Here is a 70562-nt window from a genome sequence, read left to right on the forward strand (position 1 = left end):
TCGTGTTGTGACAAGTTATATCATTAAATAAGTTCAGTTATAAGCTGGAAATGTTAAGTTGCATTCATTAAATGGAACTCGGATTACATTCAAACTGATTGAATTGAAACTCTTTCATGATTGATTTATACAAAATGTTTATATTTTTATTTGTAAAATATAGAGTGTTACAAAAGATATATACCGCAAATAAGATTTTTATCTTGAAAATGAAGTGTATAAATTGATCATATTTATAGGAGTTGCAATATTGTGAAATTTGACATAATAAAGTGTTAATCACCCAAAATAACATCTTAAATCTACTTGATTATTTGAGTATATTCTTTATCCATTTTAATTATGGGGTAACATCTACTACTAAATTTATCTTAAAATACTTGTTAATTTACTTTTGCCTACTAAAATTTTGACCACTAGTTACGACAAATACAAATATACACATTAATACATTATAGATACATGGTTAATTATATCCATGTCGATTAGAATACATTTAGTTTTCCTCTAAAAAAAATACATTTATACATTATGTTTAAAATTATGACCACTAATTTTTACTAATATGTTCTAAGATGGTAAAAGGTTTTCCTCTAATAATACAGGTTTAAATTTTTTTAGCAAAGAAAAAAAAAAAAAAAAAAAGGAACGTTGTTAAATAGATTTCATAAAAGGATCATTAAGTTCACATCATTGTCACCCCTTTTTGATGGACAAAGCATCTCCGAAGATATTTTTATGTTTCTTAACCAATGGCATTTAGATGACAAAGTGCTTAGCTTAACGATTGACAATGCAAGTTACAATGATGTGATGGTTAAGCACATGAAAAATCGTCTTAGATCAAGGGGAATGTTGGTTAGTGGTGGTTGTTTTTTTCATATTAGATGTTGTGCTCATATCATCAATTTTATTTTGTCCAATCCGGTCTATCTTGTATTGAGAACATATTAGATAGGATTAGAAACTTGGTAAAATTTGTTAAAAAATCATCTTCTAGAAGCAAGGATTTTTATGATACCGCTCAAAAGCATTTTCATTTAGAGGCTAAGAGGAAACTTCGTATGGACATGCAAGTTCGTTGGAACTCTACATATATGATGCTTGATAATGTGCTTTACTATAAAGGTGTGTTTATTCATTTAGGGTCATTACATGCATCTTTCAAGTGTAATGTGCCTTTGGAGAATGAATGGGAAGAATTGAGTGTTGTTCACAAGTTTTTGAAACTCTTTCATGATGTTACATGTATGTTCTCGGCCAATAAGTTTCCAACTTCTAACATGTATATTAAGGGAGCATGTATGGTGTATCGTCGTTTACTTGAGACATCTAAAGATCCACATGAATATTTAGTTCAAATGGTGTTACCTATGTTGGAAAAATTTGACAAATAGTAGTCCGAGTATAACATATATCTAGCTTGTGCGGCAATTCTTGACCCAAGGTTTAAGTTACAGTTTGTGGAGTATTGTTTTGACAAGATATATGGTTCGGATGAGGCTATGTATAAAGTTGAAAAAGTATTGAACACTTTAAGATCTTTGTATAATGAGTATAAGTCAACATTTTCAACTTCCCCAATTGTCGTTCCCTTTACTACAAGTAGTAAGATTGAAGATGAAAACTTCTTTGATGATTATCAAATCTATAGTTCAAGAATTACAAGGACTCAAACAAAAAAGTCCCAACTTGAGTCATATTTGGAGGAATAGGAGCTTGATTTGAACATGGAGCTAGATATTCTAGAGTATTGGCAACAAAATGTAGTGAGATTTCGGGAGCTTGCAATATTGGCACGAGATCTTCTAACGATTTCGGTTAGTACAGTGGCTTCCGAGTCGACTTTCAGTGTTGGGGGGAAAACTATATCTCCTAATCGTCATTGAAACCCTCAACGGTTCAAGCCCTAGTTTGTGTTCAAGATTGGCGCCGTGATGAATATAACATCCCTTCAAATTTGGATCGTGATTCTAGCTCGGATGATGATGAGGCCGTTGATGATGGATATGATGATGATGATGATGATGATGATGAGGTTGATGATAGTTTCCTATACTAGGTAATTGTTTTGATTTTTCTACTCTTATTATTATAATCTTGCTGTTTTTCTTGGTATAAATGCCGAATAGAAGTATTTTTTTCTAAGATTCAGCTAGAGATTTGTATTCAGTATTACACTAGAATTTTACTATGACTTTATGTCATTATCCCATCTTAGGGGCTGCTTCTGTCAATGCATCATATGATTACCATTGGAAACTTGGATCGGAAAAACTGATGCCTGATAGAGGTTGTATGAAATGTTCTGGCAGCCATCTATAACTGTTATTTTGTGCGGGAAGTTGGGTATGCTGTGATTAGTATCTAGTGAGTCACTTGATTGTAACAAATTTGTGTGTCTAATTTGCCTCAACAACATTGCTTAGTTACTTGATTGTAACAAATTTGTGTGTCTAATTTGTGTCAACAACATTGCTTAGTTACTTGATTGTAACAAATTTGTGACAAGAACATTACTCAGCTCTCTACTTTTAACTTGTTGGCTAAGGCCCTTTATAATTCTCTTACATTGTGTTTACTACATGGTTATTGTAGTTTGTTTATACATTTGAATGGGTCGGGCCGGGCTAGGCTTAATGGCCCATGGACAAGCTCGACCCATTTTGGATAAGGCTTGGTCTGGTCCGGACTGGGCCGACCCGACCCGTTGAGTAGGTTTAGCCACCACCAACCGTAACCCATCCTCTCCACCCACAAACCCAACTAAATCCGGCATTCATCCACCACCGGCACCAAAATCCACCAGCAGCCCCCACAGTACACCCCTGACAGCCCCAGCGAATCCTACCCTTGCCCCACTATCCCAGCCGAAACCCCCATCCTAGCCTTTCACCACAAGCTCCAACCACCAGCCCATTCACCAACAACATACAATAACCGCCCAATCACCACCAGAATTGCTTTCCCAGCTCCAACTGCCCAAAACACCGCCCTACATCTCCATCCTTTCATGACTAACAGCCTATAAAAGCCATTCGATGTTGCGGGAAAACGTAAGGGCTTGGGGTGTTGTGAGAAGCTAGAAGGGGAGGGGGATGCGTTGCGTTGCCGGAAGGGAGGGGTAGGGAAGAGCTGAGGATTGGTACTGGTGGCGCTAGACAGAGGAGCGCGGTGGTGGTTGAAATGGGGAAGGGGTTGACCGGAATTGATAGAAGGGGAGGATTTTTGGTTTTTTTTTTGTTTTAAAATTAAGTTTTATTTAATTAAAACAAAATTTGAAAACTTAAAATAAAAAATCCTAAGCAATCACTATGTCACACGTGTCCGGGTTAACCTTTGAAACAGGTTACCGGTTTTTATCCTATTTATAAAAGATTCATGTCAAAGGTCGCTTTATTCCTGATTAATCAAAAGGTCGTTTTATTTTTGGAAAACCGTTGAAAGGTCGTTTTATTCTTGACGATTCTTTAGGTAGATGCTTTTTACAAATTCTTATCCCACTCAATTTCTATATTTCATATCCTCGCCCAAGTCCTGGAAAACTCTCTTTCTTTCTAAAACTCCAAATACTATGATTTATTTTAGAGAAAAAAATTTGATGAATGGATTTTCAATTGACTAGTTTTTATCAAAAATTAATTACTAGCTTGAGCAACAAGTTTATGTCACCTTTTATTTTCCCGTTTACGAGAACATAAAAAAGAAAAGACGAAAGTTTAATTTTCGAACCACGCTTTAAAACTAATACAACCCAATCAAATGGGAAAGTAAATTATGCTTGACATTTGACAATCAATATAACACTTGATTGTCAAATCAGGTCAATTATGTTTATAAGGTGTGCGTCCACTACTAGAAATAGGCCGTTTTTCGACGGAATCGTTCCGACGGACCTACATTCCGTCGGAAAATTCGAATTTTCCGATGGAATTATGGTCTGTCAGAAAATTCCATCGGAAAAGGTACTTTACGACGGAAATTCCCTCGGAAATTTTGCGACAGAATTCAATTCCGTCGTAAGACTTAAACCCGATTATTTCCCCTCCTTATTATTTCCTCTCTTTCTCCGCCTCTTTCCCCTGTCTTTCTCTCTCTTCTTCTCTTCTCCTTCCCCTTCTGTTTTTTCTGAATCTCTTCTCTTTCCTCTTCTCCTCTCCTTCCCCTTTGGTTTTCTCTGAATCCCTTTCTCTTCGCCTGTCCCCTTCTCTTTCCTCTTATCTCTCCTCTTTCTCGCCTTCTTCTTCTCTGATTTCTTTCCCCTCCTTCTCACACCAACGTCGAACAACATTAACACCGCCGCAACCACCACTACCACCACCACTGCGCAACGTCTAGGTGGTTTTTAGGCCAAATTCGACCATTAAAAGCCTAGATCTAGACTTTTCATGGCCGAATTTGGCCTTGTTAAACCGTTTTCGTGGTGAAATTCGAGCCCATTTCAATTTAAGGTATGTTTTATGTTTTAATTTTTTGATTTTCTGTTTTTTTTTTAAATTTTGGGTTTTTAGTTGTTGTGTGTGCGTGTGTGATGTGTGGGCTGGTGGTGGGTTATGATTTGTGAAGGTGGTGGGTGGTTTCGTGGATTCTGGCGTGAGTTAGAGTTGGTTTCGTGGTTTGGGTGGTGGTTGTGGGTGGCCGTTACTTAGGGTTTTGTTGGTTTCGTGGCGTGGGTTTGGTGGTGTGGGCTGGTGCTTGTGGTGTGGGCTGGTGGTATGGGTTAGGGGGATTGGTGGGTTAAGGTGGGTGGTGTGGGCTGGTGGTCCAGTTTAGGGGCACTGGTGGTGTGGGTGGGTAAGGGGGCAGTCATGGCAGTCATAGGTGGGCATGGGGGTATGCGTGGGCAGGGGGGCAGGGGGTGGGCTGGTGGTGTGGGTTGGTGGTGGGGGTGGGTTGGGGTGGGGCTGTTTTTTTTTTTTTTTTTTACTTTTCCGACGGAAAATTCCGTCGGAATATAACTCATACCGACGGAAAATGTTCTGTTGGAACATTGTGACGGATTTCCCAATTAAGTCAAACTTGACTCCGACAGAACAAAATCCGTCGGAATGGATTTTTCCGATGGAATATCGCGAAATTCCTACAACATGTAATGCGACGGTGCCTTCCGATGGAATTTCAGGGTTTTCTGACGGATTTTTTCCGTCGTTGATTGGTTGTTTTCTAATAGTGGTCATAAAGCATGCTTTACCTTGTGACAATCTATTCACAAGGGTCTCAGTTAGTAATCCCCCGTCAATCTTATAGTTTCCTAGTGAAGGTTCTAAACATTAACCAAGTTCCAAAGTGTAAATATGGACTTTTAATATTCAATATACGAAGCATAAGATATCATATAGCCAAAGCATTCCCTTAAAAATCATGATAAAGAGTATCAATATGCATGCATGGGTTTTTGTTTTTGTCAATTGTTAAAAAAATGTTGAATAATCATGCAAGCTTAGCTGAATCATTCTTTGTAACTGACATTACCCAGAGATAATAGTGAATGAAAATAATATAAATAAATTAAACTCACAATACTCAATTTCATTTTGTCACAACTAAATATGAACCAAATAACTCATCACCTAAACAAGACCCAAAATCCCAAACCATTCCAGCCCATTTTCCGCATCTTTGATAACATACTCATTCATATCAATATATCACTACCTAGTAGGCTAGTATTAGTTGATTATCTTTTCCTGACTGCATGGCTATGTTGCATCTGTTTGCTTGTATCATGGTACCAATAGCCGTATATATTATGCAGGAAAGTTTTTCTTTATCGGGTCCCCCAAAGTTTTGAACCAATGGGTGCTGAACTCTTCTGAGAAGAATCTGCCCCAACTTATTATTATACTACGTAGTAATGAAAGTAGAGTGGGCCCCTTATTGTTTTGGTCCTAGAAATATTTTTAATTTTTTTGGCAGGCAAATAAAGTTATTATGCTTGAAGCATATAATGATGATATAGTTGTTACTGATGCAACATGAGACGCGATGATATATGATGGGAACCTGCGTTGAGGACTCAATATATAAGCACTCACTGGGATAACTTCTTCTCTGCAAGATTTTAGCAACCCAAACCTTGTTGGCCTTTTTCTTATAATTATAATAGGAGTCAGCTGGATACATATATACAGCGTAAACAGAGAGATCGAAATCCATTCCCTATCATGCCTAGAGCACCACCAAGAGATCCTTTAGTAGTCGGCCGAGTTATCGGGGATATTTTGGATCCCTTCAATAGGACTGTAACTCTCAGGGTAAGCTTTAACAATAGAGATGTTAATAATGGATGTGAACTCAGGCCCTCTCAGGTTGTTAATCAACCAAGAGTTGAGATTGGAGGTGATGGCCTTAGGACTTTCTACACCTTGGTAAGTCCCTTAGCTGACCTAATAATGAAATTACCAAGAATAAAAATCCAATGTAAATAAAAGTATGATTATTTTGTCTTCCTTCTTTCATCATCATTTCTAAACAACTGTCATGTATTTAAATACATGCTTTTTTAACTAATGAATCTTCTCATTCGTATGCAGTAAGATTTTATAGTGGTTTCTTTGCTAAATGTGTCTGTAGGTTATGGTGGACCCCGATGCTCCTAGCCCAAGTAATCCGAACTTGAGGGAGTATTTGCACTGGTAAGTACACTCCTTTTGTTTTTATTTTTATTTTTTGTAACTTTTGCATTGTAAATTTTACGGTTCTTTTTCTCACCCTCTTCTCCTAGTACGAGTACTTTTGTTGATTTCGAAACGTTAAATACTGCAGTTTTCTTTGTTACTTGTCTGGTGGGGTAGGAAGAGAAGATACTGCGGGTGTTTGCTTCTCCGTTCTCCGATTTCTATCACTTTTCTTAAAGGAGATGGACCATGGACGTGAAGGAAATTTTTATATTAGGATTTTTTTTAAAAACCACCCCTAAATACACCACTTGTTAAATTTATCATCCGTATTTTACAAAATTTAAAAATATTACCCTTAAAACGCAAAACCAAGGACCCTTGTGTCACCACCCTATTAGTCGAAAATAATCAAATAAAATAAAAAAAATCCCCAACCAGCTCCGACAGCCACCTGCTCCCCCTTCTCCTACAACCCCACCAAGCCCCCACCCCTGCTCGTGAACCCTACCAAGCCCCCACCTGCCGGTAGGGGTGATTGGAGGTGGCTGGTTGGGGTGGGGGTGGTCCGGCAGGGGGCAGGTTTGGTTTGGGTGGTAGGAGAAGGGGGAGCAGGGTGGCTGCCGAGGACGGGGGCTTAGGGGGAATTTTTATTTTTTAAAAAGTTTATTATTTTCACTAATAGGGTGGTGACAAATGAGCCCTCAATCGAGGAGGGAGCGGTGATACCTACTAATTTGCATTTTTAGGGTGGTATTTTTTAATTTCATAAAAAACGGGTGATAAATTCAATAAGAGGTGTATTTGGGGTGGTTTTTTTTAAAAAAATTTCCTTTATATTACTCCCATCGTTTTCTTTTTACAAAAAAAAAATCCTTCCGTAATAATCGCAAAGAGGTGATCAACATTGTCTTAACTTGAAAATAGGGCGGATGTGGGAAACCTAAAAACATTTTTAGTTAAATACTCTAACCATTATCTCTCTTATTAAGCTCACTTTTCACAAATATCTTACTACCCTCGTTTCATATTTTTGCAACTTTGGGATATTATTTATAAGATATAAAATATTTTAAAGTTGCAAAAAATATAAAAGGGAAGTAGTATTATTTCTATCTCTTACCAACCTCACTTACATAATTTTTTCATTATTTCTCTCTTATACTAACTATACTTTATAGTATAAAAAATTTGTCCACTTGTATTATTTTATAGATAATGTTATATGTAGCCCCTTAAGGCTATGAATAAACATTTAATATCTTTCCTAATATAGTATTAATCTAGGAATACATGACAAAATCACATATAAATTAGTGTAATGAATGTTACATTTTCATTTATTTTATTTTATTTTTTTCCAATTTAGCTCCTTAAATGTAACTCTTAGGGCTATGTATAACATTTTTCTTATTTTATTGAAGTTCATAAGTCTATCCTATATTTTTTTAAACTAGGTGCACTCCCTACCATTGTAATTATTACGAAATAAAGAGAGTATTAATTATGGAGTTTGAGAGTTGTAACTCACAAATATAAATGAATATGAAAATATCCATGATTTAGTTGTTTGGTGATGAATTGATATTTGATAACGACAAAAGTTATTCTCCACTTAACTTTTCTCACTTGATAGATTATTCTTAGGAGATAGGAAGATTAGGAACCTTGAGATTATTTACTTGGCTCTTGAATACTAAGAATAATATTTAACAAAGGCATTCATTGTACCACATAAAATAAGTGAAAATTCAAAAATGTAAGGTATATTGAAGACTGTAGTTGATCACAAGATGACGTCATCAAGTACAAATTATGTACGTAACCGGTAACCCACCTGGCAGTGGTATTTCGCTTTTCCTACAAATGATTCTGAAATCAATTAAATTAATGTGATTTAATTTTATTTCGATTTTATTATTACAATTTTATAAAATTCTGCTTTATTTCGCTGCACATACTCTATACTCCATATTGTTTATTGGCTAACTAGATCCATTTTTTTTTCTTGGAAAAAAGGTTGGTGACTGATATTCCTGGGTCCACAGGTGCATCCTTTGGTGAGTATCCCTTATCATTAATCAAAATTAGAATTTCTGTTTAGTATTTGGGGCCCCACATAGTTCATATATTTGTAGATGCCTCAAAAATCATCCATGTATTATGTGATATCTGGCGCTGTGTGCTGATCATGTGAAGAGAGGATGGTGGAGGGCCAGGAGGGGTAAAGGTAGTTAATTTAGGTTTATTCCTTGTAAGAAAAGGACCACTAAAATGAAAAAGGGTAATTTCTTTCTTCCTCTGAAATTTATTAAGCATCCTTTGCTGCTTTTTTCTTAAATTTCCCAATCTCCTTTTCACCTTTTGTGTACTCAAATGCTTACCACGAAAGACTGAAGATTGCAAAGCTATTTGTGGGTCTTGTAAGGAACTCAACTTGGTTTGTGTATGAAATTCTTCTTGGTACTATGATCATTTATTAAAGTGACAAAATTTATGATTAGAACATTTATTAAAGGTCAGAAATTAATATTAAAGTTGATCTTGGTACATACTATGATCATTTTATAGCAGTAAGTACGGTTTTAAGAATAATATTTTTAGACAAGAAATAGAACATTATTGATTCATATATTGTAAAAAGTTGCTTCAGATTAGTTCAAATTTATAGTCTTTACCAATTTATTGCTCTTGTAGTCATATTTTCATCTTATTTTCCTAATTATGTACATGTAAGTAAAAATAATTGATGTTGGTCTTAAAGTTTTCTACTTTGTTGATATAATTGATGTTGGTCTTAAAGTTTTCACAGAGTTTATGACATTATCTTTTGTTTAGGCCAAGAGATAGTTTGCTATGAGAGCCCAAGGCCAGCAGTGGGAATACATCGATTCATCTTTGTGTTGTTTCAACAACTAGGAAGGCAAACTGTGTATCCTCCTGGGTGGCGCCAAAACTTCACAACTAGAGAATTTGCTGAAGTCTACAACCTCGGCTTGCCCGTTGCTTCCGTCTATTTCAATTGCCAGAGGGAGGGAGGCTCTGGTGGAAGAAGGTTGTAAATTATCTACACTCCCTTTATAGTGAAGAGATCACTGGACATGATCTACTGCACTTATTAATATTAGTAATAATAATGAGGAGTCTCTGTCAACAATTGCACTTTTCTAATATATAAGTACCTTATACAAACAACCTTCTTTTAAGACATTTTTGTTAGAGTAATACACTAATACTAATAACTCGTAATTTAACCCTTGATCCATCATATTGTGGTAATTTGACTACTAAAATTAGTTATTACCCCTGTATCTCTCTAAATGAAATGTCTTTATAAATGGGTATTTACACAAGTTTTTATAAGGTATTTATTTTAAAAAGTGATCTGTTACGAAATAGTTAATATGTATTAGTTTTTTCTTTTTCCTTTTTTCCCCTTTCTTTTGGGGCTTTTTTTTTTTTTTTGGAAATGTATTGTACAATTTCAGGGGTGCCTAAATAATGTAATGTTTTCTTTGGTCTTTTTACTGTTGTGAATGAATTACTTGCTTTCTTGTTAAAAGTGTGCTACATATTTTTGCGAGTTGGATCAAGGTGCAGCCCATTTACATTTCACAATTAGACTGAGCCCACCTTTTTAACCGGACCCAAAAGCCCATTAGATTGGGACAGTGCTGCTTTTACAGAATTTTGTACCCATATTATTTATTATCAAGTGTATGAAAAAGAAATAAACATCAATATTTAATCTATATATACGAAGTATAATTTACTAATAAAATAAAACACTCTAATATCATTATGAAATACATAATAATTAGTACATGGATACAACCACACTAAACTTAACATTTTAGCAAACTCTAATAGTCATGGAAATCTTAGAAACTAAAAATATCATACACCATTACATTACATGCTCGGTAAGACATCTCAACATACCAAACTTACACGTAAATACGTACGATTCTATATTAATACCACACAATCTAAGAAGATAGGAACTTGTAGAAAAGAGATTCAAATTTGGCCATCTCCTTGTGTGGAAGAGCAACCAAAACATTGACCCCAGCATTGGATTCATTAATATCAGGAAACAACAATATGATGTCCTTCCTATGATACACCAAAGGGCAACAATACTTTGGTTTTCCCCAAGGATACTCCACTTGATTAAACCCTAGTCTCCACCATGAAGACATCAAGAACTCCCCATTAGGAAACCCTTTGTATAACTCACCCCAATCTATGGCTGATCGCGCATACTCATCGTTCATCCTTGGGGCTCCTTCTGTCACCAAATCCACTAGCTCCGAGAGTGGAGCTTCCTCTAATTTCTTGCAATCAGCCATTGCATACGCGGTTAATACTGCATTACCGGCGAATGAGGTTGGTAAAGGAGGGTTTAGCTTTCCCCTAATATCAACTGCAAATAGCATGGTTGATGACCTTTCTGATAAGTTGTTTTCATCATTTTCACTATTAGATAAGGCCTTGCAACGCCAAACTAGAGCTGAAATCACGTTGAATCCCGTTACTTTGCCCTTTCCGTTGGTGGGCCCTGCCTTCGCCTTGGCCTTAAGGTCAAAGATGTCATTTTCCGAAAGACTAAATATCTTAAAGTCTAAGTCTTGAGGGGTGGTATCGAAGATGGTAGGATTCTGCTCACCTTCACCCTCTTGGCCAATTGGGATCTTAAGCTTAAGGAGTTCGGGGTGTGGGAACGTGACACGTGGCGGATCACGAGCCGCAAGCAACTCACGGTCATTGCATGGGACAATTGGTAAAGGCTTGTCATCTGCTAAGGCTGCTAGATTTTGTAACAAGTATTTGATGCTTGTTCCATCAAATATTGCATGGTTGGTTTGGAGACCCATTGCAAACCCACCACATTTAAACGCCGTCATCTACGGAAAAATAGTTGTTATGCAATTACTAAAAGGATAGATACATCATACATTCACATCAAAGAATTGACAAATTTAGTAACACTCTCTAGACAACTAATTAAAAGAAGGAAGAAATATTGTGTACAACTAACTACTAGCTAGAAACAGTTTAAATGTCATTTTTATATCATTAACGAGGTTTAATTTAAATGTCACTTAAAACACAAATTATAAGAATAATCTACTAAGGAGTACCTCAGTTTCACAATAGATAAATTATATTGATTGACTTTTTTCCATTTCTACGCATTACTTTGATCATTAATTTGTGTACAACATCAATTTTTAATTGAGAGCAGTCCAATAATATAATATGTTACATAAAATAATTAATTTTTAAACAAGTATATATGTAAAAAAGTGTATACAAAGTTAGTGAATTAAATAAATAAGCAAAAAGTCAATACCTTGCATTTATTGTGAAATGGAAGTAGTATGTTGATGACATTGAAATCGAGCTATAATTATGAATTTTTATTTAAAGCTAGTAATATTGAAATACATATGAAATACTTTGTACTAGTTTTGTGTTGACAACTTTTGAGATTGAACTTCAATCTCACTAATTTTACAATAAGTATATTGAATTATAATCCGAATATATCATCAATCGTTAGTCATTATATTTGGCACTCCATTTGTTGTAATTATTTTTTAAGCAATAATATAAGGTTTGAGAAAATACTATATTGAACCTACAAAGGGGAAAAAAAAAATGTGTGGTTGAGCCTCATACTAATAATGTCCATACCAACCTTTAATCTCTTTTAATCTTGACATAATATAGAGTTGGTGTAAAGCATATGTTCGTACTTTCATGTGAAATTCGTAGAAAAGAAGATGGTGATCATGGAAAGAGAATGATAATATATAGAGGAAATTAAAGTCACAAGATCAGATTTTTATGAAAATTATCAAAGCAATATAATGGAACCAACAATAACAAATGAAATCTACCTCAATAGGTAGACTACATATTCAAATATATTTAATGTGATGATATAATTTTTTTGCGATACTCATAAGTCATAGCTCTCACGGTTCCTAAATAATACAAGTACTAATTTTGTTATTCAATTCACATTTTGGAAATAAAGTCACTTATTTTTAGACCAATTAAATGTTTCGTATGAAGTTGGAGTCAAAATACATTAAACACATAGTAAAGCTTGATTTAGTGAAAAGATTTGCATCTGACAGTCACGAGATTGTAGAATTAAACTCCATTAGAGGCTCCATAGGATGCGGTGGGTATTTCCTTACCCAAGACATCCTCTCCATCACTCTTAAGGAGTATTGCGAGTTTTTGTCTTGATAAAACCTTCTCCTTATCTTAATCTCCGCAATAAGTACAATATAAAAGTAATGTAGTTATATGTAAATGATCTTAAAACAGTCTCTGTACTGCTAGAGTACTACTCTCTTTGTCCTTTATATTTTGCTCCATTTGACTTTTCACGGTGTTCAAGACGTGTATTCAAATGTATATATCTTAATTTTTATACGCATAAAAATTATAAAAGTTTGATATTAATAAAATATACAATGAGATGATTCTAATAAGACCCCACATAAATATATTATCACTTATAAATTATGGAGAATTTATGGTCAAAATTTTATAAGTTTGACCCATAAAATTGCATTGGGGCAAAAAATAAGGTACGAAGGAGTAGTACGTAATAAAACGATTGATAGACTTTTGCGTAAGGCAGGTGAAAACAGTAAACACTATATATACACTGCCAGTGACAGGTAAAAAGCAACGAGCTTTAAATCCTTCAACTGTCTAGCTTTGTATATTCATTAAAGGAAATTAAAATTTTCCCCTTCATAAATATGTTAGTGTACAAAAATTAAATGTTAAGTCAAATTAAATAAATGATGTTTGGGTCCAATTTAGTCCAATTGGGCCTGGTCACTGAATGATCCAATTAAAAGCCCAAGGTTAAGGTTCAACTCTCCAAATGTGTTAAAGTCAAAAATCAACAACCTCAAAGCCATGTCAAGGTCAGTCAACGGCCCAATCAGCTTGGCCCAGCCCAACTGACTTCCGGGCCCAATCCGCCTCCTTCATTAGCCAAGGTATAAAAGCCAACAATTTGGTCAATTCTTGGTAAGACAATAAAGCCTCAAGCAACTAAACTCTTGCACAGCTTTCTCTCTCTAATATACTGACTTAAGCATCGGAGGGGCCTTCCTCGGCGTCCCCCCCGAGGCTAGTTTACGTGTATTTGTTGTGCAGGAAACCCTCGGCTCCTGCGTCGTTCGGACCGAGACCAAGTTCCCTCAAGATAAAAGGATCTTCCGAGATTCGATTGTTTTCGTCCGAAACAATTTGGCGCCGTCTGTGGGGAACGCTACTAAATTTCGCGTCAGTCATCAAACACTCCGGCAGTCGCCATGACTAAGAGTGGAAAGAGTTCCAAGAAGGCTAAGAAGGGAGGAGGCCGGATTACGGTGAGGGAACGCCAGCCGGTTTATCCCTCCCCGGAGCAAGCCTCTTCCGAATCGGAGGCCCCCATTTCTCCGGAAAGGGAAGCCTCAAGAGGTCCTAGCCTCCAGGAGGAGAACACCTCGCACCACACTCGGCAGCCGGGGCCATCCCCGAGACCGAGTGGCTCAGGTGCGAGGAACTCCCCGCCGCGCCATAGCGTGCAATCCAGGTCACATCCGCGGGAGACTCCTCCCTCCGGACCCTCCACCGAGGAAGTGGCCAGAGCAGTGGCCATCTGCATGGAGTTCCTTAAAGCTCAAGGGGCTCCAATCCAGATGCCTGATGATCACCAGCCGAGAAACCTGAAAAGGAGGATCGGTCAGGATGATGGTGGACAAGTTCCACCACATAGAGAGCTCGGCCAGAGGTGGCGAGGGGACACCCGAAACTCCAGTAAGGAGAGGAGGAGGAACCCTCAACCCTCTGACCACTCCGAAGCTCAGAATTCCATGGGGCCCTCCAAGGACCCGGAATTCGCCCGCCAAAGCGTTCACGAACGCTTGGGTTCGAGGGAGGTGAGTGTGCATAGCCGCCTCACCTTCCCAGAGGATACCGGACCCCACCCAACCTTGTCTCAGCCGGGGACGAAAACCACTTCCACCTCTGAGAGAGGAGGGAGCGAGGTCCCTGAGGCCGGGTACAAGGGGAAGGCGGTCATGGTTCCATCGAACTCGCCCTTCCAGAAGTGGATTCTGGAAGAGCATGTGCCAACGGTCAAAATCCCGGCACATATTACTTACGATGGTACCTCAGATCCTAAGGATCACATTGCCTCTTACGAGGGGCACATGTATCTGAACCCGAGGTCTGAGGCTACCTGGTGTAAATACTTTCCTACGACCCTCAAAGGTGTTGCCCAATCCTGGATCACCAAAGGGCTCAAGGAAGGCTCCATAACCGGTTGGAACGACCTCTCCAACAAGTTCAAGAGCAAATTCTCCACGGCCAACCGCCGAGAGAAGACCACTGCAGAGCTAATGAGTCTGCAGCAGGCGGAGGACGAGAGCCTCCGCGACTATCTGACTCACTTCAGCAACGAGTCATCCAGAATCACAAGCCTGGATCAAGGCCTGGCCGTGTTCGCGCTACGGAACGGCCTCCAAGCTGGAAAGTTCCTGGACTTCATGGTCATGCATCCCCCGCAGACCCTGGAGGAAGCCTTGGAAGCATCGGATAGGTTCATCCGAGCCGAGGAGTGGAACAGATCCAGGTCTCAGTCTCGTCCGAGAATTGAGAAGCCGAAAGGGCAGCAGCCCGAAGTCTCGGCGCAGAGGAAAGGGAAGGCTAAGGCCTCAGAACCGTCCTCTGCTGCCGAGCCGAAGAAGGAAAGACACTTTCCCTACACGGGAAGGTACGACTCATACACTCCACTCTCCCTTCCCCGTGCTAAGATTTTCAGCACGACGAAGGACGAGGGGAGATTCAAAAAACCTCGTCCGTTGCCTCCCTGGCATCAGACGAGGGGAAAGGACCAGTGGTGCGAGTTCCACGACTCACCCGGACATCGCACCGAGGACTGCGTCCAGCTGAAGGACCAGATTGAGGATCTGGTCCGCAAGGGGTACCTGAGCCAATACCTCGCGGACAGGCGCGAGGAGAAAAAAGCTGAAAAAGATTCTCGGCAGGACCTCAACTTCGCTCGGAAGAAGGATAAGGGACCTCAGGGCAAGGAGTCCCTCGACATCCTAGTTATTTCCGGGGGAATCTCGCGAGGCACAGCCAAACGCCAACTGAGGGGTCTAACCCATCAGATTCATCAGGCTGAGCTTCGGCAGTCCCAGTCACCGGCGCCGAACATCCTGTTCACAGCCGAAGACTGTGAGGGGGTGGTATACCCCCACGATGACCCACTAGTAATCATTCTGGGCATCGCCAACCGCAACGTCTGGCGGACCCTCGTCGACGGCGGTAGCGGGGCGAACATCCTCTTCCGAGGAGCGTTCGACCAGCTGAGGATGGGAGCCGAGCACCTGGCCCCCGCACCCTACCCGGTGTCTGGATTCAACGGCTCTTCCTCGTATCCTGGCCGAGCAGCTAGGAATATCATGGCCGAATTTTTGGTCGTAGATGCTCCATCTGCATACAACGTGATCATGGGGAGACCCCTCATTCACGGCATTCAAGGAGTCGTCTCCACGTATCATCAAATCATGATATACGTTTCAGACGAGGGACGCTCCGAGAAAATAAAGGGCAGTCAAAAAGAAGCCCGCCGATGCAATCACCTCAAGCCATCCACGTCTCGCCGAGGCGACCGTGGCGATGGGGAGGAAAAGCACCGGGACCGAAACGCCAAAAAGCCGAGAGGCTCAGACGTTTCGGCTAATGAAGCCCCAGACAACGAGAAATCTGATGGGGGCCAAAAGGCTGACTCCGCCTCAGAGCCGAACGACTCTGATGGCCAGCCGCGGTCAGGAAAGTCTGCTAATATTGATAGCAGGCCGGAATTCGAGGAATCCAACTCTAAGAGCATGGAAACGGATGACCTGACCGAGTCAATAGAACTGACCGTAGGAGATCCGAACAGATGTGTTAGCATCGGGTCGTCACTGGAGCCAAACACCCGTGCGGCACTCGTCCAACTCCTACGGGCCAGTGGAGACGTGTTCGCCTTCTCAGCCGCAGAAATGCCCGGGATTGATCCGGACTTCGTCTCCCATAGGCTTAATGTCGACCCCTCCAGTCGACCCATTAAGCAGAAAAAGCGGAACTACTCCGCCGAAAAGAACCAGAACATCGCAGCTGAGGTCGATAAGCTCCTAGATGCTGGGTTCATTGAACCCTGTCAGTATCCGGAGTGGCTGGCCAATGTTGTAATGGTTCAGAAGGCAAATGGTAACTGGAGGATGTGCGTTGACTTCACGGACCTGAATAGGGCATGTCCCAAGGACTCCTATCCGCTGCCGAGGATCGACCAACTGGTCGACTCGACAAGCGGGCATGCTCTGCTCAGTTTCATGGACGCATTCTCGGGATACCATCAGATCTTCATGCACCCCGAGGACCGAGCTAAAACAGCGTTCATAACAAGTTCCGGGTTGTACAATTACAGAATGATGCCCTTCGGATTGAAAAATGCGGGGGCAACATATCAGAGGTTGGTTGATCAGGTTTTCGCCGAGCAAAAAGGCCGAAACATGGAGGTTTATGTTGACGACTCAATCGTCAAAAGCATAAAAGAAAAAGATCATGTCACGGACCTAGCCGAAACCTTCGCCACCCTCAGAAAATACAAAATGAAGCTGAATCCGAAGAAATGTGTCTTCGGCGTGAAGTCAGGCAAGTTCCTCGGCTTCATGGTCAGCAAGAGGGGGATTGATGCAAACCCCGCCAAAGTACAAGCTGCTTTAGACCTCCCCGAGCCGAAGACAAAAAGGGATATTCAGCGTCTAGCCGGGAGAATGGCTGCCTTGTCCAGGTTCATCTCACGAGCCTCAGACAAAGGGCTCCCTTTCTTCAAGGCGCTGAAGCTCCAAAATTCAAAAGGCATTGAATGGGGAGAAGAACAAAAGTCAGCCTTTCAGCAGCTCCGTGAACACCTGGCTCAACTCCCAACACTGGCAAGGCCAGTCGTAGGAGACATCCTATACTTATACGTGGCGGTCAGTCCAGCCACGGTAAGCGCGTTGCTGCTAAGGGAAGAAGAAAAAGTTCAACAGCCGATCTATTTCGTCAGCCACACCCTGACGGATGCCGAGACGCGCTACCCATTGTTAGAAAAAGTGGCTTATGCAGTGGTGGTGGCTGCTCGGAAGTTGCGACCCTATTTTGATTCTCATCAAATAGCGGTTCTAACTGATCAGCCGTTAGAGAAAGTCCTCGGCAAGGTTGAAAAATCCGGTAGACTAGCAAAGTGGGCTTTCGAGCTCACCGAGTTCAGTATCGGTTATCAGCCGAGAACAGCCATCAAGGCGCAAGCCTTGGCAGACTTCTTGGCCGAGTGCTCCTATCAGGAGACTCTGGATGCAAGGAGGAAAATCTGGACCGTCTTCACGGATGGGTCCTCCACCGTGAACGGTTCGGGGGCAGGGGTCGTCATCACCTCTCCCGAAGGCAAAACCTTCGAGTATGCACTAAAATTTTCATTCAAAGCCTCTAACAACGAGGCCGAATATGAAGCAGCCATTGCTGGCTTAGACCTGTGCATATCGTTGGAAGCCGAGCATGTCTACCTCAAGACAGATTCTCAGCTGGTCGCCAATCAGATCCGGGGGGAGTATGAGGCTAAAGAGCCTTCAATGGCAGCTTACCTCACAAGGATCAAATCGACAATTGCGAAGCTGAGATCTTTCGAAGTAGAGCTGATCCCAAGGGGTCAAAATGCTCAAGCGGACGCACTCTCCAAACTTGCAAGCTCAACTCTGACTGAGTTAAGCCGTTCTGTCTATGTGGAGGTGCGCCGAGAAAAGAGTGTAGCCGAAGCAATATCAATCTGCTGCGCTGCACTCGAGCCGAGCTGGATGGATGACATCCTGGCTTATAAACTCAGGGACGAGCTCCCCGAGGATAGGAATTCGGCCTCCAAGATAAAGCGGATCAGTTCACGATTCCTCGTCTTCGGCGGCCAACTCCTCAGAAAATCCTTCTCCGCTCCATTATTGAAATGCGTGGGTCCAACGGATGCCGACTATATTCTCCGAGAGATTCACCTCGGCATCTGCGGAAACCACATAGGAGGGAGAACCTTAGCCCACAAAGCTCTCAGGGCAGGGTATTTTTGGCCTACAATGATCTCGGATGCAAAGAACATGGTCAGAAAATGCGAGAAATGCCAAAAATTTGCACCGGTAATCCATCGGCCATGCCTAGATCTCCAGCCAATTCTTAATCCTCTTCCATTTGCACAATGGGGGTTGGATATTCTGGGACCCTTTCCCGAGGCCCCATACAAAAGAAAGTGGCTGATAGTCGGAATCGACTATTTCAGCAAATGGATTGAAGCGGAAGCTGCTTCAAGCATATCTGAGCAAACTGTCAGACAGTTCATCTGGCAGAACATAATAACTCGGTTCGGCATCCCAAAAGTTTTTGTGTTCGACCACGGCAGACAGTTTGACAACCTGCCCTTGCGCCGATACACTGATCAATTCGGGATAAAATTGGCTTACTCCGCGGTTTGCCACCCTCAGAGTAATGGCCAAGCCGAAGCCGCAATTAAACAGATCCTTAACGCTCTCAGAAAAAGAGTAGAGGATCAAAAGTCCAAGTGGGTAGAGGAACTTCCGGGAACCCTCTGGTCACTCCGGACAACCGAGAAGGAGGCAACGGGGCATTCACCTTTTCAGCTGGTGTATGGATCCGAAGCAGTGCTTCCAGTGGAAGTGGGCTCAGAAAGCCTACGAGTGAATCTCTTCTCAGCCGAGGAAAATGAGCAGCTCATGAAAGAGTCCCTCGACTTCCTTGACGAGATTAGAGATCTAGCCCGAGAAAGGATGGCTGCACACAAGCTCAGAATGAGCAAGTCCTACAACCGAAGAGTCTATCAACGACCTCTCAGAGTTGGGGATTTAGTTTTGAGGAATGCTGCAGCTGTTCAAAAAAGTCGCATTCATGGCAAACTCTCAGCATCTTGGGAGGGACCTTATGAAATTTATCAAGAGCTTCAGCCCGGTACCTTCAGACTCAAACAAATGGATGGCACCGAGCTGAAAAACCATTGGAATGCCGATGTGCTCAAAAAATACTATGTGTAAATCCTTCGGATAGTACAATCTATGTAAGTACACTGATTTTGTTTATAAAAAGGCCATCGAGCCAGTATTCATTCAGATTGCGTGTATTCTTTAAGTCTTTATGCTTTCTACGGTTTTTCAAAAATTCAAGGTTTCATTCGGCGCTGTCCGGGGTATTGCATAATGATGCCTTGTACCTCGGCAAGCCGTAAAACCTGCCAAAAAAAGATACAAGCCCGAAGTATTGCATAGTGATGCCTTGTACTTCGGAGAATCTGTTCCTTTGGGCAAAAAGGCCATAGACTTATCCGAAACATAGCCTAAAAAATAGGAACTGATAAAGCCCCGAAGTATTGCATAGTGATGCCTTGTACTTCGGATGAATCAGTTCCGGGTGGTAGTTGCAACTCTGAAGTATTGCATGATGATGCCTCGTACTTCAGATAAACTGCTGCCCCGGCATGGTGTTTCGGATAGTTGTTCCCTTGGATGAATTGAAGAAAGTGTCACAAGAGTACCATCTCTAGAGTGAAAACTCTCAGGTGGGAAATCAGTACTTTAAAAACAGATGTAGAAAATAAAGCAAAGTGTTCAAAGATCCTCGGCTTAGCCGAGAAAAATTATCAGCCATTCCAGAATTCAGAAGACCTCATCTTCAGATTTCTGGGGGGCAGAGGGAAATAGAGAAATGGCACAACTGATCTAATACCCTTCAGCTCAGCCGAAGTTTGATACTTATGTCAGTTTTTTCACAAGTTGAAAACATCCGAGTACAAACGGCAAAAAGAAGTCTCAGCAGAAATGATTCTCGCTAGCCGAAGTTCTGCACTTAGCAAATATTTGAAAGATCATTCAAAGAAAGCAGTAAAGTGCGAAGACTGGTAAAGCGAAGGAAAAAAAAAATACACAAGAAAGCTGAGAAAGTGAACTTCTTTGAAATAAAAATGTTGAATTACAAAAATAGTCGGCAGCCGCCCACAAGCGGAAAGTAACAGCTGCCGAAATACGTACAGGCAAAATAAAAATATAATAAGCTGTTGTACGATAAGGCAAGCTGAAGCAAAAAAAAACAAAAGGCAAAAATTCAGAAAGCGGCAAGTCTAAAGTTGAGCGCATGATGAACCGCAAGATTCTGAAGACGACTGCCCGAGTTCCTATGCTTCAGCCTGAGGATCAGACTGATCAGCTTCATTGGGCCCAATGGTGGTCTCAGCTCCAGCAGCAGAAAGAAGCAGGCTTTGCACTTTGCCGAGCCTCCCTTTCCCTCTGCTCAGCCTCCAACTCCATCCTCTCAGCTTCTTCCTCGGCTTCCTCAGCCTTAAGGATTTCAGCTTCGATTGGAGTGGCATACTTCATGTGAGGGTCTTCGGGATCTTGGACCCATTCAGCACATTTGGACCAGTCCAGCTTCGGCTCAGCATGAAGGCAGACCCTTCGGCACACTCTGAACCCGTTTCTAAAACCCATTTCATACTCTTCTTGGGTATAGATACGGACTTTGAGTAGAGCCTCAGCATCGGCCAACTTCTTCTTCGTCTCCTCCAAGTCTTCCTCGGATCTCTTCAGCTCATCGACGAGCTTGGAGGAGGAGCCTTTCAGCTCGGTAAACTCTTGCTGAACCTGGGAAGCCTCGGCCAGAACTTGGACCATTTCTTCCTTCTTGGCAGTGAGCTGATCCTCAGCCTCTTGTAGCTTAGCTCTTTGAGCTTCAGCAGCAGCAGCAGCCCTTGAGAGTTGGACATCCCTAGCTTGGAGCATCTCTTCAGCAGCCATTCTGCTGGCTTCAAGAGATTCTAGCTGATGCTGCACTTCAGCCTGTGCAGCAGCTCCTTGGATTCGGCTCTCGATAGCAGCCTTGAACTTGGAGATGTCCACCCCCAGGTGCTCTTGGAGGAATTTTTCCCCTTCCATCAGTGGGGGAAAAACTTCCTTCTCCATAGCGTCGCAGAAGGTCTGGAGGGCTTCAGCAGCCTTTTTCTCGTACTCCTCAGCCTTCTGCTGCTTCTCTTCAGCTGCTGCCTGCTTCAGCTTAGCAAGCTTTAGCTCTTCCTCGGCTACCCTTTGATCGTGCTCGGCAGCGTCCACCCTATCTTGTAGGGAATCTATCAGCTCTACAGTGAGAGTCTGATTGTGCACGAACTGAAAACAGGGGCACAAGTTAAAAAAGTAAAAAATAATAGCTGAAAGGTTGAGTTCAGAAAGAAATCAAGGCAAGGAGAATTACCTGCATCATCAGCAGTTGGTTGGACCTGGCAGGGTCAGGAACTGATCTGCTGGATTCGCCCATCCCAGCAGTGGCCTTCAGCGACCAAATCCTTGCCCTATCTACTTCGGACAGGCCAGCAAAATCGCCGAAGTAGGCTGCAGCACCTTCTCGGTTCTGACCCCATATGAGGTCCCAGATGTGGTCTGGGACTGGAATTCGGGGGGCCGAGAAACCCATTTCTCCAGACTGCAGCGTCTGGAAGGAAGGGAAGGATGACGATGGAGCCTCTTTAGCTTTGGGTGGCTCAACGTCCTCCTCCTTCTCAGAAGAGTCAATTATTGTGACCTCTTCTTCTTCAGGTGTGAGGACGAAGGCCCCAACCTCTCTGGCAATGTCCGCCGTGAAACCCTCAGCACTGGGCATCACGGCGTCTCCATCCTTGCCCTCGGCGGCACTCTCTCGAGCTTCTTCCAGAACCTCTCCCTTAGGTTTGGGAGTTCTCTGATCCACCTCCATCTCGGGGGGTGGCGGAGAGGCCCTTGGGGGTGATTGAGGCGGTGGCCGGGGAACCCTCGGCGATCCATTGCCTTCCTCGGGTTCCCTTATTTCAACGCCGATGGTCATCGGCCTCCGCTGAAAGTCATGCGGGCCGATGATGGCCATTCTTCGGCGCCTCTTCTGAAGCGGCTGCTCGTCCATACCCGAGTCTGAAGACTCTTCTTGTACTTGGTCTTCGGGACGAACAGGGGCTTTCCCTTCCCTGTGTCTGCTGCTCTCTTCAGACTGTAAAGGGCAGGCAGGGGGAAGAATGTGAGTAAAAAAAAAAAAAAAAAAAAAAAAAAAAAGAAGAAGACAAAGTTAAGTCTAAAGGCTCACCGAGGTCTTCAGCAAAGCCTCGTCTTCTTCAGCTGCCCTAGCCGCAGCTTCTTCAGCAACTCTGGAGGACCCTTCTCCACCTTCACAAGCTTCAATAACCCGTGCAACCTCTTCGGCTGTACGGGCAGCTTCAGCTTCTTCTTCCAGCAGCTGAAACAAGGGATCTCTCTTCTTCCACCAAGGCTTCTGCCTCTGATACAGAGCAACAGCCTCAATTTGGAAGTGGGAAGAGTCTAGGTGAACCTCTCGGCGCCTTGGTTCAGTGATAGGGGGAGCCCGATCAGTTACGACTCGTTCTCGGTTGACGCCAAGGCGAGCGTAATCAATGCCGATGTTGGTCTCGTCCCGTTCTGAAAAAGAAAAGGGGAGAAGTCAATTCAGTTAGTTCGGCACATCACAAGAAAGCAAAATGAAAGAAGAAAAGAGATAATTAAAAGGCCTCGGCCCCAGCCGAAGAAGATTACCATCCCTAAACTTTCGGCTGAGGCCGACAGCTGCCAGCATATTCTCTTGGAAAACATAGTGCGTATCGGGGAGCCAAGTCTCCGGGATATGCTGCATTCGGCCGCTGCCTCCCCGGTTCGGCAGCTTGCCGAAGATGTTCTGCTGATTAAGGTTCGGGTCTGGCCCGCTATCTTCGGGAGGACCTAAACTTCCCATATCAGGATCCGGCTCGGCAAGATACCGGGGAGCGCTGAAAACGTAAGGGTGGCTCGGCTCCGTGGGTGCCCTAACCCAAATCCATTGACCTCTCCAGTCCTTGTCTGAAGAGTCGTTCGGCCACATGGTTAGGAACGGGGGCCGAGACTCAATCCGATACCACCCAGAGCCATGGCATCCGTGCCCACTTTGAATGTTTGGCACTAGCCGATGGAGCCTTTTGAAGCAATGCAGGTTCGGCACGTACCTGAAGAATTTGCAGACCCATAAGTACGTCATTACCCTTCGGATGCTGGTGGGGGTCAGCTGGCACAGGGAAATGTTGTAATGGATCAGCAAGTCTCGGACGAAAACGTCCAAAGGGAACCTCAGCCCATACTGAAGCTGTCTCGTGTACACCCCCACATACCCCGGGGGTGGACGATGGATTCTATCGGATGCTGAGGGCATTCGGCACCAATATCCATCAGCTTCAAAAATGCCGTAGTGCAACTCAATTTGCTCGGCAAATCGATATTGATCGGCGTTCTCTACCCACCATGAGTAGGGGCGGTTCTTTATCATGGCCGAAGCGACTTCGGCATCCTCCCACTCTGAAAACCCTGGGAGGATATCCCAAAGGACAGCGGGAACTTCATCATCCCGTCCTGAAGCGCTCACCCCCTCAGCCCTCTGAGGAGGAGCCGAAGAAATGGGAGTCGCCCTAACCCCTTCAGCAGGGTCAGACTCTGTCCTTCGTCCATTCCAGGTCCCAATCCTGTCCCTGGGATCGGGGATTAGCCTTGCTCTCCTTGGAGCACGGGCTCCACCTCTAACTCCCCTCACCATTGACGAATTTCGAAGGAAAAAGTCGAAAAAGGGGAAAGAGTGCAAAGTCGAAGAAAAATGAAATAAAATCAAAGGAATTTACCTTGATCTGAAGCAAAAGTCGCCGATTTACGAATTGGTAGTGACAAGTCTCAGCTTCTAAGCTTAATGCTCGGGGAATTTGCGAAGTTTTGATGCGGGCTCTTGAGCGTTCTTGAGAATTCTGGGTTTGTGTTGATGAATGAGTGGGGAGAGAAGACGCGCCTCTATTTATATCTCCAGAAATGGGAATTCAAGGAGTCTGCGTTTCAATTTCTCTCAAGCACCCCACTAAGTAACCGTTAAACACACGACCTTGCAGTTAAATCGCCCACTACCCGTCCAACTTCCGCAATTATCCACATTAACTGTTGTTATCTCATTAATCATGGGTTAATTACGGTTTAAATTCACATTTTTGGATTAACAAATCATTCACTTCCCTCCTTTTCTGATTAAATCAAACCCGACCCGTCATCCTTCCAAATCGGGTCTGGGGGGCAAGTTGTTTGGGTCCAATTTAGTCCAATTGGGCCTGGTCACTGAATGATCCAATTAAAAGCCCAAGGTTAAGGTTCAACTCTCCAAATGTGCTAAAGTCAAAAATCAACATCCTCAAAGCCATGTCAAGGTCAGTCAACGGCCCAATCAGCTTGGCCCAGCCCAACTGACTTCCGGGCCCAATCCGCCTCCTTCATTAGCCAAGGTATAAAAGCCAACAATTTGGTCAATTCTTGGTAAGACAATAAAGCCTCAAGCAACTAAACTCTTGCACAGCTTTCTCTCTCTAATATACTGACTTAAGCATCGGAGGGGCCTTCCTCGGCGTCCCCCCCGAGGCTAGTTTACGTGTATTTGTTGTGCAGGAAACCCTCGGCTCCTGCGTCGTTCGGACCGAGACCAAGTTCCCTCAAGATAAAAGGATCTTCCGAGATTCGATTGTTTTCATCCGAAACAAATGATATGAAAGCTAAGGTATAACTTATTCTTATCTCAATATATATATTTTCTCCGTTCTTTTATTATTACGTCATAGGGTTGTACGCAAGGTTTTTGATAGTGGAAAAAAGGACGAGAGAGAACGGTAAAATGCAAAATTGTCCATGTAATTATATACATAAACAAATAAATCAAGTGTTCAAAAGTAAGGGTATATTAGGTATTTGCAGTATGAACATAGATATTTCATTTCCTAAAATGAATATGGTGCAATATTTGTGAAACTTACTTAAAAGTCAAGTGGTGCAATAATTAAAAAAAACGAAAAAAGTATATAAAATGATTAAAATTGTAACAATGACATATGCTCTATTTGCCTATTTGGTGTTTAAAAGTTAAATCAAAGTAAATTACGTAAATAGTGTACAAAGTACAAATATAATACTAACTTTGGAGTTCGAGAAGCTAGATGCCAAGTTCTAAAGTTGATAGAGCCATAGAGGTCGTGTTGTGACAAGTTATATCATTAAATAAGTTCAGTTATAAGCTGGAAATGTTAAGTTGCATTCATTAAGTGGAACTCGGATTACATTCAAACTGATTGAATTGAAACTCTTTCATGATTGATTTATACAAAATGTTTTTATTTTTATTTGTAAAATATAGAGTGTTACAAAAGATATATACCGCAAATGAGATTTTTATCTTGAAAATGAAGTGTATAAATTGATCATATTTATAGGAGTTGCAATATTGTGAAATTTGACATAATAAAGTGTTAATCACCCAAAATAACATCTTAAATCTACTTTATTATTTGAGTATATTCTTTATCCATTTTAATTATGGGGTAACATCTACTACTAAATTTATCTTAAAATACTTGTTAATTTACTTTTGCCTACTAAAATTTTGACCACTAGTTACGACAAATACAAATATACACATTAATACATTATAGATACATGGTTAATTATATTCATGTCGATTAGAATACATTTAGTTTTCCTCTAAAAAAAATACATTTATACATTATGTTTAAAATTATTGTTGTGCGACAGCGGAAGCAAAGGTCGAAAACAAACAAGAAAACAATAAAGAAATTCAATGCAAACAATAAGAACAACACCAAGAATTTACGTGGTTCACTATCGATGTGATAGCTACGTCCACGGGCACCGAGATCGAATGATTTCACTATAAACTGCAAAGATTACAAAGATGATTCTTGTATTTCTCAAGAACGGCTCTCACTCTGTCTCTCTTCACCCTAATACTGATATTAGGGAGGTTTTATATTAATCCCTAATTAAAAGATACTTGGGCAAAAAGATAATAAAATAAGATAACCTAAAACCGCAAAATCCGCGTTCCGTATTTTTCCTTCTCCGCCCGGTCAGACCGGGCAAGGTCTGCCCGATCGGGCGCGAGAAGAAAACTCCATACGAATGCTTCAACGTATCCAACCCCCACCGCCCTGTCAGACCGGGCAAGGTCTGCCCGATCGGGCGAAGGCTCGCCCGGTCGGGCGAAGGCTCGCCCGGTCGGGCGCGAGAGCAGCTTCTTCAACGAATTTGCCAGGCACCTCTTCTTCTTCCGCCCGGTCAGACCGGGCAATGTCCGCCCGATCGGGCGGACAAAGCTACGAAGTACGAGTCACCTAATATACTTATCAACAATCTCCACCTTGACGAGAACTCGTAGTCAGCAAACGACCCCATCAAGACATAGTGAAAAAACATCTCAAGCCAAACCCGATGCAGGACTCATGCATAAGCCATACATCCCGATAAGTCTTCAACCAAGACCCATCACATACTCGTCTCCAAGTATAACAACTCATAATGCTCCACCTGCATCACAAGCCCCGGGCAAGCTCCACCTTAATGCCAACACACCTACACCAGGAGCTCCCCAACTTCGCCCCTCAGGGCCTACTACATCACGTAGTAATCAATATTTAGCAAGTCTAAGCAATGTTTAAACTTGCTAAACGGAACAGGCTTAGTGGAGAAATCAGCCGGGTTGTCAGCAGTCCCAATCTTCTTCACCTTAATCCTCTTGTCAGTACGTAAGAAATGATACCTGACATCAATGTGCTTCGTCCGATCATGGTGTACTTGATCTTTAGCTAAGCAAATCGCACTTAGACTATCACAATACACTGTAGCAAAATCCTGTGCAATACCCAGTTCACCTACTAGGCCTTTGAGCCGAATAGACTCCTTAGCTGCAGAAGTTAGAGCCATATACTCAGCTTCAGTAGTTGACAACGTAACTGATGACTGCAATGTAGACTTCCAACTAACCACAGAACCACCCAAAGTGAACACATAACCAGTCACAGACCTCCTGGTATCCACATCAGCTGCATAATCAGAATCACTGTACCCAGTGACCAAGCATTCCTTACCATTCCCGTACACAAGACCAATATCAGCTGTCCCTCTCAGGTAGCGAAAAATCCTTTTCACCCCTTGCCAGTGTTCCCTCCCAGGTCGAGCCATAAACCTGCTTACAACACTAACAGCATGCGCAATATCCGGCCTAGTACAGACCATAGCATACATCAAACAACCAACCGCGTTTGCATATGGAACTCTAGACATATAAGACAACTCCTCCTCTGATTGAGGTGACATAGACAAAGACAACTTACAACTAACAGTAGTTGGCGTACTTATAGGCTTCGATTTTTCCATCCCAAAACGAGACAAAATCTTTTCAATGTAGCTTTTCTGAGTCAAGAAAAGCTTACCTCTAGCCCGATCCCTGTAGATCTCCATACCCAAAATCTTCCTAGCTGCACCCAAGTCTTTCATGTCAAACTCCGAGTTAAGCATCTCCTTTAATCTAGCAATATCAGATTTATTCTTTGTGGCAACCAACATGTCATCAACATATAACAAAAGATAAATCATGGAACCATTATCCAGCTTACTATGATACACACAGCAATCATATGAATTCCTGTCAAAACCTTGTGAAACCATAAAAGAATCAAACCTTTTGTACCACTGTCGGGGGGATTGCTTAAGTCCATACAATGACTTTAGCAATCTGCAGGCATAGTGTTCCTTTCCAGGAGCTTCGAATCCTTCGGGCTGCTTCATCAGAATCTCCTCCTCCAAATCGCCATGAAGGAAGGCCGTTTTAACATCCAACTGCTCCAGCTCAAGATCAAAATGTGCTACAATTGACAATAACACACGGATAGAAGTATGTCGAACCACAGGTGAGAATATCTCAACAAAGTCAACCCCTTCTACCTGACTGAACCCCTTAGCAACTAGCCTAGCCTTAAAACGTATTTGCTCAGTTTCCGACAACCCTTCTTTCTTCTTGTAAATCCATTTACAACCCACAAGCTTCCTCCCTTCCGGTACCTTTACCAGTTCCCACACTCTGTTCTTGTAAAGGGACTGCATCTCTTCACCCATTGCGGCAAGCCATTGCGCAGACTCACTACAACTAATTGCTTGTTTATATGTGGCAGGTTCAAATGACTCTACATCATCAGCTACACTCAATGCATAACCTGTCATCGCATCAACACAACAATTTCTTCCCTCCATCTCTTCAATCAATCTAACAGGCTTCTTGATAACTCGTTTAGGCATCTCAAGAATGGTGTCAGGTTGACTAGATGACCCCTGATTAGATTGCTCCACCTCATCCCCAGAGTTAGAATGAGTAGGAGTAATCTCAGGTTCAGGAGTACCCGGCACTGGAACATCAGCATCATCATCAATATATTGTACCCGAGGTAAATCAGCAATGGTAGACTGATGTACCTCAAGTACCCCATCTGTCTGTAATAAATTGTCTCCTTCCCTTCTCAAATCTGAAATCTCTGCATTTTTAATTGAATACATGGTGTTTTCATCGAAAGTAACATCCCTACTAAGAATGACCCGACCCTCCGAAGGTGAAAAAATTCTAAACCCCTTCACACCATCCCCGTACCCAACAAAACACCCCTTCTTGGCTCGTGGATCCAGCTTACCCTCAATAACATGATAATAAGCAACACAACCAAAAATCTTCAAATTCGAAAAATTAGGCAACTTACCACTCCAGATCTCAAACGGAATCTTGGAATCAATTCCAGAATGAGGACCCCTATTAATGACATAACAAGCTGTTAACACAGCTTCACTCCAGTACCTCCTCCCAAGCCCTGCATTGGAGAGCATGCATCGGACTCTCTCTAGCAGTGTCTGATTAACCCGTTCTGCTACACCGTTCTGCTGTGGTGTCTTCCTGACAGTATGATGCCGACCTATACCCTCATCTGCACAGAACTGATTAAACTCGTCTTTGCAAAACTCTAGCCCATTGTCCGTTCGTAGCTTCTTGATCTTCCTTCCTTGTCGATTTTCCACCAAAGCTTTCCATTGCTTGAAAACTTTGAAGGCCTCATCCTTTGACTTAAGCAACCTAAGCCATGTGTATCGGGACTTGTCATCAACAAATGACACAAAATAGTGGTAACCTCCCATACCTTCAACTCTAGATGGACCCCAGCAATCTGAATGGATGTAATCGAGCACTGCATCAGTAATGTGAGCACCCTTGCTGAACTTTGACCTGTGTTTCTTACCAAACACACAATGCTCACAAAATTCAAGGTTGGCAACCTTGACCCCGGATAGAAGACCCCTCTTGGACAATAGCTGCATCCCCTTCTCCCCCATATGACCAAGCCTCATGTGCCAAATCTTAGTCATCTCCTGGTGAGATACAGATGCGCAAACCGCAGAACTAGGCAGTGTAACACCCTCAAAAACATAGAGGGTGTTCCTTTTGATACCCTTAAGTACCAACTCAGAACCTCTGAAAATACACAACTCCCCATCTGAAAACACACCATTGTACCCCAATTCATCCAGGGTACCCAATGAAATCAGATTCTTTCCTAAAGCAGGAACATGCCGTACATTAGTCAAAGTTAACCTCCGCCCATCAACAGTCCTCAACCTCATGGAACCAATACCTGTGACCTTACATGGAGCATTGTTACCGACTATAACCATACCCCCATTGCGAGGTTCATATGTATCAAACCAATCTCGACGTGGACACATATGGAACGAACACCCCGAATCTAGAACCCAGTTATCAGATAAATCATCAGACCTAGCAGAACTGACTAATGCTAAATCTTCCTCTGAATTATAGCTCTCATTCGGTTTCTCTTCAACTACAGCAGCCTGGGACTTGTTTTTCCTCACCGGACAATTATTCCTAAAGTGACCCGGTTCTTTACAGTAATAACATGTTTTAGTAGTAGTTTTACTAGATCCATCCTTGCCGTTTCCAGCACCCGACCCAGCATTGTTCCCCTTGTTAAACCCCTTATTCTTTTTAGACTTTCCGGACTTAACAAATAACCCACTACCATTATCCCCATTATCACTCGTAGCTTTCATTCTGAGTTCCCTAGTATGAAGTGCTGCCTTCACTTCTTCTAAGGTTATAGAATCCTTACCAACAACAAAAGACTCTACAAAATTCTCAAAGCTAGACGGTAGAGATACAAGTAAAATCAACGCAGCATCCTCATCATCAATTTTAACATCTAAATTACGTAAATCAAGCAAAATAGAGTTAAGTTTTTCTAGATGTTCCCGTAAGGAAGTACCTGACTGCATCCGGAGGCTAAACAACCGCTGTTTCAGTAATAATTTGTTGGTCAACGACTTAGTCATATACAATGACTCCAGCTTCAGCCACAATCCAGCCGCCGTTTCCTGATCAGCAACCTCCGTGATGATTTGATCATCAAGACTAAGTAATATGGTAGAGTGTGCCTTCTCTTCCATAACTTCTAACTGCGAGTCAGTCGGTCCGTCTCCTGACTCCGAAGTAGTACTCTTTGGAGCCAACGGACGCCATATCTGCTGTTGTTTTAACAGAGCCTTCATCTTAATTTGCCATAGCCCGAAACTATTTTTCCCGGTAAACTTCTCAATTCTTATTGTTGAATCTCCTGCCATTGTTATCTTCAAGAAACTCTCCAAGGATTGAACCTGAGCTCTTGATACCAATTGTTGTGCGACAGCGGAAGCAAAGGTCGAAAACAAACAAGAAAACAATAAAGAAATTCAATGCAAACAATAAGAACAACACCAAGAATTTACGTGGTTCACTATCGATGTGATAGCTACGTCCACGGGCACCGAGATCGAATGATTTCACTATAAACTGCAAAGATTACAAAGATGATTCTTGTATTTCTCAAGAACGGCTCTCACTCTGTCTCTCTTCACCCTAATACTGATATTAGGGAGGTTTTATATTAATCCCTAATTAAAAGATACTTGGGCAAAAAGATAATAAAATAAGATAACCTAAAACCGCAAAATCCGCGTTCCGTATTTTTCCTTCTCCGCCCGGTCAGACCGGGCAAGGTCTGCCCGATCGGGCGCGAGAAGAAAACTCCATACGAATGCTTCAACGTATCCAACCCCCACCGCCCTGTCAGACCGGGCAAGGTCTGCCCGATCGGGCGAAGGCTCGCCCGGTCGGGCGAAGGCTCGCCCGGTCGGGCGCGAGAGCAGCTTCTTCAACGAATTTGCCAGGCACCTCTTCTTCTTCCGCCCGGTCAGACCGGGCAATGTCCGCCCGATCGGGCGGACAAAGCTACGAAGTACGAGTCACCTAATATACTTATCAACAATTATGACCACTAATTTTTACTAATATGTTCTAAGATGGTAAAAGGTTTTCCTCTAATAATACAGGTTTAAATTTTTTTAGCAAAGAAAAAAAAAAAAAAAAAAAAAAGGAACGTTGTTAAATAGATTTGATATTTAATCTCGGTCAACTAGCACTGTATTTCATTATATACTTATGAGTTATGACTTACTTCAAAATACTCACTAACTACTATCTAGCTCATCATGCTTTTATTTGGACATGAAGTTTTAAGGATTAGTAGAGACTAGATCTATCACTTAAGACCAAACTTTCTTAGCTAATTATATTTTTAAAATGTAATTATCTCAAACCTAATCTAAATTTAAAAAAAAAAAATCAAGTCAACGTACATATAGTATATATCTACCAATAAAAACAAGCGTTAATTCACATTTCATTCAACTTCTAAAATAATATTTAAATAAAAAAAAATAAAAAAAAAAATCATCAAACGTAACAAAAAAAAGTACATAACAATAGGTCATACGATATTTACAAAAGAAAGTACGTAACGTAACGTACCTGAACAATACAAAGAGGGTGACCTTCCACTCCCAAGGTAGCATCAAGTTCCTTGGTTAAAAGTTCCTCAAATGCTGGATTAGGGTAAACCAAATCACCAAGTTCATCCAAAGTATACTCACAACTAGCTACCACAAACCCAATCCCTGCATTTTTGCAATCAACCTCAATTCGACCGGTCTCGGTATTAACCTTAATCCTTCCCGGTAAGAAATAATATGGCACTAGCAACTTTTGTAACGCGTTCTTAAGCTTTTCGAACACAATTTTTGGAGGGAATTCAGGGTTTGGATTAAAGAAATGTATGGTTTGAACATCAAAGTTAAGGACTTGATCAATGTTGGATAAAAACATGTTTTTTTGTTCATTTTCTTGGGGTGAATAAATTAAACATGAATCTTGGATGGTGACTTTAAGGTGTTGAGGTAAATGTGGAGGAGCTTGGTATACGGTTCCCATAATATTAGCAAATTAAAGTATGTTATTTTTTTAGGTTTTTGTTGTTGTTTTGATGTGTATGTGTTGATATATATAGATGTAAAGTAGATAGGAAGGTCATGTAAATTCTTGAAGCAAATTAATGTGCAAGCTGTTTTGTACTGGTCTTGAATGGACTTTTCACTGTCAAAACTCTCTTACAAATTAAACATAATTGAGATAGATGGAGTAATTGATGATAATTAAATATATAATTTCGTAATAGTTAAAATTGAGTGATTAATTAATACTTAAATAAAGACATTAAAAATCAATATAGAGCGTTATCAATCGTAAAAGTCAAAATAGTAAAATACTACAATTAATTATGAAACTTATACAAACACATACTCATAAATAATCATGAACCAAACTTATTTGGAGTATTCACCTTGTAAATTTAAGGTCACAAGGTTGAATCCTCCTAAATGTAATAGGGAGTACATGAAGGTGAGGATTATTCCTACCCCCACCCCTCTCACTTTCAAGTGTTTGACCCGTAAATTAAACCCCCATGGTTAAGATCTAATCAATACTCCTTAATCCTTTACCTTAAAAATAAAACTTCATAAATCATGAATTCATGATAGTGATGGTGATGGTGATCCATACACTTTATCGTAACTCTTTAGTATAAGTAGTTACGTACAAGCATAAGTAGTTACGTACAAGCTAAGTAGGTGGGTAGTAGTGGAGACTTTAAGATGGGCATAAATGTCTTCACTCCAATCACTTAGGTTATTGTCCGGGAGGTTATAGCCATTGTTTCATCCTGATGACCCAGCATTATGATAATGTACGTAAGGTTTTTTTTTTTTCCTAAAAGAAAATTGAAATTATAGTCTTTAATGCTATATAAAAAAATTCAAATAAATATTAATTACACTTCTTCTTCTTTATGGTACTGTATTAATGTATGATGATTTTTTCCTAAAAGAAGATTGAAATTTTAGTCTGGCTTTAAGGCTATATAAAGAATAAATAAATATTCTTTACACTACTTCTTCTTCTTCTTCTTCTTCTTCTTCTTCTTCTTCTTCTTCTTCTTCTTCTTCTTCTTCTTCTTCTTCTTCTTCTTCTATTATTATTATTATTATTATTATTATTATTATTAGTATTTCGTGTTCATCTATATCAAATTAAAACATCAAAACAATACTCAAAATTCTAAACGTAAAATCACTAGTAATTAATTTGTCAAATTCTGATATTTAGAAGCACTCGTATTTTAATTAGGTTATTGGTACAGACACTCCCTCCGCCTCTTTAAGATAGTTCAATGTATCTTTTTAGGGTGTTTGTTTGAGTTTGTCACATGCCTCTTTGATAGGCCGTCGTCGAGCCTACCAAAGATAATAATTCCTATCTTGGTCTCACTAACAATAGTAAGGGTAAGAAAGGGTCGAACCCAAGAGAGGCGTTGAATCAACCACCGAGTACTACCGTTTAAATAAGCTAAATGAATTCTAAATTGGGTTGGTTTTGAGTAACTTCTTCTAATTCAATTCAACTAAAACTAAGAGGAGATTAACAATATTAAGAGGAATCTAGGGCTTGGGTTATACCACTCAATTTCATCACAAATCACAATTAGCATGCTACAATCAAGGTGAATTAATGGGACAAATTAAGGGAAGTCATCTAAAGCACCCAACTACTCTCTCAAGCTAGAGGGATTACTTGAATCGTGAATACAACCTACTCTCGTGGTTACATAGCATAAAACAAGTGTTAAAGCATAATCACGATGACATAAACATTCCCTTGACCGGTAATCCCTATTCTCATGACATTTCGGGTCAATTAAGCATAAGGGAGCTAACTCAAGTTCATCTCTCGATCCTTCGTTGAGAAAGCTTGGATAAATAGTTCTAGCAATGGCCATATACAAGAACTAAGCAATTAAACCACTTAAGCTCAACTAATCATCATCCCACAACAACCAAATTAGCACATGCAACAAGTAATTAGTGACTACATTGAGGGTTTTACCCAAACCCTAGAATTTAGACTACTCACAATCCATGGAGGTTAAAGCAATTAGAGGTTTCAAGCAATTCATGAACAAGTTCAAACTAAGGATTAAGCTAATTAACAATCTAAGCATGCAAGAATTAAGCAAGTAATCAACAACAAAGTAAAGAGAAGTAGAAAAGATGAGTAAGAAATGGTTACTATGAAGCTTCAAAGTGAGCAACAATGGTGGATTTTGTCTTCTACAATGATTGAATTTGAATGCTTCCAAGCTAAAAATTAAGAACTAACTAATGATTTGAGAATTTAATGTTCTAAAACTACAAACTAAGAGGAAAGCTCTAAAAAAAACTCCCCCCCCCCCCCTTCAAATGAGCTCAAAGGGGGGGTATTTATAAGACCCCCAAATAAAAAGGACGGAGAAAACAAGAATCGGGCTTGACTGCAGGTCCGCACGGACGTGCCAGATTCGGCACGGACGTGCAAGCATAAGCACGGTCGTGCCAGATACGGCACGGACGTGCAGAGGGGGCAGAATTGAGGCAGAACGTACTGCTAAGAATCGAGCAGCTCCGCACGGACGTGCAGATATTGGCACGGACGTGCAGCTACATCTGCACGGACGTGCTTAATTTGGCACGTCCGTGCAGGCCTTGGCAGAATGTTCTAAGTTTCTGGAGCACTCCTGCACGGACGTGCAAGGTCTGGCACGGTCGTGCAGCCTCTTCTGCACGGACGTGCCAAATTAAGCACGGCCGTGCAGGCCTTGGCAGCTTGTTGAAACTTTCTGGAACCTCCTGCACGGACGTGCAAGGTCTGGCACGGCCGTGCAGGGTCTTCTAAGCCCTTTTTTCCATCTTTTCTTCTATATTGCTCCTTTCCTTGGCTTCTTTCAACCATCTTCTTGCTTCTAACCTCGGCTTTGTATCCATGGGCTCCATTTGGTCGTTCTTTTGAACCTAGAATCTCAACAAAAACACCAACAACCCGTGAAGCATAGGATACACAAAAATTGCATAATAATAGAGTAAAAATGAACCAAAACGCAATTTTTATCAAGTAAACTAGGTTCAAAACACCCTAAAATCATATCAAATAGCAAGTTATCAAATCCCCCCAAGCTAAGCTTTTGCTCGTCCTCGAGCAAAACAAACATGTCAAACCAAAGGAGGAAAAAAATTTGCTAATCATCAATCCAAGGAGAGGCAACAAGGGGGAAGCATAAATAAACAAATTCGCATGGTGACAACCATCATCACTTTTAGCACAAGTGAGAAGCAATTTAAACCTCTAAGTCGCCTTAGAGGACGAGTTTTTATCTCGTGAGGGTTTCCAATGAGTTAACCCCACAACTCACGCAATCCACAACACATCGACAAAAATCACACAAGTTCAATTTTTCGCCCAAGTCAACTCATCGGGATATGAGACACAAGCAAGACAAGTGAACGACTTTCAAGAATTACCAATCATACAAATGTACACATGAGTTGGGGGTAGAGAGGAGAACTAAACAAGGTTGCACTAGGATACTTCCTTTGGCCTTTTACTAGTTCATTAGAGCACACCTAGATATTCCAAAGTTGTAACAAGCCCTCTTTCGGTTATAAAATCTCAAAATGCTAGTCCACCTCCCAAAATGCACACCCAAGGCCCCTTAACTACACTCTAACTCGGGAATTTCATAAGAAACATCAATGCAAACAAGGTGTGGGAGGCATCCACGAGTTGACCTCTAAAGAAGAGAAATTTTATTTTTTTGAGAAGTTTTGGGGTAGTTTTTGTTCTCCCCTTTTTTTTATGCTCTTCTTTTTTTTTTCAACTTTCAATGCTCTCGCCTCTTTTAACTGTGAGCGGCTCTTTCTTTATTGAGAACGTGTGGCTTATTATGCCACTTATTACACATAATACAAGTAGAGCTAATTCCTTAATAGAGTTTCATTTCGGGGAGGAGAGGAGGCACATTAAGGGCACAAGGGACCGCAATTTGACTCAAACATATCCTACTTTGGGTAAAATTGACAATATCATATGCTAGACGTGCAATTGAGCATTCATCGGCTTTCATTTCATATACACTAATGCAACCAGGATTAATAGACCTCTAAATGACCCCAACTCTTGCATACACCCTTCTAAAAGAACTTTTACTCATCACTCAAGAGTCAAGCAAGCAAGACATATTAGCGTCGTCATTTGAGTTTCATCCTTGGGCAATTTTCATTTTTCAATATTTTTTTTGTTTTTTAATAATTTTTTTATAAGAAATGAAAAATTACAGCATTAGGCTAGCTAAACTAAGCATAAAAAAAAAAAAAAAAAAAAAAACTATACATCTAAATAAAAAGATAAGAGAGGTATTCACAAGATAAGAAATTTGGATTTAGGGTATTGGATTTCAAAGGGAGCAAATTTGGATTTAAAGGATTTGGATGTTAGGGAAGAAGGGAATGGGAATAAACAACAAGCGAACTCAATCATGGAAACACGAAAACACAACACGAACCAATGACACATGAAGAACACTCCCCCCCCCCCCAAGCTATCATAAACATTGTCCCCAATGTTAAAGCAATGCAAGCACAAAGAGAAGGGGAGGAAGAAACTAACTCATGGTTCGGGCCCCCTTGGGAGCTTGAGCCCCCTGGGTAGAGATGCCGGTACACAGTGCGGAAATCGCCCAACTCCGATCTGAGACTTTCGAAACTTGTTCTCATATTGTCAAAAGAAGTCCTCATGTCTTCGTTTGATTCCCTTAAGGTCTCGAATTCGGTGGTCATGCGGGCAAAATTCGCATTCATGTTGGCTACTTGCTGCTCAAAAGAGAGGTATGGGTTGTTTTCACCCACACCTTGATCTTGGTAACCCTCTTGGTCCCTTTGTTGGAACCCGTGTTGTTGATGAAATTGTTGTTGCTGAAATTGTTGATGATGTTGATGTTGTTGAAATTGTTGATGATGTTGTTGCTGTTGTTGTTGTTGTTGGAATTGTTCCTCACCGCCTTGGGCTTGGTCATCTTCTCCACCCGGAATCCACTCAAAGTCCGGCTCAAAGACCCAATTCTCGGGGTCGTAAATAACCGTGGCTTTCGGATTTGGCAAAGTTGCATAGGGGCGCCTACTTACCATCCACGTGTAGGTCCTACCCTCTTCATCTTCCTCCAACCAATGCATAGCCTTGAGGGAGCGGATGTCAAGTGTCGTTGGTCCGGGAATGATCTCCAAATCTGCAAAATTAAGATCAAGAAAAGCAGCAATAATAGTGATCATCCCTCCAATTGTTATCACTCCACTCCCCGAGGATACGTCATCTAGGTGGTCTACAAGCCAAGCCCCTAAATTCAACCTTTCGTCACCCTCACACAAGTGCCAAAGAAAAAGCAACTCACGGTTAGAAACTACACCCGAACTATCTCCCCTAGCAAAAATAGTATTAGCTATTAGGCGCTGGGATAGTCTAAAGGCGGGGTGTACTATGGTCGTGGCCTTGTCGGTCCTAGGATCTCTAGTAAATAGGCCGGTGATTTTTCTCCAAAAAGATCCCGGGTTATGCTTTCCGGAAGGCTTATCCTTAGGTCCGAATTTGCCATCCGTTGGCCACCCAAATGCTTGGTTCACTTGTTCTATGGTCATCTTGTGATGGGTGTTCATCAATTGGAAGGTCAGGTAACGGGGGTTGTTGTGGTTATCTCGGTGGACATATAGTGAGGAGAGGAATTCTAAGGTAAGCCGTTTATAGGTGTTAGCATGCATTTCCAACCAATTTGGGACACCGGTTTGAAAAAATAGTTGTCTAACATCATTCTCTACACCTAAGGCTTCGGCTACCTCATGGTTGTAAAATTTCGTTGGCCGAATTCTTCTCCTACTAATTCTTAGGTAGTTGTTCATGAAATCCAAATTATTAAAGACAATACCTAAGGTGTCCACTTGCGGTGGTTCGATGGTTGATGGAGGTGGAGGATTTCTAAGCCTAGCGGATGAGGTGTTTCTTGGTTGGTTTCTTCTTGACATGGTCAAAAAAAATTTTTAAAAAAAAAAACACTTCAAGCAAGCACAACACCTAATGAACAAGTACTTGAAACACACAAGGCTCTAAGTCTTCCACCTAACCAACACACAACTAGAACAAGCTCGAAAATTTACCAACAATGATCTTATCAATTCAAACAATCCAACACAAAATTGTCAATGCTCACAATTTACCAACAACAATTCAACAATCCAACACCAAAAGCATCTATACTCACACAAACCTATCACCAACCAAAATTTCAATGCTCACAATTCACCCAAATTTTTTTTCTTTTATACTACTAAACTAACAACAATCACAATTTCTTAACAAAATGTCAACAATTTGAACTATTACTACTCATAATATCAACCAACAAGCATTTAAACTATATAGGAAGAGCTTGAGATTAGAAAGATTATACCAAGAATATCGTGGGTGTAGAACCCGCAAATGAACCTTTCTAGTACTCCTTGTTGTTAATTGAAGGCCCTTGTTCACCCAATTTGCTTAAAAATCAAAATTCAAGAAACCCCCAAATCAATGTTGAAAGTTAGGGTTTGATGAAATTTTGGTATTTTGGGGTTTTGGTGGTGAAAAGGGGTAGTAATTTGTGAAGAGTTTTGAAAGAGGAGTTAAATTTGTAGTTTAGAGTTGGGATTTAAGTGAAAAATGGAGTTTGAAGGGTGAGAAATAGGAGTAGTATGAAGTATGGAGTATGGAGGAGGAAGGAGTATTTGAGTGTGAAAGAGGAGTGAGAATTGTGAGTATGGGGGGTCTTTGCTATTATAATTTTGTATATATATATATATATATATATATATATATATATATTTAGTAGAAATCGCCATATTGTTGTGCAGGTTGAACCTGCACGGACGTGCTAAGGTCTGCACGGACGTGCAGGTTTCTGGCAAAATAGCCGCCTCTTCTGTCTTCGATTGCACGGACATGCAAAGGTTGGCACGGACGTGCAACTTGGCACGGTCGTGCTGATTTTTGGCACGGACGTGCGAAGCTTCAGATTTCAGCTATCCATTTTCTGTATGGTTCTGCCTACATCTGCACGGACGTGCGATGTTCTGCACGTCCGTGCATACCTGATGGTGCACGATTTCTTTCCCTTTTTTTTTTTATAATTACTTCTCTTTTCAATAAATACTCGGGTTGCCTCCCGGAAGCGCTTCTTTAACGTCACTAGCTTGACGACATTGCGGGATCAAATGTTAGTGAGGAATATCGAACTCATCAAGGTGAACAACTTTTGCCTCTTCATTCACAAAACCGTCAAAGTACGCTTTTAGCCTTTGGCCATTTACTTTGAACGGTTCACCATTCCCTTTGGAAATTTCGATTGCACCATATGGGAACACCTTCTTGACGGTAAAAGGTCCACTCCATCTTGATTTTAGCTTACCCGGAAACAACTTCAACCGGGAATTGAATAGTAGGACCTTGTCACCTTCCTTGAACTCCCTTTTGTTGATATGATTATCATGCCAAGCCTTGGTCTTTTCCTTGTAAATCCGTGCATTCTCATATGCATCCAATCTTAGCTCTTCCAAGGCATGGAGGTCAAGTAACCTCTTTTCACCGGCACTTTGAAGGTCAAAGTTCAACGTTTTAATAGCCCAATGAGCACGATGCTCAAGTTCTACCGGTAAATGGCATGATTTCCCATATACTAGCTTGTAAGGGGTGGTACCAATGGGAGTCTTGAATGCGGTGCGGTAGGCCCATAGGGCATCATCTAGCTTCGTAGACCAATCCTTTCTAGACCTATCCACCGTCTTTTCTAAGATCACCTTTATCTCCCGGTTTGAAATTTCGGCTAGACCACTTGTTTGAGGGTGGTAAGCCAATGACACCTTGTGCCTCACACCGTACTTCTCAAGAAGAGCTTGGAAGGACCGCTTTGCAAAATGCGAACCTCCATCACTAATGACGGCACGTGGCACCCCAAACCTCGGAAAAATGACCTTCTTGAAGAGTTTGACCACCACCTTAGCATCATTAGTAGGAGATGCAACATCTTCTACCCACTTTGACACGTAATCGACGGCCACAAGAATGAATTTATTCCCAAAAGAGGTCGGGAAAGGCCCCATAAAATCTATGCCCCATACATCGAAAATCTCCAACTCAAGAATGTTGTTCAACGGCATTTCACTTCTTCTTGAAATATTTCCGGTTCTTTGACACCGGTCACAAACTTTCACTACACCCCACACATCTTTGAACATTGAAGTCCAATAGAAACCACTTTGTAAGATCTTTGCCAAGGTTTTTTTAGCACTCATATGTCCTCCACAAGGTGAGGAGGGACACATTGTGATAACACTTTCAATCTCATCATTCGGGACACACCTTCTAAAAAGGCCATCAACACCTTGTTTAAAGAGCAAGGGGTCGTCCCAAAAGTATTGGCGAACATCATGAAGAAACTTCCTTTTTTGTTGATAGGTGAGGTCGGGAGGAAGAATAGAGCAAGACAAGTAGTTTTTAATGTCCGCAAACCATGGTGCCGGTGCTTGAAGGATGGCAAATAGTCGATCATCCGGAAATGAATCATCAATTGGCAAGTTATCAAGATCACCTACAAAGATAGGCAACCGTGAAAGATGATCGGCCACAACATTTTCGGCACCCTTCTTGTCTCTAATCTCATTATCATAATCTTGCAAGAGCAAGACCCACCGTATCAATCTTGGCTTAGGTTCTTTCTTGGACAAGAGGTACTTCAAGGCAGCATGGTCGGTGAAGACTATGACCTTAGAGCCCAACAAGTAGGACCTAAACTTCTCAATTGCATGAACAATGGCTAGAAACTCCTTTTCCGTGGTTGTGTAATTCCTTTGTGCCTCATCCAATGTTTTTCTAGCATAATAGATAGCATGGAGCTTCTTGTCCTTCCTTTGTCCAAGAACAGACCCAACGGCGAAATCCGAAGCATCACACATAAGCTCGAAAGGAAGCTCCCAATTAGGGGGTTGAATTATAGGAGCCGAAATCAAGGCCTCCTTCAAACTATCAAATGCTAGCAAACAATCATTGGTAAACACAAAAGGGGCATCTTTTACCAACAATTGAGTGAGCAGCTTTGCGATTTTTGAAAAATCCTTTATGAACCGGCGGTAAAAACCCGCATGTCCAAGAAAGCTCCTTATCCCCTTCACATTTTTAGGGGGTGGGAGGCGCTCAATTACTTCAATCTTGGCACGATCTACCTCAATGCCCCTACTAGAAATCACATAACCAAGAACAATTCCCCCCTCTACCATGAAATGACATTTCTCCCAATTCAAAACTAAGTTCACCTCTTGACATTTTTTTTAACACTTTAATCAAGTTTGAAAGACAAGTGTCAAAAGATGAACCAAAAACAGAAAAGTTATCCATGAATACCTCAATTGATGATTCAAGCATGTCGGAAAAAATAGACATCATACACCTTTGAAATGTGGAAGGTGCATTACAAAGCCCAAATGGCATTCTTCGATATGCGAAGGTGCCAAAAGGACATGTGAATGTAGTCTTTTCTTGGTCCTCGGGGTGGATTGGAATTTGAAAGAATCCCGAGTATCCATCCAAGAAGCAATAATGACTATGTGATGCTAGTCTTTCCAATATTTGATCAATGAAGGGGAGTGGGAAGTGGTCTTTCCGGGTGGATTTATTCAATTTTTGATAATCAATGCACATCCTCCACCCAGTGACCGACCTCGTAGAAATGGTCTCACCCTTATCATTTTTAATGATGGTCATGCCTCCCTTTTTAGGCACAACTTGAACCGGGCTAACCCACTTACTATCGGAGATAGGGTAGATTATGCCCGCCTCAAGAAGTTTTAAAACTTCTTTTTTTACCACTTCCTTCATATTGGGATTGATCCTTCTTTGGTGCTCAATAGAGGAAGCATGATCATCATCAAGTAGAATTTTATGCATGCATATGGTGGGACTTATCCCCTTAATGTCATCAATTTTGTACCCATTGACATCTTTATACTTCCTTAAAACAACTAGGAGTTTCTCAAGAGAGGTGTCATCGAGCTTAGCATTGACAATAACGGGATAATTCTCACTATCATCAAGAAAAGAATATTTAAGTAGAGGGGGAAGGGGTTTAAGTTCAACCTTAGGAGGAGGCGTAGTCCTCTCCTCTTTTGCCTCCACGTTAAGCACTTCAAATTTTATCACCTCGCGGGCCAAAGGTTGGTTGAGCAAGAGATCATACCCCTTTGCTTCTTCACCCTCCTCAACTAAGCTTCCCGTTAAGGTAGCTTGTAAAGGATCTCTTTCATACAATCTTTCTCGGAACTCTTCTAAGTCCCTCTCCAATGTGTCAATTCTATGAACTTCATCAATCAATGGCTTTTTCAAAGTTTGTGAGAATGAAAATGAAATTTTCTCATTTCCCACATTCAAAGTCAATCTTCCTTCCTTCATATCAATCACCACTCCCGCGGTGTTCAAAAATGGTCTCCCCAAAATGAGGGGTACTCTTGAATCTTCTTCCATCTCCATTACTACAAAATCACATGGCACAAATACTCTTCCAACTTGAACCGGCACATCTTCAAAAATCCCCAAATGTAGCCTAACCGTACGGTCGGCTAGTTGTAAGGACATTCTTGTTGGTTTCAAGTCTCCAACTTTCAAGGTCTTTGCAATAGAATAGGGCATCAAGCTCACACTTGCCCCAAGATCACATAAAGCAACCATAGCTTCCAAATCTCCAATCTTCACCGGTATTGCATAGCTACCGGGGTCACCAAGCTTTTGGGGAAGCTTGTTTTGAATGATTGCACTCACCTCCTTAGGAAGGGAGATGGTTGCACTCTCTTCAAGCCTACTCTTGTTGGATAGAAGATCCTTCAAAATTTTTGCATAGGTAGGCATTTGTGACATAGCATGAAGAAAGGGGATGTTCACTTGAAGTCCTCTCATGACTTCAAGAAATTTTGAAAACTTCTCATTCAACTTCTTCTCTACAATTCTATGAGAAAACGGAATGGGGGGCTTATATACTCTCATAGGGGGATTTTCTATTCTTTCTTCATCTCCCTCATCTTTCTTTGTTGCTCCCTCATCACTCTTTTGCTCTTTTCTCTCAACTTCAACTACTTCATTTTCAAAATCATCCTCGCTTCTCACCACAACTCCCTCATCTCTCTTTTGTGGCTCCTCTTAACTCATAACCGGGCCCTCATAACCCCTTCCCGATCTCAAAGTGATAGCCTTAGCTTGCTCCTTTGGGTTCACTACCGTTGAGCTTGGAAAGTGACCACTAGAATTGGAGGATGAGCTTCCAACTTGTTGTGCAATTTGAGCTAATTGGCTCTCCATTATCTTATTATGTGCTTGGAGTTGTTGGATGTTTGCATTCATATCCGCATTGTTCCTTATTTGTTGAGTCATGAAAGTTTCAAGAACGGACTCAAGGCTAGTCTTTTGAGGAGGTGGAGGAGGAGGAGCGGGTTGGTTATATTGTAATCTTTGGTGGTTTTGATCCCTTTGGTTGGGATGGTGGTATGGAGCTTGTTGGTTTTGAGAATGAGGTTGGTTGTAGTGGTTTTGAGGTTGGGTTTGATTTTGGTTGTAGTTATTTTGTGGGGGGCCTTGGTTGTATTGCTTCCATCCCGTATTTTGTTGGGGCTTCCAACTTTGATTGTGGGATTGGGAGTATTGTTCATTCCTTTGCCCAATTGTCGCCGCTTGCTCTTGATTCGTTGAGTTGCAATAAGAGGACAAGTGATCATTTCCTCCACAAGTCTCACAAGACATGACTTATGAGGAAGAGCTTGAGGGTGTGAGGGTGGCTTGATCTAACTTGTGAGCTAGCATCAAACTTTGATGCAATAAGATCTATTGCACTAAGATCATGAATTCCGCCCTTCTTTGTTTGAGGTTGCCTTCGATCACCTCCATATGCATAATGGTTGGCCACTTCTTCAATCATCTTATATGCATCATCCACCGATAGCTTTTTGAGGCTACCACCGGCCCCGGAATCAAGGTTGGACCTTGAAATAGGAGTGAGACCGTCATAGAAGCTTTGTACAATGATCCATGATGTAAAACCATGGTGGGGGCATTTCCTTGTGTAATCTTTGAAACGCTCCCAAGCTTCACTCAATGTTTCATCAATGTATTGATTGAAATTGGTGATCTTTATTCTTAATTCGACGGTCTTTTCCGGAGGACAATACTTTCCAAGAAAGGCTCTAGTGACCTCGTCCCATGTACTCAATGATCCCTCTTCAACTGTTCTCAACCAATGTTTTGCTTTATCACGGAGGGAGAATTGAAACATGTGCATACGGATGAACTCTTCCGAAATGTTGTTTTGCTTGATGGTTGTACACAACTCAAGAAAGTTGTCCAAATGAGAAAAAGGACACTCATGAGGACTACCTCCGAATTGATCGCTTTGAATCATACGGATGAGTTGTGGTGAAAGCTCAAAGTTGTTTGCATTCGTGGTGGGAAGACGTATGCCACTCCGAAGTTGGAATGCGTTGGGGTGGTCATAGTCTCTTAACAATGGTTGAGGAGGATTCTCTCCCATATTATCTTCTTCGTTAGCTCCAAAAACCTCTTCCGGATCGGAATCCGAATATACAATGGAAAACTCGGGTGTGCCTTGCAAGAGTCTCCTCACGTTTCTCAAAGTCCTATTTAGCTCTGGATCAACGGGAATAAGCGGTGACTGCTTACTCTTTCGTGTCATGCAAAGTCAAACAAAGCTAAGAAAAACGTTAGCAATGACTATCGTAAGTTAAACACACATAAACAAAAATTAAGGTAAGAAAACTACTATACATATACACACATCTAGTCTCATTCAACAATAATACATTCAATGTGACTTTGCCTCCCCGGCAACGGCGCCAAAATTTGATAGGCCGTCGTCGAGCCTACCAAAGATAATAATTCCTATCTTGGTCTCACTAACAATAGTAAGGGTAAGAAAGGGTCGAACCCAAGAGAGGCGTTGAATCAACCACCGAGTACTACCGTTTAAATAAGCTAAATGAATTCTAAATTGAGTTGGTTTTGAGTAACTTCTTCTAATTCAATTCAACTAAAGCTAAGAGGAGATTAACAATATTAAGAGGAATCTAGGGCTTGGGTTATACCACTCAATTTCATCACAAATCACAATTAGCATGCTACAATCAAGGTGAATTAATGGGACAAATTAGGGGAAGTCATCTAAAGCACCCAACTACTCTCTCAAGCTAGAGGGATTACTTGAATCGTGAATACAACCTACTCTCGTGGTTACATAGCATAAAACAAGTGTTAAAGCATAATCACGATGACATAAACATTCCCTTGACCGGTAATCCCTATTCTCATGGCATTTCGGGTCAATTAAGCATAAGGGAGCTAACCCAAGTTCATCTCTCGATCCTTCGTTGAGAAAGCTTGGATAAATAGTTCTAGCAATGGCCATATACAAGAACTAAGCAATTAAACCACTTAAGCTCAACTAATCATCATCCCACAACAACCAAATTAGCACATGCAACAAGTAATTAGTGAATACATTGAGGGTTTTACCCAAACCCTAGAATTTAGACTACTCACAATCCATGGAGGTTAAAGCAATTAGAGGTTTCAAGCAATTCATGAACAAGTTCAAACTAAGGATTAAGCTAATTAACAATCTAAGCATGCAAGAATTAAGCAAGTAATCAACAACAAAGTAAAGAGAAGTAGAAAAGATGAGTAAGAAATGGTTACTATGAAGCTTCAAAGTGAGCAACAATGGTGGATTTTGTCTTCTACAATGATTGAATTTGAATGCTTCCAAGCTAAAAATTAAGAACTAACTAATGATTTGAGAATTTAATGTTCTAAGACTACAAACTAAGAGGAAAGCTCTAAAAAAACTCCCCCCCCCCCTTCAAATGAGCTCAAAGGGGGGGTATTTATAAGACCCCCAAATAAAAAGGACGGAGAAAACAAGAATCGGGCTTGACTGCAGGTCTGCACGGACGTGCCAGATTCGGCACGGATGTGCAAGCATAAGCACGGTCGTGCCAGATTCGGCACGGACGTGCAGAGGGGGCAGAATTGAGGCAGAACGTACTGATAAGAATCGAGCAGCTCCGCACGGACGTGCAGATATTGGCACGGACGTGCAGCTACATCTGCACGGACGTGCTTAATTTGGCACGTCCGTGCAGGCCTTGGCAGAATGTTCTAAGTTTCTGGAGCACTCCTGCACGGACGTGCAAGGTCTGGCACGGCCGTGCAGCCTCTTCTGCACGGACATGCCAAATTAAGCACGGCCGTGCAGGCCTTGGCAGCTTGTTGAAACTTTCTGGAACCTCCTGCACGGACGTGCAAGGTCTGGCACAGCCGTGCAGGGTCTTCTAAGCCCTTTTTTCCATCTTTTCTTCTATATTGCTCCTTTCCTTGGCTTCTTTCAACCATCTTCTTGCTTCTAACCTCAGCTTTGTATCCATGGGCTCCATTTGATCGTTCTTTTGAACCTAGAATCTCAACAAAAACACCAACAACCCGTGAAGCATAGGATACACAAAAATTGCATAATAATAGAGTAAAAATGAACCAAAACGCAATTTTTATCAAGTAAACTAGGTTCAAAACACCCTAAAATCATATCAAATAGCAAGTTATCATTCTTTCGTTATGTTTTTTCTAGCCACTTGCTTCCTCTCTCTCGTATAGTGCACATAACTTTACCAACCTATGTGAACTTTGCCACTCAAGCCTTAATAATATTTATTGACGTACAATCATATAAGTAAATCATTAAAAGATCGATCGATAAAGGAAGTGTGTTGTGTAACTGATAAGCTATTCCAATACTACTTTTTAAGTCTAAATAAACACGACCATGTACGTACCTCATATACAATCAAGTTGTAACATTAAATTCATGAAATCGATCGATTGGATCCTTATGATGACATTCATCTAAATTAAAAAAAAAAAAAAAAAATCAACCATTCCTCAATCAAACCCTAGTAGTAGTACTAGATCCAACCTATTAAATTAAATTTAATGCTTTGGGTCAAAGCCCCTTTTGGCCATACCATGTTGATCTTCTCTTATACAATTGATCTATTTCGGCATATACAAAAATTAGCTGGCTTTCCATGCTTTAATTTAAGATGGTTGGTGAGTTTTTTTTTGTTTTTTTACAATGGTCACAAAAGGGCTAGTCCTTAAATAACATGCAATAACAACAGATAATACAATGGAAATAAGTAAAAAGAGCTCTAATTTTCTTTAAAATATTCCGCTGCCCCACTCTTTTCGCAACTTTTTCGTTGGTGACCTAGCTAGGCCAGCATGAAACTTGGAATTCTAATTTGAACATGAAGAAGTCAAAGCCCCTTTTGGCCATATTATTTATTTTATGGCTAAAAGCCCCTATTAAAAATCTTCATCTTCCCAGCTTTAATTCTAGTCTCTATTATTGTTTACACTCTAAAAAGCATTTTTAATAAGTAGGTATAATAGAGTATATATTTATTTATTTATTTCATAAATATAGAACTCTAAAAACCAATTTGTTAGGAATATAAAAGCATATACATAGCAAGTTTTAAATTGATTATATGTCGTTTAAAAATGTCCTTTTGTTGGTTCCATTCAACCTAGCTGGTCCAGGTATACTTATATACTTCGTATAAATCATCAATACGAATTAAAATAAAACTTTATTACGTCAGTTTCGATATATATTTAAAAATATCATTTTTAGGTGGAAAATGATATTTGAATGTGGCTGTTTAAAATAAAGTTATGAAAAATTAATTTAACTTTAATTAGTAAAATATATTCTATATTCATTTTTTATGATGTGAAAAGAACAATGTCTTAAAAGGGCATGGGAGAGAATTGAAGTTGAAACAAATTGTAAGAATCAGTCTATTTTTTAGGGGGTTTTGCAACTCTATCTACCTAACTATTAAAACTACAAATATGAATTGTCGTACATTATTCAATAAAAAAGGGAAATTATCACTTTTATACTCCAGCTTTTGGCTTTTATCTTTAGTACACCTCATTAAGTTTTCATTATCAGCGGTACACTCATAATTATCACTAATTACTACAGTAAGCAAACCGTTAATCAAACGTTAAGTTAGGGTTAATGACAGGGATTTTGCTTAGACTTGACTTGACTTGACTAAAATGCCCCCTACTCATTAATTCTCCCTCCAAGCCCAACTGTCGACATTTACTCCAAATTTTTTATCGTTTATCTTCTTCACTCTCTCCCCTGTACTTACTCTTCCTCAAACCCTAATTGTCGCGCTTCTGAAGCAGAATTCTTGGAGATTCAGGCCTGCTTTGTGGATTGTAAAAGGTTAGTGGTTATTTCTTGTAATTTCTTAATTATTTGCTTTAAATTGCTAGGTTTTAGATGAAGTTTGCTATTTCTTGTGAGTGGTTGAATTATGTTAACTGGTTGAATTATGCTCTAATGTTGCTTAATTTAGCCTTGATTTATGTTCGATTTGCCTATGAACATGTATGCTTGCTAAATTCTGTACTCTCTGAGTTACTTTATTCAAAATTGATGACTTTGAGTTTGCATGCTATAGTGTTAGTGATTTTATGCTTAATCTAGGTTTAAATATGTGTTCTTGAGTTTGTAATCTACTGTTGTGCTTAAATCGTGGTAGTGTAATTTACTTTGCAGAATGGATGACATGGTTACACTGAGATTTAAGTATAAGCAGCATAATGTTGATATTGATGTGGACGGTGATAAGTGCAACTTGATGGGCTTAATGATAGAATTTGAAGATATTTTACAAAAAAAGGGAGTAGTTATTTTGAACCCTATACTTGCTTATGCATATAGGGGCAAACATTGGCCAATAGATGATGATGGTGGTCTGATTAGCATGTTTAGGACACTTCCTGATGCTAAGATGTATGAGATTTTGGTTAGGACTACTTTAAATTCAACTTTTATGAATGACTTAGTATCTGAGTTTAGGAGGAACAAATTAGCTGCTAAACTAGCTAGCCAGGGTGTACATGAAGAACCAGAATCACCACCTCTAAACCAACCATCCCTACCATTGACTGTGAGTGAGAATTCCCAGCCTCCTGTAGAAAATACCACTCCTTCTGAGATAGGGAATGAGAACACCAAACTAAAGCCTAGAAGGAGATTGAGATTGAAATACTATGAGCATGCTACTGCCCCTACTAGTGTGGTTACTCCTAGTAGTCCTCCATTACATGAGATTTTTGGGACTGAAGTTAATCATGACCCAAACACTACCTTTGCTGATTTACACGATGAGTTTGAAGAGAGTCATGGTCAGCAGTCTAGCAAAGAATACACTAAGGGTAGGAAGGAGTTTGAGAAATACTGTGAAAAGGCTCAGGATAAGGGAAAGGCCAGTTTTGGAGGTGGGAAGGGTAAGGGCAAGGCTGGTTCTGGTGGTGGGAAGGGTAAGGGCAAGTCCAAACAGTTGGAATCAATTGGGTCTGGGAGTGAGAAGTTACCTCCTTTTCCAATTTCACCACACACTGTCTTCAAAACACTTGTTGGGAGAAGAAGTCCTAGGTTTTCACCAGCCCAAGTCACAGCTAATCACACCACTCCCCTTCCCAGATCAAGTCCAAACAACCAACCATCAAATTAAATATTATCACTGACCCTAACCTATTTGCTAGAAAAATTCCTAAGAGTACTCAAATTAGGAAGGGTATATGGAGTGGTCAGAAAGGGAGAGTGCCTAAATAAGGTACATAACTCATAAAGTTAGGGAAAAGTAGTGCACCTAGTGCTAGAAGGAGGGTTACATATGGTTTGGGTGGTGCTGGCAGTGATCCTGATGGTTCTGGTGATGAATTTGGTGGTGATGATTCTTCTGATGGTGATTATGAGGTTGGTGTGCATGACGATGAACCAGTAGACTCAGATGGAGAATTAATTCCTGATGGTGATGTTCCTGAGATGAGTTACATTATTTAAGCACTGTTTCCCACATAAAAGACAACTGGGAACCTACCTTTTGGTCAGCTTTCATTAATTATTCTGATGATGATAATTATATGGATAAGCTTTATAAGCACAGGGAGATGTATGAAGAAGTCAAATTTGGGAAGATAGTGCTTAGAGCATGGATGATATTTATTGACAAGGCCCATGTGAGAGACACCTTGAAAGATTATGCAGTTCAGGAAGGCTTTGCAATTGCTGTGGTGGCTGCAGACAACAAGAGGTACACTATAACCTGCTTGGCACAATGCTGTGAGTGGAGGATGCATGCTAGTAGGCTGCCAGATGGCAAGACTTGAGCTATAAAGAAGATTTGGCCAGATGTGCATAACTGCAGGGGGTTAGAAATGTATAACCCAATTTGTATAGTTTAATGGGATGTTCCAAAGGTAATGGAAGACATAAGGGAAAATCCAGACATTCCAGCAAAGGCCCTTAATGAGCTTTTATTTCAGAGGTTTGGCATTTACTTGAAGCAAGCCCCCTTATATAGGTTGAAGTGATATGTTGTTCATGAGATATTTGGAGGACATGATGATTCATACAACCATTTGCCAAGATATATTGAAGTTATAATGAGCACCAACCCAGGTTCTAAGGCTTTTGTGGCATGGCATGAGAGTGAAAGCATTCCAAGGGTTAACTTGTTATGGTGCTCATTTGAAGGGCAATTATGGTGGAATTTTACTATCTGTTGTTGCCTTGGATGGTAACAATGAGATATACCCAGTTGCATATGCAATTGTCAGCAGTGAAGACAAAGATAGCTGGAGTTATTTTTTCTGGCACATCCACAACATAGTCAAAGATTCAGGAAGACATATTGGACAATCATCTCTGACAGGCAGAAGGTGTGTATATATTTCCTTTTTTTCATTTCTTGATTGCTATATTTAACTGCATCTCCATGGCATACATTGATAAATGTGATTGTTGTAGGGTGTTGATGTTGCATTGAAAACTGTTTGGCTTGAAGCTAAGAGAAGGTACTGTTGCAGATACTTGAGTATAAATTACAAGAAGCTTTCCCAGGTCCACTTATGTACATCCTTTTCTGGAGAGCTTGCAATGCTACAAATAAATTCACATTCAGAAAGGCAATGGAGAGACTTAAAAAGAAAGGTGAGGAGGATGTCATGAAATGGTTTACAGATTTAGGCCATTAATCTAAGTGGAGTAAACACAAATTTGATCCAAATGTGTGCAATGACTCCAACACTTCAAACTTTGTTGAGAGTTTTAAGTCAACACTTGGAGCTGATAGATGCAGGCCAGTTTTGACTTTACTAGAAGGTAATAATCAAGCTAGCTTGCATTTCACACTTTTTTTGAATGATTACATTACTAATTTGATTGTTATGTTATGATAGGTATAAGGAGAGTGTGCATGGTCAGGATAGCTTCAAGGAAAGAGGCTGCAATGGCCTTGAATAATGATGAACTCTGCCCCAAGATAGCAAGATTGGTCAGAGAGATCAGCAAAGCCTCTACAACCTATGGAGCTTTCCAGTTAAGCCCAGAGGAATATGAGATTCATGAGGGTAAATCACAGTTCCCTCTTAGCCTAAACAGTAAGATTTGCTCATGTGGAGCTTGGCAATTGTCTGGCATACCTTGCAGACATGCTATAAGGGCAATGACTCATGCAAAAGTTGACCTTCACAATTATGTTAGTTCTTGGTATTCTGCACAGACCTACAAGAAGGTGTACAGTCATTGCATAACTCCTATCCCAGATCTTAGTTAGTGGCCTGAATCTGCTGCTGAGAACCCTCATCATATTCACCCACCAAAGATGAAAAAAGGGGTTGGTAGACCTAGCAGAAACAAGCAAAGGGAAGAAGGAGGGGACCAGCCAGGCAAAAGGTCAAGAACTGTGAGATGCTCAAGGTGTGGTTGTTTTGGACATAAAAAAAAAAAACTGGCAAAGGAGGGCTAACTAGAAAAAAGCTAAGGGCTTGAGAAGCACTTGTGATACGAAACCCAAGAGTGAGAGATCAGATAAATGCTACAAAAGAAGCAAGAGCAAAATCAAAGGGTGAAGGGTCTGGTGCAACTGAGCTCACAAGCTCACAACTGTCAAGTCAACCACAAGACTTGTCACAGTCCCAGAGCTGAGATGGGGATGTAATTCTGAGATATGCAGATGCTTTTTAGTCTATTTTGATGTATATATAAACCAAAGTTTGGTGTTGTTTGATCAGACAATTGGTTAAGTTTTTTTTGTGAAACAAGTGTACTTGTTGGGAACTTGGTACAAGTTTTTCATTATGTTTGTCTTACTTTTGATGTAACCTTCTGAAACAATATATTTGGGTTGTAGTGCTTTTGCTATAACAGTTAATATATGCCTTTTCTCTATGTCACTTCATTTTCCCTAATTTTACTACTTTATTCTTGTTAGTGCACCATTAAGTGTTAATAATTAAAGAAACAGGGGAGTATAACATAAAACAAACACTTTTATTAATATCAATTCAAATTACATCTCACAACTAAGTTCTCATTGCAGCTCACACACCCACTCTTGAACTGCATCTATTTCAAAACAACAACCAATAAGACCAAATACATAACAACAACAATCTTAACAACATATGAACAAAATCAACAAAGTCATTTGTCTTCTTCATGAACTCAGTGAATTCTGCCCTTAATAGTTGAACATATGCTGCTTCTGACATGTCACCAGGTCTGCCACCAACATTCCTTACAATATATGTTCATCAGTAGGGCTGGCAAACAGGTCGGGTCGGGTCGGGTTCAGGTCGACCTGTTTACATAAACGGGTCAGGACCCCCCAACCTGAACCCGACCTGTTTACTTAAACAGGTCAAAAAAACCAACCTGAACCCGACCTGATTATAAACGGGTCGACCTGAACCCGACCCGCCTAAACCTGATTTTTTTTTAATTAAAAAAAAATAAAATAAAAACCTGTAATTTACTAATTTCTTTATACTGTAATTTTTTTAACCTGTAATTTGACTAATTTCTTTAACCTGTAAGATTCAAGTATTCAAGACTTCAAATTCAACACATAATTCAAGCAAACATAACTTAACAACATAATTCAAGAGTTACATGTCCAAAATACTTCCAAGTAGGCAAATAAAAGTTCAACTAGAAAACCAAATACATGTCCAAAATAACAGTAACAGTTTCATCAACTAATTTTAGAAGAAATTAACAACATAATCAGGTTTGACTCTCCATGACAGCAGGACTTTCTGGTGCACTTTGTGGAGGGCTGGGGCTGGGAGTATCCCCCACATCATCGTTGACTTTCATGGCCATGATTTTTCCACATAAATCTTGCAATTGCGGATCCATATTAGCTACAACCAAAAGAATACATACAAAAGTTAATTTCAGCCTTAAGCATAAATAAAATAGTACAAAAAAGAAACAAAAAAAATTGTAATTTTAAATACATAAACTATTTTCATACCTTCACCAAAAGTCCAATCTTTGAGGCAAATGATAGCTTCTGCTGTGTTTGGTTTCAAAGAGCTTCTATAGCAGTCCAAAACTCGACCACCAGTACTGAAGGCAGATTCTGAAGCTACTGTTGAAATAGGGATTGCAAGGATGTCCCTTGCCATCTTTGAAAGAATTGGATACCTCACAACATTTGTTTTCCAATGATATAGAATATTAATGTTGGTTGCACGAGGAATCAATGGCTCTTCCAAGTAGATTTGCAAGTCAGATTTAGCAGCAACATATGATTTGCTAGAAGAGAAGTTATCAAAGTCCTAAAAGATGTTTAAACAAAAATTACAATAAAGCATACAAAAAACAGAATTTAAAGCTGATTATCAAACAAAAAGCAAGTGTTCACAGTTACCATCATAAAAGAATCAGAAGCAACATCAACTTGCTCTTCATTAGGCTGTCTAGAAGAACGACGCCTTGTTCGTGGTGTTGTTGTGGAAGCCTCAGTCACATAAACACCATATAAATAATCCAACCTTTCCTTGAACTTCACCAACTCATTAGTACCCTCTATTTCCCCATACACCTTCTTAAAAGCCCACTCCACAAACTCATACTTAAATCGAGGGTCTAAAACAACAGCCACAGCCATGATTATGCTAAAGTTGGTCCAATATTTAGCAAATTTCTCATTCATTCTTGCTGCCATCTTATGCATGAAGTTATCAGAATTTTCAAGCTCCTCTTTCAAGAGTAAACGGATTTTCAACACATTTGGGAAGTATACATTAGCGGTAGGATAATTAGTACCCGAAAAAACATTTGTCACATCAAAAAAGACCTTCAAAAATCTAAATAACTTCTCTATTCTCCCCCACTCCTCATTTGTTGGACAATGAATGTAATTGGCATCAACCTTTTGAAAATGAAGAAAAGCTTTTTTGTAGTACAAAACATTCTCTAACATCAAATAAGTTGAATTCCATCTAGTAGGGACATCTTGTCTCAATCCTCTACTTGAGTCTAGTTCAACATGTGCCACACAAGTCAAAAAACGTTGCTTTCTAGCCTGAGACCCTTTACAATACTTCACAGTTTCTCTCACCTTAACAACAGCCTCATTAATTTCTTTTAACCCATCTTGCACAATTAAATTTAGGATATGTGCACAACACCTCACATGGAAATAATCCCCCCACAAACCAAATCAAGTTCATTTTTAATTACATCAGCAAACACATCATTAGAGGAAGCATTATCAAGAGTAATACACATGATTTTCTTTTGGATACCCCACTCTTTAAGAAAATCATAGACATGGTCAGACATATGGACACCGGTATGAGGTGGAGGCAAAAAACGAAAGTTCAGAATTTTTTTTTGCAAATTCCATTGATTATCAACAAAATGGGCAGTCAAAGACATGTAACCATCAGTAGTAATTGAAGTCCAACAATCAGATGTAAGAGAAATCCTACCCTTAACTACACTCAACTCCTCCTTAAGTTTATCTTTTTCCCTCTTAAACATTTTCAGAACATCAGCCTTCAAAGTATTTCGAGACACAAGTTTAACATCAGGATTTATGTAATTAATCAACTTCCTAACAGCACTATATTCAGCAAACTGAAAAGGCAAATCATGTTTCACCACAGCAATAGACAACATCTCACGAACAATATCATAATCAATTGTAGGAACCCTATTCATCATAGAACCAGAACTGCTTGAATCAATAATCATCTGACCCACATCTTTAAAGGTCCTTTTTTTACATTTCTTAATGTGGCGTTTTAAATTACCAGTTCCTTGCCTACTTTCAGCATTATATTTCTGCCCACATTTTTTACACATGCAAATGATGTTACCTTGTTCGTCAGGTTTATCAAGGAATTCAAAATTTGCCCACACATCTGAAGTGAGCTTTCGTTGGCGCTTGAAATGAATTCCAGGCTTATTCAGCGAGGTGACATTAGAGGTTTTCTTCTTTGATTCCGTTTGATGAGAATCAGAAACTTCATCATCTGAATCAGAATCCGGAAGATCAATGGGTTCATCAGGATTAGGGCTATTAGCCATCTGTGAATAAATTAAAGAAAGAATTACACTCATATCCGAAGTATAAACATGAAAAACAGAAGTATAAACTCATGAGTCATGACATAAAGAATCAAACTCATGAAATTGCAGAGTAAGAAAATCAAATCAGGGCAAAAAATCGCATAAACAAATCGCAAATAATCGCAAAATAAGTAAATAACAAATCAAATCTTCGAAAGAAATTGCAGAGTAAGAAAATAACAAACGAACAACATTAAATGATTAAATCACATAAACAAAGCATACATAAACCATAATAGCAAAAAATCGCTTAAAAAATCAAAGAAATCTGAAAATTGCATAACCAAATCAAGGAAATTGCATAAACAAATGACTCATGAGCAAACAAACTCATAAAAAATCGAATAATAGGATTATTACCTTCAGAATGTTTGAGATGAAGCTTCAATCTTCAAGGTTCAAGAATTTTTATTTCAATCTTCAAGAGTTAGAGAGAGAAAAGAGAGGAGAGAAGAGAGAGAAACTGAGAAGAAAGAGAGTTTGAGTGAAAGTCTGAAAGAAAGCGGCGAGTGAAAGAGGAAAAGCTTAGGGTTAGATAATTTGGGCTTGGCCCATATTTTTAAATTAGTGTTTTAAGTTAAGCGGGTTGGGTTCGGGTTGACCCGACCTGAAACCGACCCAATTAAATAAACGGGTTTATGCGGGTTGGTTTCGGGTTGGGATTTTCAACCTGAACCCGACCCGTTTAACTTCAGGTCGGGTTCGGGTTGACCCAATTACATAAACGGGTTGAAAATCTCTATCAAAACCCATTTATTTCGGGTTGGGTTCGGGTCGGGTTGTCGGGTCGGGTCAGCTTTTGCCAGCCCTATTCATCAGTCAGCCACAAGAACAAATCACAGAGCCTGCACTTGTAATAGGGCCTTCCAGGGTTAGCTGCTGAGTTTGAGAACCTAATGTTTGCAAATCTTGGAGGATTACAATTGCAGGTAATGGTTTTAACCCACACCCCTTATATATCTGTTGCTTAAAATAGATCTTGTGCCAGAAGAGGAAGACATTGCAGATTTGAACTTAAAAGTGAGAAAGCAAAAAAAACGAAAGAGAAAAAGATTGTAAAAGAAAGTATGGAGAAGAGCATGTATTTATAAGGTCTAATGTGGTGGGAATTGATTTTTTTTTTTTCAAAAATAAGGAGGGAAATGTTGGAGGGAGATTAAATGAGAGGGCATTGAGGTCTTTTCCTCTTTTTTTCAACTAAAACGTTTTAGATTAACTACCTAAACGTTTGATTAACGGTTTGCTTACTGTAGTAATTTAGTGATAATTATGAGTGTACCGCTGATAAGGAAAATTTAATGAGGTGTACCAAAGATAAAAGCTGGAAGTTGGAGTGTACCAGGGATATAATTACCCATAAAAAATATCTTGTTATTTATTTTTAGGAAATTTTGACTTTTGGTACCACAAAAAGACCTGTTATTCAATTTTGCTACCTCTAACAATTTTTATTTTATTTTACTACCACTAAAAATCACATAATTTAAATTTCACCACCACTTAACGGAATCCTAACTTATTCAAAAATATAAAAAAAATTAAAAATTAAAATGTTTATAAAAAAAGAACAACCCCAGCCACCCTCAACTGCCCCCCTCCCGTCAGCCACCCTCCCCCCTCCCCCCTGCCGGCGGCCAGCGCTTGGGCGAATGCCGGAAACCCCACCCCAAACCCTTTCCCCCACCAACGGACGACGATGATGATGATTGTATGATTGTAGGGGGGGTCGATTCGAACAAGGGGAAAATCGAAAATTTTTGACCTCTAATTCGACAAGTTGTGTCGAAATTGATTGAGGGCTTTGTTTTCTTTAGATTTCAATTGCAAAATCATGTAAATAATTGTTGTTTTCGTTTTGAAATCAAAGAGTTTGATTCAAAAGTTCTTATAAACCCTAACTTTTTCCCCAAATTGATTTTGAATGAAAATCATCAAATTAATTCAATAAGATTGAAAATTGATATCAAAATCTTGTTTTGGGATTGAATTCGAACATCAAACGCTAGAAACTCCTGATTTTAATTCGAAATTGTTCGAATTTTGGGATGTTTTTGTTCTCATGTTCGTCGAGGCACCGTAGGAGGCTGCGTGCAAGGGTTGCGCGCCATTCAAAGGCCGTCGGTGGTTGCGCTGGCTCGCGTTTTTCCGGCGATCGTTGAGGCCGCGCGTTGGCTGGAATCAGGCTGCAGCGTGGTGGTGGCTGGAAGCTGTTCATGGCTGCTGCCTGCTGCTGTGAACCTGACTGCTGCACTTGACTGGGGAAGGAGGAGAGAGAGAGGCAGGGTTGAAGTGGGCCCCACAAACGGCTAATCTAACAGTTTCCGTCAACTGGTATCAGTTTTAAAAACCTGATTTGTAGTGGTAGTAAAATAAAATAAAAATTGTTAGAGGTAGCAAAATTGAATAACATGTCTTTTTGTGGTACCAAAAGTCAAAATACCCTTATTTTTAAGATTGGTGTAGATTTTAATGGTCGAAAATGGTATAAAAAATTGTTACCGAAAAAATTGAAATCACATGGGAATAAGCTCATCTTATCTCTAAAGCCAAAGAAGGGCAGCAATCTTAGCAACAATCCCATAAATTAGAATGAGAAAAGCGAGACAAATGGTTGGTGAAGACCAAACCACATTAAGATTTATTTCAATTGAACTATTATTTCAACTAAAATGAGTTAACATTAATACACTATAAATAAAGTCGTATATAAATTCAATATCATTATCGTCATTTATTACTGTCTAATAATTACAACGGGGCCATCGATGTTAACCATACACTTGAAGTGCTGTGATCACGGGTGTTCAATTTTTCTTAAAAATTCGTTGTGAAAGTGCCCTGAAACTTCCATGAAAATTTATCATGCATAGCATTAACATTCCATGCTTTTGGTAGAACTCACAAGTCACAACAGAAGGGCTTAGCATCAAAATCCTTTTTGTGCCTGACTTGTTTAATACTTGGGCCAAGTAACAGGGCTGCAACAGCAAGATCCATCTTTGGGCCTTAAACAGTTGACATGGGCCCCTTGTGATCCACAGTAATGTTGATTGGGCCCCTTGTTGTCAGATGTCAGAACATTTAACTGAAACTGACTGCAATGGGCTGGATCAAGATCACTTCATTGATGGCGGTTTACTCTCAATTCTTGGAGGGGCACTGATGCCAGGGTGGTGCCGGTGAAGTGGGATCGACAGAAACAGTTTTTTCGCATCACTGTCAGTTTTCAGTTTTTGGTTATAGATATTTCAAACATAATTTTGCAAGTAGTGCAGCAATTAACTGCGATGCTAGGTTTCGGGTTTTCTTTTAGGCCTTCATAATAAGGTGTGCAAAGTTGCAAACAACCCATTTGTATAGGACCTCGAAATTAAGTGACCTAAAAGGTTTAAAGTAGAAAGAGTTCAATTTAAACAAAGAAATGAATAGCTTTGGCATGTAAATTATAGACCATCAATAGCCTAGCTTAACTAGTAATAGTTTTTGCATTATGCATGAGTTTAGAGTTCAAACTTTGTTACTTTTCCTTGGCTAATTCATTTTTGCCTCTTCAAACTTCTTATTCTTTATTTAAATCCAATAAATTATTATGTTCTAAATTCGCTTATAGTATTCTGAATGGACGACTCTGGTTTGCTATCGTGTGTGGTTTTTTTTCACCAAAATCAAAATTAAGAGATTAATAATCCTTTTATGCCCATCCACCGATCAAATTGAAACATGAAAACATCACACTATTGGAGTACAAGGATCTTCTTTTTTGCTAGGGGTTAAGTTGGTGACAAGTGTATGATTACTATTTTTAAGGTTTTTGAATGAGACATAATTATTCATATACGGAATTAGATTGCTGAAATTGATGGAGAGCATAAGAATACAGAAGATCCAAATTGGTAGGTAAACCTAGAAAGAAAGAAAGCAGCATTCATATGACAAGAACAAAGCAGCATTTTCACTTCTTTCACATAAAATTGACCATTGTGACATTGTCCATACCTATTGAGATGGCAAGAAGCATACAAACAGCAAACTACAAGAGACAACAAGAATATTACGATCATGACCGATTAGTCGCTTACTAAGGAGGTTCGAAGTGATCATGTGTATAAGACAACTTATATTAGAGGACGCAAAAGTGTTCACACCCAAGTATGACTGATCTTTGTATAAACACGATATGAACCTCTAAAAGGAAAATTTTCATAACATTTGATTGCAGAAGGCCCATGGATGCGTGATAAAATGATTTATTGATGAGGACATGCCTCAAGTGTTCATGTGGCCGAAGACCCTGGATAACTTGGATCGTTGCTAAGAAGACACACATACATGCACACAAGAGGAAGGGAAATCGTCTCAACAACTCACCATATACTTTGGAGAACTGACAAAAAAGATTGAGTAACCATTTGATATTCTGATGGCTGTCAAATTGGTGCAGTTCTGAAGTCTGAATCAAATTTTGTTTCGGACAACCATATTTAGTACAAGAAAACTGACAGATTGTTCTCAAGTGAACATGTGAGAGTGTTTGTACTGTAATAGCATAACATTATATTATGGCAAAAATCCAAATTAAATAGGTTTCTATAAAAATACCACTATTGATGATTGATGAATTTCTCTAATAAACGCAACAATGAACAGAAATTATTCCTTGCAATACATTGGTATGATCGTCAGAATTACAGCTTCATGAGAAGCAATCAACCAAACGATGATTACTACTCAGATAATAAGAACATCTACAGTAAAATCCGAAAGCGAAATAACAGAAACCAAGCTCAGCTGATTTGTACTGGTGTACTAACTTATTGTTCAATGCTTATTCTACAAAAGAAACCTACCATAGCACTAACCAAAACCCAAGTTTATTCGCAGCACTAGCAAAAAAAACAACCAAATCCTCAGAGAAAGATAAATTGTCATATGACAAACACATTAGCAATCACTGATTATTATAATCATCTTCCTCAATTCATCCAACTGTAAAAATTCAACTGTTAATACTGCAAAACACTTAACCATTAACAGCATATTATACCATTAACAGCAGATTATACCATTAATAGTCGACTAATTGGCAACCAACTTCTCCTTCTCCTTCTCCTTCTCATCCCCATCATCCAAACCAGAACCCATGGCCGCGGCCGCGGGTGTCACACTCTGCGAGCCAGTCAACCGTGCCAACACAACAAAAGACATCCCACCAAGCACATTATTCAAACACCTCAGAACAACAACAGACGACTTAAAAACAACCGGCGACGTCGCCTTCGCCAACAAAAACTCAACCCCATTCAAAGTCTGATACCTCAAGTTGCTACTCAACCCCATATGAAGCGCCCACGTAACAGCATTCAACAGCGTAGGAGGCGCCTTATTCGGGGTTTCGAAACCAGGGTCCATCTTCTTTTTGATTGCGATCAATCCATTAGACATCGCAGTTCCAACCAATCCAGCAGCAAAACCAACTGCAGCGAAGATTGCACCCTTGTACACGAAGGTGCCGCAACGGGCCATGAGCCCGAATGATCCGGGCTCAAACATGTGACTATTCGGGCAACCCGCGAAAATCGAGGGTAACGAAGATGAAGCAGAAGCAGCAGTAGGAGCTAATAGATACATTAGGGTAAAATTCAAAATCGATCCAACAACCAATGTTGAGAAAACGAAATCGAGTTCGTTGAGACCGAAATTAGGGCGAGATGCCATATCCCCAATTACGCAAGATGTAACACCAACAAGTTCTTCCATTAATACTTTGAATGGAAATTGAGGATCGGCTAAAACCCTAGATTTCCACCCTTTGATGAAAATTCCAATCAACCCTAGATTCTCCCAAAACGACGAGTTTTCATTTCCATCGTTGGACTCAGAGAATGAATCTCCGCCATCGCCGGAGTTCCAATTTCCTCCTTTTCCGCCGCCATTACCGCCGATGAATCCCGCGCCGCCGTCGCCGCCATTGGAGGCGAAGCACAGGTGAGGGAGATTATCAGAGGAGGAAGATAATCGGAGATTGGGGGTTTGATTGAGAGGGTAAGAGAAGGAATTTGGAGAAGAAAGGCGATTGGATGAGAAAGGAGAGAATTGACGAGGGGAAGAAGAAAGTGGGGAATAACGGAGTTGTGATGTTAAGGAAGAAGACGCCATTGATGGAGCTTCGAGATCTATCAATGGCGGAGGCGGCGGTTGTGGTTGTTGAGATATTATTGTTGTTGGTGTGTTTTTTGTGAGTGAGTGAAGAAAATGAAGGTGGAAATTGGCGATTTTTTTTAGGTGGAAAAGTTGGGTGAATGAAGACTTAATTTTTGACAAGAGGGAATAAATTGAAAAGGTAGATGATTTTTTAAAATTAAAGAAAAGTAAATTGAAAAAATATCGAGTATTTTTTTTTATTTATGAGAAAGAGGAGTAATCTTTTTAAGTAACTTTTTATAACTATTGTAAAGTATGGAATTTGCCAATTTGGGTGACTAATGAAGTGTATTAGTGTATAATACTATAATGTGGTAGTTTGTGATGAAAAATCTCACTAGTGACCAAAAAACTTGGAGTTAGGTGAAGAATTGACTAAGTAGTCAAAGTTTAATACGGAGTAGATAGAATATACGTAGTAATTTAAATAGGTGATATACGTGGTATGAAGTAATAAAACTTAATTTTATAATAAGTATTAAATACAAAGTGTATATATTACTCTTGTCAAAAAGAAGTGTATATATTACTAAAATGAAAAAGGTTAACAATTTATGAAACAACCTCTATGATATACTAGGAACATAGTATTCCGTACTCAGTATGAATTAATATAAGTACTACTAAAATGAAATAAATTTATCAATTTATTAAGCAAGCTCAAATGACATTAGCAACTTACGGTTATACATATCAAATTTCTAAATAATAAAGCAAATTTCCAAACAAATTGCACGATTTGTTTGAGGATTATCCGATTATGTACAAACGTTCATTTCCATAAAAATTGTATAAACATGTATCATGTACGAAGTATATAGAAAATGGTACCGCTCCATATTTGTTAAATTGAGATGTCCATCGTCTGAGATAAGCTATTTACTAATCTACTTTGGGAAATAGATTAATGCTAACAAAGATCAAAGAGCTATGTCCCATCGATCTTATTATCTAGTTTAGGTCTAGTAACTTGTAGCCTTGTACTCTTGTAGGTACATTACCATTAATCTTATAGTTTCTTCATACTTGGAAATACAATTTCAACCAATTTATTTTCTAGTAGAATGTCGAAGCAGTAGTTTCCGTTCTGAATATACTCGTAGACTCGTGGTTGAGTATTGGGTGGGGAGCCTATAGACCCAAGCAGCAGATTTGGGGGAGCTGTATTATACATTTATATCGTAACATTCTAATGCTCATGAACAATACTTACAAAAGAGTTTAAAAGTATCACGCCTTAGCCGAGAATATGTTCTATACAGCAATTATATACAGCACCGACTGATAAAGTGATCATTTGTCATGCACTGCTCCAGATTCACTCCCCTAACAACAAAGTAACAGATCATCTCTCAGGAAAAGGAGAGTAAAAGGCAGACGGGGGAGGGGGGGGGGGTCGGGAAAACATCACACACACTATAGATCAACGGGAGAAGGAGACATCTGGTCTGGTGTAGCAGAGACGAGGCCCATAGTTTCATGATCGGTATATGTCAAATGTTGTGCTCCATCAACCACACTAAAATGCTGATTATATACTGATAAAATGTAGATTAGAATATTCAATTACCGCCATTCTCAATTGCAATGGTATCCTTGTTAGTTCTTGCAATAAATCTTCTCTTAGATTGAATCAATTGGACGTACTCATTTATCACAAGATGAAACTTGGTAGCAGCCTTGTTAGACAAGGCAGCAGAAACACCACCTTTTTTCAAAGCCTGGCTGATGTGCCTCTTAGCATCCAGCGCATGTCTCTGGCAGAGAGTCGGAGTGGTAGCGCTTAGTATAGCCTTATTACAAAGAAGGGAACCAATCCGCCCGCCGTCTCTGTTCAGAGCAAAAGTTAACACATTATTGACAAGATCAAAAATTAGGATAAGTACCAATTTTTGCATATAGTAGAACTTTGCACCTGACATATTTACTTGGCCAAAAAAAAAAAGGCAATAAGTTCCATATGAAGCTGTAACAAAACTAAGCAGAAGGCAGCTGACTGTTGCCCACAGAAAAAGAAAACGGCACAGTAGTTAAAACCCCAAACAAATATCAGATAGAACACCTGGTGGCTGACATTGTGCATTTGCAATATACTTCAGATGCAGAAACATGAAGAAACAAGTAAAGAATCCAAAAAAAAAAAAAAAAAAGTAAAGAATGACTCCAAAACCCTACAATATCTAGAATTTCCCATGTTTGGAAAGTGCATCAAGAGGCATTTGGCAAAACGCATTGAAACAAAGTCAAATTAGTCAACTGCACAAGCATATCAACGCCAAAGAACTTTTTTTTATAAAGCATGTCTTCCGTAATACCTAGAAGCATGTCTGGCATAGTTGGTGAAGAGAATTTTATAAATACAAATTCAAATTACAAGTGTGAAGATGTCAAAGTGGACCTTTAAAGCATGTCTTCCATAATACCTAGAAGGCTAGAAGAACTCTTTCTACTACAGACGAAAAAAAAAAACACACATAATTAGAGTTGTGTTTGAATCCTAAACCAGTCAATGGAAATTGACAGCAAACACCATCTAGTTGATGAGTTGAACTGAAAATTTTACTTCTACCTACATAACTGATAGCTAGACACAATTTCCTGGAAAACTTGGCTGCTTTATCAAGGAAGAGGAATGGTAAAAACTAAAAAGGGGTCCTTTAATTTTATACGGGAGTGCATCAAAGGTTTCCACTTCTTTTCTTTGCATAGACAAACTCTCTTGTTTGTTTCTTTAACCAAAAGGCAAGGAAGTTGCTTTAGTACAAATAAACGGCACGAGAAGATTTACTTGTGTACCACAGCTAAAGTGGCTATATGCAAAGATTTGATTGTTTCTATTTAGTAAAACTTTTAAGCTAATGGGGGAGCATAAAGTGATTTGATATTCTCTCAGCTCCTGTCATGAATAGAGGATGGACAATTGATGAACAAGATTGGCAGAGGTTGGTGATGCCCATTAGGATAAACATAGAATAGTGATGCAACTTAGATGTAATAGACATGATTACTAGGTTGGCCAGATACTTGTCAGTCTTGTTCCCAATTTGAACCCGTCTTGGTGATGAATTGCCAATGTCCAGAAGAAGGTGAGATGACAATTTGCTGGCACTGATATATCAATGTTGACACCAGTGTTATGGCCACCAGTTTTGGTGAGAGGTAATAGCTGGGCGAGGCCCGGGAGGGGTAGCAAGCAAAAATCTCTATGCTTTGAGGCATCAATTACAAGAAGCCTAAAGGAGAAAGCAATTTTATTCATCATATGGCAGAATATCACCATTCAATGGTAGGGTCAAAGTGTCAAACACTAAGGGAAATACTTACACCTCTAAGGAAGATTAACCAAAAATCATTTTGTTAAATATTGACAGAAAAATTGTGCAATCACACCAACAGTAGGTGGAATACACTTCCTCTGTTCTTTTTACTTGCAACACGGCGGGGGGTGGGGGAGAATGCACAATTTCAAGGATATGAAAGAGAAGGGAGAGGGGGGAAAATGGACCCATGTCTGCGGAGAGAGATAGAGAGAAACATGGGCCAAAAATAGTAATTTTGCAACTTCCCAAAAGGGAACACATTGCAATGAAAAAAGAAAGGAGGAAGTAATTCCAAGCTGTTTGTCAGCAACAAATGCATCATAGATGCACATTACTCCCACTTTTGAGTAAAAATATCCTTCAAACTTCACTCCAAAACTACCCTCCCAAAATCATCTGATATTGACTTCCAATTCACAGAAGGTGGTAAAATCTGTTTTCTTTAATAAGTGCACAGCTTGATAAATATTCTTCTTTAAGCCCCGTAATTCCTTTCAACTTTGGCTCAAAACTCTAAATGCATTCATTATTAAGCTTTGAACCTCAAAGGATCCCTCACGTTGATCTTAAGATTCTCAGTGCATCACCCACTCCTATCCACATTCAAATGAAGAGCCCCAATACCCTAAACTCGTGGATGACTCTAATTTCCAGAAAATCTAGAAGCCATTGATTAGCATACTTAACTATATGGCCAAGAGACCCATAATTATATCATTTCCCAAAATTTAGTCAAACATGACATATATTTAAGCAGCTTGTGGAATAGAAAGGAACTAGGTGAAAGAGAAAGGGTACGGAATAAAGTAACTTTTCATAATAAGATTTTCTTATAAATTTAAGGGAGCTCATACAGAACAAAAAGGTGTGGTAAGAAAGCCTCCTATACTAAAATGTCACTTTCTTTCCTCCCAAAGTGGCTAAGAATTTGTTAGGATAGAAAGATAGAAGGAAAAGCTGAAAAGGAAAGGGAGGGGAAAGAAAGGAGGGAGGGAAAATAAATCCCATCCTCTACCTCTCTCTCTCTCCCTCTACCTCTCCCTTCACTTCCCTTCCCCAAACATCTTATTTGAACCAAGGAACTTGTTTAGCTCCCTTTCCTTTCCCTCCCTTACTCATCACCTCCTCTTATCCAAGCAAAGCGAAAATGTAAGTATAAGGAAAGCTTATGACAAATATTTCCCTAAATCTTCACTTCTTCCAAAACCTCTATAATTGACGTCCTTTTGGTTTTTTATTCCCTTACATATCACTCATCATTTACCACATAATTGAGTATATTTACTATCTCAACCTCTCCTCGTTTGGTCTTCACATACCTTTACGCACTTGTCAAAAAGTAACTAGCACTATAACGCAACTACATGTGTAATCAACCCAAGAAAAACAAGAACTAAAAACAGCCAGAAAAATGTTCTACCTCCGTTCGTGAAAGTTCGACTCACTTACTATTCATGTGGTCAAAATAAAATAACTTTGACCATATTTTATGATTTATACAATCAAAATAAATTAACAAGTTTGGTCTTATTAGATTTCCCTACTAATAAATTTTTCAAATATCAACTTTTATAAAAATTTACTTATAATAGCTGAAATTATTAATGGTCAAAAATGTTCATTGGAGACCGTGCAAATGCAAAGTGAGTCGAACTTTCAAGAACAGGGGAGTAAAAGTAATTCCTATATTCAATATCTACAATTGTAAGTATGTAAAATGTTGTAGTATTAGTTTCGAGGTATCGTTTCACTATATCAATTTTCTTAATGATTCTTATTAGTGATATTAATTGTTATGTGTAGACAAACTTGAAAGTCAAATGTGTAGAATATCAAAAAACGGAGGTAGTATAAACTAATTAATTCAACAATCAACCAATTATAACCATCAATCAAACCAAAACAAAAAAGAAATTAAAACAAGAAAGAAAGAGGAAGACCTCAATTGTGGATATTTGCATTTTTTGTAGAGCACCTGCTTGCTATCGCTCATTATATGCAAGATACAGAATCGCGTTAACGCCATAGCTTTCCCTCCACACCCACTATAAGAGCACCAACTGAAACTTCTGCCATACTCCACCCCTAATTTATCACCACTACCACCATTTTCACTGTTACCATTACCATTGACGCCATTGCCGTTCATCGCATTACTAGTACCAACGCCATTTTCTCTCTCCTCGGCTTCATCATCTTCTTCCCTGCAAGGGCCTTTCCCATACATCCAGTAGTACTCCCGGTGTTTCCGTCTCACCTCCTCCATTAAAGACCAGTAATGATCCCTGTAACAATCAGCGAGTCGCCTCAATCGACGAACTCGCCGTTTAAGTACTTCCTGCCGAGTTAAGAACCTCGAGTTCGCAAGGAGCGAGTCCTCGTCGGTAGGATCCATTTTCAGAGTTCTGTCCTACAAATAAGGATTATAAACTACAGCCTGCAACACATTTTTAATCAAATTTCACTCAATTGTCAAAATTAAAGTTAAATTCAAAAAATCACATTAAATTCTTCTCGATTAAGAATATCAACATAAATTGCACAAATCAAAGTTCTAGCAACATAATCAACAAAAATAAAATCATAATCTTTTATAACTCCAGAAATTATAACCAATTGTTCAATAATCCACCTTACAAGAACCCTAAATTGACTATACTGACAATTAATTTTTACAATAAACCCTAGAATATGAAATTGATATTCAATGATCTTAAAAAGGAAACATAACAAAAATTAATAGCAAAATCTTACCTCAGAAGGTGCTTCAATGGAAAAAAAGAAAGCTCTGAAGCTGCTTCAATGGAGAAATCAGAGCACGCGCTTCAATGGAGGATAGAGAGAGAGGAAGAGGGTTTAACGGAGTGGTTTTGGAGTGCAAGACAGTAAGATGACAATTTTTTATTTTTGTAAAAAAAAAATTGAGGAATATAAATTGGTAAAGATGACAGTGGTTTTTACTTTTTACATTCGGAGATTGGTTGAGGAAATTTCAATACTCCGTATGAAAAAAATGGAAGTTGTTAGGTCGGTGGACAATTAATTTTACTGCGCAATTCAAGATTTTTAGGTCGGTCGACAATAAATTTTTTGGAAAAAAAAATACGTGTAATTCAAAATATAATTTACACAATTTTTTTTTTCTTCACACTTATGAATTAAAATATAAATAAAAGGGTTAGAATTGAGAAAAAAAAAATCAAGTATGTCAATTATTTTGGGATGGATGAAGTACATTTGTCTATAGTAGTCAACGGTTAAAACTTTGACTATTTGATTTTGAAAATAAAAGTCTTTTCTCAGTATAAAAAATAGACTTTGTCATGTTTTAAGATGTGGTATTTATAAATGAGTTTTGAAGAACTTTCACTAGTAGATTTGGCTAAAGGGCATTCCCACATGCGATATTGCCTATAATATGTCTAACACATCACATGATTCATAGTATTTACAAATAAAAAAATAAAAAATCGGCCCACAATTGACCTTATTAGCTTGTCAAACAAGGCCAATATGTTTCATATTATAGCGCCACGGTTAAGGAACAAGATAATCTAATTAGTATGGGATTAGAGTTAAGCTTGTAAGAGTTATTCATGGTGTTGTTTACAAATTTTATTATGAAGTTGTTGACAAATTTAATTTCCACAACGTCGTTTGACCGCCCAAAACACTATTTGACGACACCTCGGACCCTTGAAACCTTCAACACCACCCTCAAATCCTCAACCCACCACCAAGGCCGCCATGTGATGGTAGGGAAAAGATAGGTAAGGTTTTCAATGGCGGAACATGTGAAGAGATAACCAAGGGTTGAGGATGTGGTCTTAATGGTGTTATAGTGCTATAGGACAAGTGGTTGTGATTTTGGCAACGAGTTAGGGAAGAGAGTGGAAGAGAGAAAATGAGGATAAAGGGGGAGGTGTTGGTTTAATTTCAATCGTATGAGTCACAGGTTGAGGAGGACGAAAGGGATGTGGTCATCGGTTAAAGGGGAGAAGATAGAAGAAGGTACATAGTGAATTAGCGATGTGTGTGGGAGGAAAAGGTGAAGTTTTAATTTGGTGGTGGGGAGGAGATATATAAAGTTTTGGTAGAATAGGAGAAAAAGGCATCATTGTTGAGGGGAAGAAAGTCAGTAGTGGATGAGAGGATTGGAGGATGTCTAAGTGGGTGGTGGAGGGAAAGGTGATTTGGCAATGGTTCAAGGTATATATACATAGTTAACTTGCTACAATATGTTTTCACCAGTTGAGATCATTAAAAGTGAATAGGGGTAAAATCTTAGATTATGTGAACACAATAAAAAAAAAACCATACATTGCGAATGGGTTGGGATCAAACGAGAAGAATCAATGTACATATATAATTTGAACTGGATGTCCATATAGTTTCTACTAAATGTGCAATTTTTTTTGTACATTTAGTTTTAAAAAAATAAAATAGAAAATGAACATTCAGAACAGATATATAATCATTAAATATTCACATCTTTCTAATTATAAGCACCCTTTGATT

The 70562-nt window shown here is 39.9% G+C and overlaps 5 protein-coding genes across 5 annotated transcripts; 2 read left to right on the forward strand and 3 right to left on the reverse strand.

Moving 5' to 3' along the window:
• Positions 1–5975: 5975 nt before the first annotated feature.
• LOC110736385 (protein FLOWERING LOCUS T-like) lies at positions 5976–10139 on the forward strand. The gene is made up of 4 exons (XM_021916594.1): positions 5976–6368; positions 6574–6635; positions 8637–8677; positions 9456–10139. The coding sequence occupies exons 1-4, from the start codon at positions 6165–6167 to the stop codon at positions 9677–9679; spliced, it is 531 nt and encodes a 176-aa protein (XP_021772286.1). The 5' UTR covers positions 5976–6164; the 3' UTR covers positions 9680–10139.
• A 232-nt stretch (positions 10140–10371) lies between these two features.
• LOC110736384 (omega-hydroxypalmitate O-feruloyl transferase-like) lies at positions 10372–33028 on the reverse strand. The gene is made up of 2 exons (XM_021916592.1): positions 32487–33028; positions 10372–11524 (listed from the first exon to the last, which is right to left on the reverse strand). Exons 1-2 carry the CDS (start codon positions 32943–32945, stop codon positions 10607–10609), a joined length of 1377 nt encoding a protein of 458 aa, XP_021772284.1. The 5' UTR covers positions 32946–33028; the 3' UTR covers positions 10372–10606.
• An 18551-nt stretch (positions 33029–51579) lies between these two features.
• On the forward strand, positions 51580–52711 carry LOC110737204. The gene is made up of 4 exons (XM_021917574.1): positions 51580–51819; positions 51904–52086; positions 52137–52257; positions 52335–52711. Exons 1-4 carry the CDS (start codon positions 51580–51582, stop codon positions 52709–52711), a joined length of 921 nt encoding a protein of 306 aa, XP_021773266.1.
• An 8389-nt stretch (positions 52712–61100) lies between these two features.
• LOC110736386 (protein RETICULATA-RELATED 3, chloroplastic-like) lies at positions 61101–63013 on the reverse strand. The gene has a single exon (XM_021916595.1). It carries the CDS (start codon positions 62677–62679, stop codon positions 61600–61602), a length of 1080 nt encoding a protein of 359 aa, XP_021772287.1. The 5' UTR covers positions 62680–63013; the 3' UTR covers positions 61101–61599.
• An 884-nt stretch (positions 63014–63897) lies between these two features.
• LOC110736387 lies at positions 63898–68976 on the reverse strand. The gene is made up of 3 exons (XM_021916596.1): positions 68799–68976; positions 67985–68481; positions 63898–64554 (listed from the first exon to the last, which is right to left on the reverse strand). The coding sequence occupies exons 2-3, from the start codon at positions 68437–68439 to the stop codon at positions 64287–64289; spliced, it is 723 nt and encodes a 240-aa protein (XP_021772288.1). The 5' UTR covers positions 68440–68481; positions 68799–68976; the 3' UTR covers positions 63898–64286.
• Between the last annotated feature and the right edge of the window lie 1586 nt (positions 68977–70562).

Source organism: Chenopodium quinoa, unplaced genomic scaffold, assembly GCF_001683475.1.
Source record: "Chenopodium quinoa cultivar QQ74 unplaced genomic scaffold, ASM168347v1, whole genome shotgun sequence".
Classification (NCBI taxonomy): Eukaryota; Viridiplantae; Streptophyta; class Magnoliopsida; order Caryophyllales; family Amaranthaceae; genus Chenopodium; species Chenopodium quinoa.

Coding starts and splice junctions, on each gene's coding strand:
- LOC110736385 (XM_021916594.1), top strand. CDS start 6,165: ATGCCTAGAGCACCACCAAGAGATCCTTTAGTAGTCGGCCGAGTTATC. Junction 6,369..6,573: donor TTAGGACTTTCTACACCTTG/GTAAGTCCCTTA, acceptor ATGTGTCTGTAG/GTTATGGTGGACCCCGATGC. Junction 6,636..8,636: donor TTGAGGGAGTATTTGCACTG/GTAAGTACACTC, acceptor CTTGGAAAAAAG/GTTGGTGACTGATATTCCTG.
- LOC110736384 (XM_021916592.1), bottom strand. CDS start 32,945: ATGGGAACCGTATACCAAGCTCCTCCACATTTACCTCAACACCTTAAA. Junction 11,525..32,486: donor ACCCTCTTTGTATTGTTCAG/GTACGTTACGTT, acceptor ATTTTTCCGTAG/ATGACGGCGTTTAAATGTGG.
- LOC110737204 (XM_021917574.1), top strand. CDS start 51,580: ATGAGAGTGAAAGCATTCCAAGGGTTAACTTGTTATGGTGCTCATTTG. Junction 52,087..52,136: donor GGAGAGACTTAAAAAGAAAG/GTGAGGAGGATG, acceptor CATTAATCTAAG/TGGAGTAAACACAAATTTGA. Junction 52,258..52,334: donor AGTTTTGACTTTACTAGAAG/GTAATAATCAAG, acceptor ATGTTATGATAG/GTATAAGGAGAGTGTGCATG.
- LOC110736386 (XM_021916595.1), bottom strand. CDS start 62,679: ATGGCGTCTTCTTCCTTAACATCACAACTCCGTTATTCCCCACTTTCT.
- LOC110736387 (XM_021916596.1), bottom strand. CDS start 68,439: ATGGATCCTACCGACGAGGACTCGCTCCTTGCGAACTCGAGGTTCTTA. Junction 64,555..67,984: donor TGCAAATATCCACAATTGAG/GTCTTCCTCTTT, acceptor TGCTCTGAACAG/AGACGGCGGGCGGATTGGTT.